We start from the raw sequence: 72089 nt of genomic DNA, 5'->3' as shown, positions 1-72089 counted from the left end.
TTGATTTTGCTGCTGAGGTTGAGGAGGTCTATTGTAAATATTTGCAGCATAAGCTTCAGGCTGCTTAATTGCTCCAGGTTGCTGCATGGAAGGGCAAAGGTCTGTATGGTGGTCAGCAGAGGAGCACAAACCACAAACCCTTGCGACAGGTACAGATTTCTGATTCAAGGCCAGTTGGGTTACCAAGTTGACCAACGCATCCAGTTTGCCTTCAAGCTTCTTAGTTTCAGATGATGCAGATGGGTTTGTAGCTACCTCATGCACTCCTCTAATGACTATGGCATCATTTCTGGCGCTAAACTGCTGGGAGTTGGAGGCCATCTTCTCAATTAAATTTCTGGCTTCAGCAGGAGTCATGTCTCCAAGGGCTCCACCACTGGCAGCATCTATCATACTTCTCTCCATATTACTGAGTCCTTCATAAAAATATTGGAGAAGAAGTTGTTCTGAAATCTGATGGTGGGGGCAACTAGCACATAGTTTCTTAAATCTCTCCCAGTACTCATACAGGCTCTCTCCACTGAGTTGTCTAATACCTAAGATATCCTTCCTGATGGCTGTGGTCCTGGAAGCAGGGAAAATTTTTTCTAAGAATACTCTCTTAAGGTCATCCCAGCTCGTGATGGACCTTGGAGCAAGGTAATACAGTCAGTCCTTTGCCACTCCCTCTAATGAATGAGGAAAAGCCTTCAGAAATATGTGATCCTCTTGGACATCTGGGGGTTTCATGGTGGAGCAGACAATGTGAAATTCTTTCAAATGTTTGTGCGGGTCTTCACCTGCAAGGCCATGAAACTTTGGAAGCAAATGAATCAGTCCAGTTTTAAGAACATATGGGACATCCTCATCAGGGTATTGGATGCACAAGCTTTCATAGGTGAAATCAGGTGCAGCCATTTCCCTTAGAGTCCTCTCACGAGGTGGAGGTTGTGCCATGTTCTCAGAATGTACAAAATCAGAATGCTCAGAATCAGAATGCTCAAAATTATAATGCTCAAGATCAGGATGTTCAAAATCACCAATAACAGAATGCACAGATTCACCAGTAATGGAATGCTCAGAATGATCAAAAGGTATAAAATGATGCCTAAATAATCTATGAAATGTCCTATCTATCTCAGGATCAAAGGGTTGTAAGTCAGATGGATTGCCTCTAGTCATACACTGCATTCAGCATGCACACAACTAGTTGCCTTGTCATGTAAATAAAGGTGTAGGTTTGAACTACAGCTACCCTCAAATGATATCCAAATGACTTGAAATTTGGTGAGCAACCTTATACAATGATGAGAAGATAGCACAAAAAATTTCAGACAAAAATTCAAAGTCTAACTATGAAAGCTAAAATTGGTAGGTTAAGAAAAATAAGTGAATAAAACTTGAAAAATAAAAAACTTTTGACAGAATCGCTTTTTTTGGACGATGGAGACCTCAGCCGGCCTATGGCCGCCTACCACGGCGTAGGAAATTTTTTTCTACCCCAAATGCATATATAATAATTGCGATTCTGATAACCGGAGCAAAAGTTATGGCCGTTTGAAGTTTTGACAAACACAAAATTTGCTAGTTTTTTGGAACTTTCAAATCTGACCAAACTAAAGACTCTAGCTATTTTTCCCACAAAATATGGATTAAAAGAAGTTACCACAAAAAAATTCAGCCAAAAATAACAACCCTAGCTACTAAAACAAAAAATCTCAAATAATTCAGCATGGGTGGTCGCTAAAATCCGTCTCTAATTGATTTCTACTACTACTCTGTTTTTCTGCAAGCTGATTTCTACTACTACTCTGTTTTCAAGCACAATCTTCACAGCAAAACACCCAAGACTGAAACAGGGGAAACGCTTAATGGGAAAACTGAAACAGAACACACATTAAACAAAATACCAGGACACTAAACAACACTAACACACATACTAACACAATACTAACAATTAAACATAAAACACGAAAGGATTAAACACACAACACTAGCTAGCTATAATGAACCTTTGGACACTGCTCCCTGGCAACGGCGCCAAATTTGATCGAGGCCGTACCCAAATCAAATAAACATGAAAATGCAGTAACTAGGAAGTGATCCTAGGCCGTTTCCCAACGAGCAGTGATAAGCCAAATGTTCATAATATACTTGCAGTAACAGTAACGATGGGGAGGGTTTGGTTGTTTGGTAATTAAAGAGCAGAACAAATAAAATGGAATACGAAACTACTAATATTAAAAACGGGTTGTTTCCTCTGATTCAGAAGCCACTCTCTTATCCTGGGTTATGGAGAATTCGTCCCTAACAGTCAACCACTTAATCTAACCCTATTTCAATTTACTAAGCGAAAATCAACTTAGGGTTTTCAATCCGTGATTAGGCACCACATACACCAGTTAGCCCTTCGTCCATTAAGCATGAACGCAAGTTAGGCTCAGAGGCAATTAATCGAACACGAAGCGTGCACTGATTAATATTCACGAAATTTGGATAACTGGTGAAGGGAAAACTGCCAGGAAACCACATTACAAACGAAACCTCAAAGAGAGTTGGGCTTCATCCTCAAAAGGAAACAACACCAGAAAATCTAGCCTTCCATGGATTCAAACAGAAAATGCAAATGAAACATGAAGCAGAAACGTAAATGAACAAGAACGTAAATGAACAGAAACGTAAATGAACAGAAACGTAAATGAAAGTAGAAGAAGAAGCAAGAATGAACTCGTAATTAGAAGCAGAAAACGGAAATTTGCATTAAGAACGAAAACTGTAACAAGGGAACAGAAAAACGTGAAAACCTAAAACCAAAGCTCTGAATAATGAAAATAGCATAGCAGAATAGAATGCCCTGCACGAATCCCAAGGCAGCTATTTAAAAAGAGTCACTCAAAGTCATTGGGCCCTATTACAATACTCTAGCCCAAAACGAAATAAACACTGAACAACATAAAATAAAATTGCGAAATTTCCTAATTAGAAATTAACTAAGGTAAGCGCTGCTTTATTTGCCCTCTTCAAGTCCACAACCAAAATCCGGATTAAGCCCATTGTTTCATTAATTCCTGAAATTAGATTAAAAACATCAAATTAGCTAAATGAGCCCAAATAATAAAACTGCCTAATTAATTGACAATTAAGACCAATCAATAATTAAAATGGTGCAAAAAGGGTTTAGAAAATAGAAGAAAATGATGGCACATCACTCTTCCTAAACAGAAGTTTCTTGACTTAAGGTTCAATCTCAGAGTGCTTTCTTTATCTCAGCTTCAAAGCACTTTGAGCTTGCAGGTGGAATGATAGAGTATAAGCTGAGTCAATGTGCTAACTCAGCATAACATTTAGGAGTTAGCCTGAAGGTAGGAGTTAATTAGCTTTCTGTGTAAGCTTTTACACTGGTATAAATACTAAAGTCTTATGTACTCACTTGTAACTTTGATTCAGATCACACAAATAGATAATGAAAATATTTTTACTTTCTCTTCTCTGAATTCTATATTTGCTAGCTTTTGCTTTCAAATATCCAAGTATCACTGACATGTTCTCCAAAATTTACTTCCGAAAATTAGTTTCTGAAAGTTTTAAGTTCTAACACTTTCAGAAATTAATTTCCGGAATGTATTTAACATTTACCTGCCATCAAATTAAATTCCAAAATATAATTTCTAAAAAGAGTGTCTATGTGGAAAAATTATTAAAAAATTGCAAAAGGAGGATTGTATTAGTAAAAAAGGGAATGCAAATAGCAATTGCCAAAATAAATTAGAAGTCATGGGTCAAAACAAATGCAATTGGACTCAGGTTCAACTTAGAAACTAGGACATAAAACTAAGACGAGGTAAAACAACTAACACAAAACTTTGTTTAGACAAGATCATTAGCAATTTTTAAGTTACAACCAAAGGCACCACTTGCTCATGCATTTGATTCAAAGAATGCCGAAATAAGTTTGTGTTCTTAAAATTAGGAGATACTTAAGAAATGTATAAAAAATAGGCAATAAAAAGAAAGGTTTTGATAGAAAATATGGACTATTATTGATAATCAACTGTGCAGGGAATCAAATAGAGATTTTATCCTCTTTTGGCACCCTGTCAACATTCCCCCTCAAGCTGGCTTGAAGATATCTTCCATGAACAACTTGTTGGTTATGTTGTTGAAGAGTTTCTTGCGTAATTCTTTCGTTAAGATGTCTGCTGATTGGTCTACAGTGGGAACATAAGTAATACAAATTTGTCCCCTTTCTATCTTCTCTATAATAAAGTGTTTGTCAATTTCTACATGCTTGGTCCTATCATGCAGGAATGGGTTGTGTGGAATAGATATTGCAGACTTATTGTCAGAGTACAACTTTATTGGTGGGGAATTGAAAACCTTCAATTCTTGTAGCATTTTTTCCACCCACAACACCTCACATATGCCATAAGCCACTGCTCTAAACTCAACTTTTGCATTGTTTCACACCCACAACACCTTCTAGTGCATGCAAATGCATAATTTGACTTACCATGCTTATAGAAAAAGTTATGTTAGGACGCATGTGAGATGTATATTAGTCTTCCTACCAATCACTGATACCTTCCCTTGTCTACCATATTCTCAGTTTCAACTGGTTGCAGTTTTATGTTGGACTTCATTGGTGTTTCAACAGCTTTGCATCCAAGTAATCATGTTTCTTTTAAAAGATCCATAATATACTTCCACTGGTTCATAAAAATACCTTCCTTAGATCTTGCAAATTCAATTCCAAGGAAGTATTTTAATGGGTCATGTTCCTTGATTTCAAAAGCTTTGGCAAGTTTCTCCTTCAAACCTTTGAGCTCCAAGCTATCATAACCTGTGAGGATAGTATCATCCTCCTATAAAATTAAAATAGCAATCTTACTATTTGTTAAATGTTTATATAACAATGTGTGATCATCTTGGCTTTGGATATAACCAAGCCCTTTTACCATAGTTCCAAACTGCTCAAACCATGCTCTTGGAGATTGCTTTAGCCCATATAATGACTTCTTTTGTCTACACAACTTATTTCTTCCAAGTTCTTCCTCAAATTTGGGGGAGGACTCACAAGGTGTTAGGAGTACATAACAAGACACACCACACAATGGGTATGTCAGGTCACTCTCACTAAGTAAAATCATAAGGTGACCAATCAGGATCACTCTATTTTGTGAGAATGCTCCAACTATATGAGATCAACATAAGCTTAAAGGAGCACTCAAACCGAATGTTTTTACCCCCAAGGCTTAGACTCCGAAGAATCCGTTAGGGTCTCACCTTCCTGATTCAAGTCCAACCTCTAAAATAATTTTTGCACGCAGACACTACTCATGAATTATACAATACCCATGACCTCACACTCATGTTTCAAACACGCTTAACAGATTGCGCTACAACTTAACACTTTAGGTTCCTAACTAGGAATCCTACACTTTCTCTTTAACACTGTGTATCAACATTTTTCTCAAGGTAAACATTAGTCAAGTTATTGTATAATTCACAGCTCACAAAACAAGTATTGTCACATCAAGTGTTAACCACACACTTATTCACAACCAAATTTCATAATAAACAATTTTAACATATCACAACGTCACAATCCACCATCACATGTTTATGTGTATCTCACAAATCAATGCATGTTCAACTTTGCACTTACACTCAATTCCAATAACAATGTTATGATCTCAAAGCAACATGTTATCTCACAATTCATTGCATATTCAATTTATCACTTAGGCACAATTTTATTCACAATTTCATAATCTCAATATAATAATTTATCATGCCAATCTAGCAAATCTTGTCCAAAGTACAAACAATTTATACAAAAATACTTCTCACGACATGGGGAGTAAAACCCCTCAAACAATTTCACACAATCATATCAAAATCAATGAATCAAAATCCTAGGTTAAAAACCCGAAAACACTAAGAGCACTCAATTTTATCAACCAATTTGCATCAGGACATCAATTGGTCTGTCAAACACAACAATATCGTATTTATAATCATAAAGGAAAAATTATAATTCAATAAATATCCCAAAATAAATCTCAATTTGATCCCCTAAGAATCCCTACACATGTTCATTCTAACCCCAATTGCGATAAACTCATCTCTTACCTCTAAGTGGACTCACGTGTGTAGTTTGGCAGTGATAGCGACATCTCTAGCAATTCCCTAAGATTTCTCAAGCTTTTCCTTTGTTTACTCTGTTAGGGTTTCCAAGTGTTAGAGAGAAGGGTTCCAAAAGGGGTTCATGCAAGAAATTGACTACATTCATATTCTCCCCCTCCCCCTAAAGTGAATTTTTTTAAAGTAACGTTGATGTTCCAAGAATGTAACATCCATGCTAACATGAAGATTTTTTTGTGATAAGATTGAAACATCTATAAACCTTTTGGGTGGGAGACTAACCAATGAAAATGCATTTTTCTGCTCTTGAGTCTAGTTTAGATCAAAATGTAGATGGTGTATGCATAAAAACAATACAACCAAACACTTTTAAAGGCATATCACCATGCAATTGACATGTTGGAAAAAGTCTTTGAAAGTATCCAAAGGTGTACGATAATTTAACACACAAGAAGATATTCTATTTATGAGATAGGTTGTTGTTAGGACAGTGTCCCCCCATAAAATACTTTGGAACATTACTCTCAAACATGATGGCACACGCTACTTCAAGGAGATGTTTACTTTTTATTTCAACAGTGCCATTTTGTTGAGGAATATTTGGGCATGTCGATTGATGTTGAATACCTTTATTTTGAAGAAATTCGTTGAGACTCTTATTAAAATATTTAGTGTTGTTGTCACTTCTCAAAATGGAGACTTTTGTGTCAAATTGTGTTTCTACCATTTGTGCAAAGTATTTAAATATATTAGAAACATAAGATTTTTCATGCATAAGGTAGATCCAACACATTTGGGTGTGATCATCGATAAAGGTTACAAAATGGGTTAAATGAAAAGGTTTATGGACCCCGTACATCACTATGGGTTAAATGAAAAGGTTTAGATGCATGATAAGGCTGATAGGAGTAAGGAGTTCTATGACTTTTGGAAAGAACACAACTTTCACATTCATAAAAGGAAGAATCAACATTTTTGAATAAATTTGAAAACAAATACCTAAGATATTGAAAACTAGGATGTCCTAGTCTATATGCCAAAGCATTATTTGGTCCCTTACAGAGATAGAACTAATACCACTAAGACCTTGAGCTACTTTAGTCTACTATGATTTTTAAATTATTTTAAAAAACATTAAGCACTAAATTACTATAATATCCCTACAATGATTAATTATAAAGAAGGAATGGTTAGGTTTTTAGTCTAAATATTTTGGTGTAGGTTGGTAACATACTCCAACTAAAAATTAGGTGAGTATGTTAGCATATCCCTTTATCTATCTATTTATATTTGTATTTATTTATCTATGACGACATCTAGGGTGGAGTACTATCACAAATGGACTGAAGTGGTCCATCATGCACAACTATTAATGACTTTAGGATTAGTCTGTGGAGCATCTTCTTATTACGTATCCTTTGTACAATATTCTTTCTCTGTTCCTCTTCTTCTTTCTCTCACCCTATGAATCCCTTATGTTCTTCTTCTTCTTTCTCTCACCCAATGAAGCCCTTTGGCTAAGAATGGTTGTTGCCTCACCAAAGTTTATGACTCAAAATCAAACAAAACCCAAATTCAAAACCTAAAAATTAAAAAAAAAACAGAATTTTCATATCAGAAATAATAAAAAAAAAACACATTATGTAATATACTGCACATAGGAGCATCAATGTGACACAAATTATCCATCTGATGCTCTCATATTTCATGGTGCTATGAATTAGAATACATTATTATCTTGAAAAAAAAGAGCACAAAAATAAAGTTATGAATCGTATTATGTTGGGGGGAAAAGCAAACATCGTTCCTTGTAAACTATGAATCCACTTGACATATCAAAAATTCCCAAAATACATATATGCAGATCAAGAAAATTAAAGATTCCTATTTCAAAAAATCAAAGTTGTAGCAGCAAAGGTGGGATGAACTCTATAATTAGATCCAGAAACATGAGAGAACATCAAAATAATTGAATTTGTGCATGTGTGTGGTGTTGTTCATAGTGGCCTTAAGTGAATTTGGACTGAATACCACCATCGTTTGTCGTGGCCTTGTTTGGATGTGGATTGAGCACCTCTGCCACTCACCATGGCCTTGTGTGATGCATATCGACCCCCATCATTGGGGCCTTGAGTAAATCTGGACTGACCACCATTGCAATTTGACGAGGCCTTGAGCGGATCTGGACCGACTACCAACGTTGTTTGCCAAGGAGAGTGGTTTGTCGTTCTAATAGTGTTGTGGGTCGACACCATATTCGTAGCAAATCGAGAGATCCAAATGGGTGATGCGGGTCTTCAAAGAGGTCATGGTCTTCATGTGAACAAAATGTGAAGCCAAGGTTGTGGTGCCTACCAGAGTATGGTTTGGCGACAATAGAAGTGTGGTTGCAACCACGGTGACAAAGGAGGGGAAGTTGGAGGAAACAAAGGAAATGTTTTACTGAGAGATGATCTATGATAACACCAAGGTTTTTAAAATCATACTGGTCCACTAACTGGTGAAGGCATTCGTTCAAGATTCAATGGTTGAACTGTAACTAAATCGTGGTTGAATCGGTTTGAAAAAAATAATATTTTTTTTAAAAAAATTAATATATTACACTAAGTAATAGTAAACAAAAATAACATGATATGCTTAATTATATATATATATATATATATATATATAATTTGCCAACAATACATTAAAAAAATACACTTACTTGCATCTCTATCTAGGCAGTAAAGAAAAGAAAGGAAAATAGGGAATGAAAAGGATTGTTCAATACTTCAATCAGATCATTTAACTAATCAAGTAAAAAAGGTAGCTATTAGGAAAATCATATAACTAGATTGGCTCAAGAAATACAAAAATTACAAAGCTAAAATCAATTATGCCTAAACGATACAATTTTTATGAAAAATAAGGAAATATCCCCCCCCCCAACTGGTTATACAACATTGATTCACATTAATGTCCATAAATGAAGGATAACCAAAGGTTTACAAAAAAAGCCTCAATTCTGAATTCACATAGTCCCTATGCACGTTTCCATCATATTCCTAGAAAATAATGCAACAACATAAGCACATGACTACCTCAAAACTAAAAATCTCCACCAATCCACTTTTTTTATATCAGCCTCCACCAATCCTCTTAGTACCTGTACATGGTTTACAACAATCAGATTAAAAGGAAGCTTCCCGCAATCATTAACCAAAATACAGCCTATTCCTATAATTCAACGATAGTATAGTGCAGCAAAACCCCTTTTGCAAAACCCATCAAATTTGAACTATCGCTGGAGAAGGAGAATGCAGTAAACATACTTGTCCTTGTTGTGGTTAAGACATGCTGTTGTAGAAGGAACAGTTCACCGGAGATGGAAGGAAAAATACCGGAGAAGGTGTGAGAATCAGAAGTTGTGTCCGCTGCCGAAGAAGGACCAATTTTCCAGAGATGGAACGAAACTCACCGAAACAAGTCGCTGAAGAAGGTGAGAGATTGAGAAGGTCCGATGCTCGACGTTGGCAGTCACTCCATGAGAAGGAAAGAGAAACGAATGTGAGAGACTAGGTTACCTTTGTGAGAGATAGAGTGTTTCTTGAATGTGTTCTCAAAACTACGCTGTTTTGAGCTTTTTTTTTTTGAAAAAATAAAACAACCTTTTCACAGAATTGTTCAACCACTCTACCTGCCGGTTTTCCCGATCTTGGTCGGTCTTCATCGATTCCAAATCACATAAACACTAGGTCCATGCTAGACGTCATCTCTTCTCTCTCTCTCTCTCTCTCTCTCTCTCTCTCTCTCTCTCTCTCTCTCTCTCTCTCTCTCTCTCTCTCTCTCTCTCTCTCTCTCTCTCTCTCTCTCTCTCTCTCTCTCTATATATATATATATATATATATATATATATATATATATATATATATATACTCCCAAAGTAAAATGTTTTAAAATAGGAAAACTCCAAGTGGCGATCTCTAGAGCTATCTATATCTATATCTATCTATACTATATACTAGTTAAAATATTTTTATATACAAAGTAAGAAAAGAAAAAAAAAAAGGCATTTCAACATTTTTTTATGTTTAAATTTTACTATTACTTCAATACTCATGTAATTTAAAGTCAAGATAAGTGTCCGACCCTAATTTCATCCGAGTATGATGTTTTATCATTCACCTGTGATGTTTTGATCATTGCCGGTCGAATTACGGTGTTTGGTACCGGTTACAGCGCGAAGCCAGGGATCACTTTGGGTTTTGATCAAGAAAACAAAAGGTACAAGGGAAAAGGGGCAAAAGGGTCATTTTGTGGACTTTTCTGGACCCAAGCTTGCCCAGGCTAGCATCTAGCTCGCTTAAGTCATGAAATGCCTTCAAGCCTAAGCAACCAACTCGCCTAGGCAAGCTAATTCCTTCAGCCATAAGTAACTGGCTCGCTTGGGCGAGCTCTAGCTCGCGCATTTTTCTATAAATAGCCATGCTATGGGAGGGGTTTAGGGATTCAGATTCTCAGAGAAAAAAGGAGAAAAATGAAGGAAGAGGAAGAAGGAAGAAAAAGCGAAGTCAAGGCTCTATTGAATCGCGACCGTGGATCATTCCCTACATCGTTCCTCTTGCTAGCTATGTACCCCGTGCAATAGTCGGTTAGTTTTTCTTAAGAGTTGAATATAATATATGTACCCTTAGGGGTCCCCTCTAGTATTATGTGCATATTCATCTTCTCCATTTATCATTGGAGATCCCGTTTTATTTGTAAGGCTTAATTTTAGCCGATCATCAGTGTCGTGAAATCGTTTTCTTTTCTTTTGTGAGACTAGAAATTAATGAACACAAATAAATGAAAAGGAAATCAATTTACAAACCAAACTTCTTTTTATCAAATATCACTTGAGATTGTTTCAAGATCCAACGTCTTAACGATTCTCCCCGCTTTTCAAAATTTAAAACGTCGTTTCAAGGTCCAACGCAAATGACTCTTTGTTTGCAATTAAAACAAATCTTTCAAAAACATAAAATCAATTTAACACACAAACATTTAGACTTAAAGAACTACGTAGGTCTAATTTTCTCATCGCACCTGGGGATATGTAAGAGCAAGGGCAACACCTTTGTCGACTCAAAATAAAAATAATGTAATAAAAGAAAAGCAATTCACCACTCTTGGGAAAATAAATAATTTTGAAGTCATGTTTTGTACTCTCGATTAAAGGTTGTCGTCCCTTGTGACGGGTGCATGGGGTGCTAATATCTTCCCTATGCGTAAACAACTCCTGAACCCTTCTTTTCAAAATTCGCATACCTCTTTTTGGTTTTTCTAACGTTTTCCTCGAATAAACGTTGGTGGCGACTCCACTCGTTTTCTTCTTAGGAGATGAGCATGCTTTCATTTATTTTCTTTCGTCGTCCTGTCATAAGGTAGGTTGCGACAATAAGCCATGTTAATGCTCTCAAGGAAAGGAAATGGGCATCCCATGTTTCTTTGCATGGGTATATGAAGAAAAGAAGGGATTTTCTTTTTGCACAATTCAAATTTCTTCTACACCCAACATTTTAAAATAATTCCAACCTTACCTCTTTTTACTTCTTCTTTTTCATTCATTCCTTCTTTGTTTTCTTCTTACACCATTCAGTTGCATTATATTTTGGCTAAGCTCCTCCTTCCGTATTGTGGTTGGTTTCGTCGAGGTGCATTGTCTTAGTGGTTCGTTCGCAGTTCGTATTGAGTTCGTGGTTGTCGTCGTGGTGAGTGTTGCAGTGCAATGGTGGAGGAGGTTAGTTTTTTCATCTATAACTACGATATGTGCTATACGGATTGGTAATCCATAAGAAACATACAGATTGACAATCCATAAGAATCATACAAATTGATAATTCGTAAGGTTTATACGATTATATGTCAATTCATATAGGCTATATACGTATGAAATTTCATTAGTTGTCATTAGTTTGTCGTTGAATTTTTTTTAATGTTTTGTTAATATGGACGAAGATCAATGGATATATGAGAGCATAATGTTTGAAGAAGTTAATATGAATGAAGACAATCGAGAGGAACCTAGTGTGTTTGAAAATATTGATTGTTTTGATGTCTTCAATACTTCTCATGTATTGATATGATTTTGTATTTTGTTAAAGTAAGTAAATGAATGTTCTAAGAAGACTAAACATGTATTATTCCTCTTGTAGGTGTTTCTACCCATGAGGACATATTAGAATGTGCTTGTATTGTTGCATATGATATTGGTTTTGTGGCTACGATAATGAGGTCAACACACATCAACTGAAGGAGAGGAAAGACTTCATTTGTTTTAATTGGTTCTGAGAGGAGTGAAAAATATAGAGCATACAAGAAAAATTTAGTACAAACGGTGAATGGCAGTATGAAAAAGTCAATGGTCAAACTAGTGTTGGGAGGTGAAGGGTGGATGATGAACTTAATATGTGAGACTCATAATCATGCATTGGCTAAGTCATTCTTTGGACATCTATATGCTGGTCGACTAACTAAGAATGAGAAGATTATTATTGGTAATATGACAAAGTCAATGGTGAAATCAAAGAATATTTTTCTCGCTTTGAAGGAGCACGATGCTAACAAATGTACAATAATGAAGCAAGTATACAATGGAAGATATGCATACCATTCTTCTATAAGAGACAATAATAGTGAAATGCAACAACTAATGAAGCTACTTGAACACAATCATTATATTCATTGACATAAACTAAAGGAAGAAGATGTTGTACGTGATATATTTTGGACACATTCAGATGCATTGGAATTAAGCAATTCTTGTAATTTAGTATTTCTCATAGATAATACCTACAAAACAAACAGATACAGACTGCATTTACTTGACATTATTGGTATGACACCTATTGGGATGACATTTTTAGCTGCATTTGCCTATTTGGAGGGAGCACATATAAAAAATGTTGTACAAGCTCTTGAACAATTTAGAGGTATTTTTATGAGATGTGATACAATCCCTCAAGTTAATGTTATTGATTGAGATTCAACATTGATGAATACAACGAAAACTATTTTTTCTGTGACAACTAACTTGTTGTGTTGGTTTCGCATTGATAAGAATGTGAATGCAAAATGTAAAACCCTTGTGGGTCAAAAAATGCATGAGATTATGTGATTGAAGCACGAAAGAGTATGATGGATTGTCCTATTAAACTAGAGTATGATGACTCTCTTATGAAGTTTAAAATTCTTTGCTTACCATGACCAATGTTTGTTGACTATAAAATAAACATGGTTGATTCTCCACAAGTAAAAATTTGTTAAAGCATGGACGAATAAGATGATACATCTAGGAAACACAACAACTAACAGATATGAAAATTGTAAATGTATATTTGTTTTAATAAGAACACATTAATGGATAAAAATAATTGTGTGTTTTTCAAATGCAGGATTGAGTCTGTACATTGGACCTCAAAGAAATTATTACAGAATAATCTTGGAGACCTCATAGTGTTTGAGAAATCATGAACAATATGATCACTTTGAGTGAAATTAAGACATTTTTTGAGATAAACACATATGTGATCCCATATGTTTTTAAAGTTACCTTATATAAGAGTAATATATTTATATCAAACCTTCCCTAAAATGATAAAACACTTACCCTTGACTTTGCTACCCATGTTTGCCTCATAATTATCATTAATGTGAAAAGATGAATTGAATTTATTTATTTGATTGGGAATAAATCAATTATTCAAATATTTTGGTTTATTTAAATTAAAATGGTTAATATTTTTTCCATTAACATGAAATTTGAAACTTTGAAGCTAAGCAGGTTCCATGTAGAATGAATATGAAAAAGTTGTTCAATAGCCATTCTTCGATTATATAGTTATAGACAAAAACTTTTAAAATAAACACCTATCAATCTTTTTTTTTTTCAACTTAAATTGAATTAAATCAAATTATATCTCCGTCATTAATTTTCTCTAATGCCACATGTACGCTCTCCTTTCACTATGATGGAGATGTTCATTCATTTTCCTGAATATATATATATAATGTATTTAAAGAATTGGAGTGTTAAAATATCACTTCCCAAACAAAATTACAGACGATTGGACATTCACTCACTAATAAGATTTTTCCATTTAAAATATTTTCCAAAGTCCAAAGTCAAACACAATCAATGATTCAAATAGCATCGTGTGTTCACTCTGTTTAGTAGCATCCAAAATGGCGCATTCTTCTGTTATAGTCTTCCTCTGCACTCTCCTTCTCTTCTTTTCTCCGTCAATTCGTGCCTCCGACGATGACGTGGCGCTGCACGCGAAGAAGCTCATCAGAGACCTCAACTTGTTCCCCGACGCTGACGTCAACATCGTTCCCGTTGCTAATTGCACCCTCCAACCCCGCAGGATCGTCGAGAAGCGCCTGAGGTTCCCGAAGCTGCTAGCTTCGGATTCCGAGCCTTCGGTTGAGGATTTGGGTCACCACGCTGGCTATTACCCCATTCAGCATTCACATGCCGCAAGGTGCGCCCTCTTCTCAACTTCGTTCCTCGCTTCACTTATTAATTAATTAATTTCTGCTTTTAATCGTGTACTTAGTTAAACCCTAATTTTGTTTTGTCTTTTAGTTGTTCTTTTACTTGTTTAAGTTCTACCATATATACACACAACACACTGTTACAACTTACAGGGAAATGCTGGTAAATAAAATAGATTTTTTTTTAATTCTGAAACCAAAGCAATGATTTTTGCCCTCTTTCACTACTAAAAGTAACTTTATATATGGTTTTTATAGGACTTTTCCAACAAATTTTAATTATATGCTAATCAATCGTTGGTAAATAAAAATAGTTTAATTTTACGGAAATATACTAGTAACACACTCTTTTAACTACATTCTCTGGAAACACCAAGAGAGTTTCAATTCCTATGAACTAAAACAAAAAATTGGTTGGTTCTTTTTATTTAATGATGACTCTATTTCTTGATTTTGTAATTTCTAATAATAAAGGGAATTGAAAGGAAAAATCTTAATGAGCAACTGAAATTTGTTGAAATAAATACAAGATCTTATTTGGTGGGTCCCACTTTTTATTTAATTCTACATTAAGAATTTAATGAGCAATTGAAATTTGGGCAGAAGGAGAAAACCTTAATGTAGAATGGAAATTTAAAAGGAAATAGTTTATGATTATAAGAAGTGGTTATTTGAGAAAATAATAAAGAAATTTCAACTAATAAGGAAATTTCGAAAGTAATTTATAATATGAGAGCTTTTTTTTAAAGCCAAATAACAATAACAATGATGTCAGGTGCCTTAAGGATGAAGAGAGTAAAATAGTAGATGTTTTCACTCTGTTTTATTATTTAGAGGTGGATTACCTTTTAGTGAATTCCTTTTTATATTATATAGCATTGTTTCACTATAAAATTATAATCTAATATGCAATTTAGTCCTCTAAAGTTCGTAACTTGTGTTGCTTTGATCCTTGAAAGTTTTTGTCTATACAAATCAATCCTTCTGAGGTATGAAATTGCTTACAAGCGGAAAACTTTGAAGATCAATATGTATAGATGTTCACCTACAATGGCCAAAGCAACACATGTTGCTACTTTTAGGGTCAATTTGTATATTACCTTGCAAATTTATACTATAATGTCTTCAACTTTTGGACGATAATAATCACATCAGTTTGGTAAATTATAAGTAGTTGTCATTTTCATAACCTTGCACATTTAAAAATTTATTTCACAATATTATGTAGTTTCATGTGCTGTAATATTGTGGTAAATTGTAGATTTCAATGTTAGTATATTTTTGTCAGTTGTTTCTCACATTTGGTTGGCGCTGCAGGATGTTCTACTTTTTCTTCGAATCACGCAATAGGAAGGAGGATCCTGTCGTAATTTGGTTGACTGGGGGACCTGGGTGTAGCAGTGAATTGGCTTTGTTTTATGAAAATGGCCCTTTCAAAATTGCTGACAACTTGTCTCTTGTGTGGAATGAGTATGGTTGGGACAAGGTATTCTAATTTAATTATTCTACTGTTATTTTTATGTGTTACAATTTCAAAATTACAATGGTCGAAGTTCCCTTTATTTGTGCGTGTGCGTATGCAAGTAATGTTAGCTATGTAAAATCAACTTTTTTTTATCGATTCATGTTGCTTCTTGAGGGATCAACTTACCATACGTCTGCCACACCCTACAATCAAGTTCAGGAATTTCAACTGACTGTGTGATACAGAGCTAGAGAATATCTTGTTGCTTTTTTTTTTTTGGTGGATATCTTATTGCTTTAAATTAATGTATTTTGCGACTACTTATACTTATAATCATTTACCATATTCATATTTTTATAAGACAGGAAAGAGGAAAAGTACAGCAGAAATGACGAAATGGATTTAGTGACTTTGAGGAGGGATAGTCACTGTGACTTTGCTTATTTTTCTATTATGTTGCTGGCAGCTTATATAATTATATTAATTGCCAGCAACTTAATAGAAAAGTAAGGCAAAGCCACTATGACTTCCCTCCCTCAAAGTCATTGAATCCATACCCGGAAATGGCTGACAACTGACAAGGCTGTCCAATCTCTGCACATCAGAAAGGGTCACACCCTTGAAATAACCATGAGCAGAATACACAATAAACCATAACAGATACTGCTCCAAAGCATTTTAAGAACAAAGAGATGCCGATTCAAAACGTGTCTCACACTCCATCTAAGTGGACAAAAAGTATTGATAAAACGGAACACAAGCACAAAATTGGTTTCCTTGTTTCACTAAGGTGTTTGGTAGATAGATTCTCGTAAGTTTCCTAGGAATCTTAAGTTGATGTTAGATTCTCATGTTTGTTATTAACTTTTTTTAAAACTTACATTTACAGAAATGGTTTTTTAACTATGTTTCACAACAAAACATTCACCATGGTAGGAGGTGAGAATCCAAGATTCCTACAAACATAGGAAAGCGTTAACCATACTCATGATCACATTTCTAGGAATCTTTTCAACATACCCAACACATTTGTAACATTCCCAGAAATTATAATTCCTAGGGAACATTATTCCCAAAAATGAAAAAAAAATCTACAAACCAAACATCCCCTAAGATCTCTGTAATTAACCATCAAAACCTGATCCTAGTAGAGCAGGACCAACACTCATGAAAACCACAACATAATTGTCCCATGAAAATCTCTATGCAATATTAATGTAATGCAAAATTAAGCAGCCAACTGCATTGCATAACACATATTAGGGCAGAGAGTGGTGTGGGACCTAAAATTTTTCAAAAAGTCATTTGTATTAATCCTATTAAGCACTATGGCGTATAATTGATAAAAATGACTTGACATTAGAGGGAACTTTGAAATAGGAGAAACTTTTGATGATTAGGAGAATCAGTAGGAAGCTGAAAGACCATTGCATAAAACATACAGAGAAATTCAAAGTCCCAACTCTTTTATTTAGATTGCTAGATGAACAAGTAGGTTAGAGTAAAAGCTAAAGAGATTGTAATTCCCTATCTTTAATATTATTCAAGTTCTAACAGAGTTGGAAATCATACGTTACATGAGGACTCTGAATGGAATAAACTTTTAAGGGGGAAATTATGCAAACTAGAGAAACTATGGATGCAAGCAAAACTCTCCAACTAAGGAACATTCTACTTAAACATCCTCCCAAAGCCTAATAGGAGCACCATCGCCCAATCCAATTTCTTTTTGATATTCCAAAAGAAACAAGCGGCCAATATGAGATATGTCCCTGGGAATTAAACTTGAGTTGGTGTCTAGACATAGTCAGCTTGCGCATCACTTTTTGCAATGTTGAAGTAGCCTTTCTAAATATCTTAGCCTTTTGTAAAATGATGCGGAAAGTGGATAGCTGAATAGTGTTTGTGGCTGTTCAAGAAATAAGCAACTTTATCCCATTAGTTTCTGATAGGAAATTAGCTTCTAAATGGGATAGGCCCTTTAAGGTATACTCTAGAAGGCCCTAATGTGGTAAGGCCCAAGAGTTGTAGTGGCATTGTGGGTTAGTGGAAATTAGTTAAAGGAGAGAGAAGTGAGGAATATTTCTGTTATAATTGGGATTGTGGGTTTGGCAGTGGGGTATGATGGATTTGGAATAGAAAGTGGAGCTCAGAGAACCTTTCTCTGACTTGGGGGAGCATTGCTTTAATTTCATTCGTGCCTTTCTCTTTTCTACACACTCATTCTGATATTTTGTTGTTTCCATTGATAACAAAAACCTATCATTGGTGCTTCCATTGACTCTATGCAAACAAAAATGATGGCTCAACGTCTAGACAATGTTGAATCCAAAATTGCAGCGATCAAAATCATCCTCCTTTCTCACGATTCGACCATGAAGGATCATTCTACACAGTTATCTTCCTTGCTTGCCAACGTCAGTGAACTCTTCCTGGCTTTTGAAGGTTTTCCATGAATGATCCAGCATGTTTCCTTGGTGTGGCCTGGCCTCTTGCAATGATCACACCAGGGACGATTTTTCTTTTGTGGTGGTCGAGGCTGGTTTCCTCTTGCTGCCATTGTCGAGCTCTCAATGGATGGAACTGAGATGGATGTTCCCAGCATGAATTTCCTCCTGCTTTCTTCCATTCTTACTTTTGAGAAGACTTCCCGAATTTTGGGAAGTGGTTTGGTTCCAAGGATCCTTCCACAAACTTCATCAAGATCATTGTTTAGTCCCAATAGGAACTTGTAAATCCTATCTTTTTCCACCAGCTTCTTATATTTCTTCTTATCCTCTGTACAACACCATGAAACTTCTTCACGTATATGTCCAACTGCTACCAATGTCGGTAGAGTATGTTAAAGTACTCAGTAACAGAGGACTCTCCCTGTCGAAGGTCGTGGGGTATGCTTTTTATCTCAAAAACAACAGATGTGTTGTCCACATTTGAGTACATTTCCTTCACTGCATCCCATATATCTTTTGCAGTGTCATAGAACATGAAATTTTCACTAATTTCATTTGTCATGGCATTGAGTAGCCATGACATTACTTGACTGTTCTCAAGTTTTCATTTTTGAACATTTGCGTCCCCTTTCTTAGGACACTTTGAATCTCCTGTGATGTAGCCTTCCCTTCCTTTTCCTTGAAGAAAGATCTTGACTGACCTTACCCATTGGGTATAGTTCTGACCATTCAGTTTATGGCCAGTGATGAGGTGAGTAAGCCCATCATGTGAGCTGGTCGGAAATGATCCAGTCTCCACCGTGAGCGATTCATCAGATTTTTGGTCTCCCATGGCTTGGCGGCGCTAGCTTTAGGGATGGTTCAGATCGTGCTTTGATACCATGCGAAAATAGGTTTTATTTTCCCTTGAATCTGTGAATGGTACATATACAGGACAGAGATAAGAGCAATAATCTAGCCTAGAAATCAGGGGATTTGATCTCCCTATAAATGCAAATTCTAAATATGGTAAAGACAGAAATGACAGCTAATAATTATCTACATAAAAATCCTAATGAGCTGTACAAACAGAATCTATTGATTCTGTGCTGATCTTCAACACTTACAATGGGATCTCTTTGTCTCAAGTGACCACTGACATTGTTTTAAAGGTTTTCCATCTGTACAATTTGATCACGTAATTATATGCTGTTTATGATGGTTCATCTTCCTGAAAGGCGTGGGATGGGGTTCGACTGTCTTACTGAAGCAACCCAATTTAATTTGCTGATGTTTTTAGATCAAATTTATCCGTTCGAGAAAATATGGTTTTTCAATGTGTTTTGACTTGGAGAGTTGTCCAAGTGCAAATGTCTTTGAGGATAAAAATTAACTTGATATCCTAACTGTTATAAACTTAAACTGCTTTCTGCAATGTACTTTTCCTGTGAAAATTATTTATGGGAAGTAAAATTTGTTGGCAATCTTGTAGGCATCAAACCTTTTATATGTTGATCAACCAACTGGAACTGGCTTTAGCTACAGTTCTGATTTGCGTGACATTCGTCATAATGAAGAGGGTGTCAGCAATGACCTGTATGACTTTATTCAGGTACTTTTGTTTACTCTGAAATATGAATATTAGTTACAGAATTTTAGTACAATGTTCATTTATTACCTACCATTTATTATTTGAGTAAATTATATTACTTTTCTCTCTTGACAGATTAATAATTTAATATTAATATTTAAATATAAACAAACCTTTTAACAATGATGAATAATTATGAAATCTCTCAATGATATTTTATCTTTTTCTACTAATTTCAGTGTCACCAGCAAATAATTTTGAATATCTTATTATTTATTTTAACATTTTAGAAGGTAAAATAAAATTTTAAATATTATGAACTTTGAAATTTCATCTAAAATCTTTATTTACTAAGGTCACATAATCAATAATAGATGGTCAAAATTAGCTATTAATATAACTTGAAAATCCCTGAGAGACTACCTGAGCCAATGCGATGTGGGACTGAAGACACTCTCACACCTAGCTCTATGAAGGTGCTGGAGACTGCAATGAAGGCATAACAAAGAGGTTGCAATTAAGGTGGAGGGGTGGCCACAATTTAGGCGTTGTTCTAGCACTACCTAAACCTTTCCACCTTTCACAATTCTTGCTTATTTCTCTTCCTTCTTCCTTCTTATGTTTGCCCTACCATTCTAGTAGGATACCAGAATTCCCTTCTCCAATCAACATGTGATAGCTATGTCCTTGTTGTTTCAGTCATTCCACTCCCCGCTATTAAACTCATTCATGTGATAGCTAGGCCCATCACCAGTGGAGTGACAAAAATATTATGAAGTCAAACTGAAAATGGGACATTTTATCTACACTATGTACCGTTTATGCTAGCAAGAAATGGAACATTTTTTTTGATCGGCAAAGATAATATATATATATATATATATATATATATATAAAATGAGTACTAAAGGTACAAACAATACATTTAAATAAACTGCAAGCAACATGGTTCCAAAATCAGACTAAGAGCAGTCTTGAAAGGAACCATTAGCTACAGAGGCAGGGAAATACAATGATAAGTTGCTCCCACTTCTTATATTTTCTAACCCCCTGAAGAGACAAAGCCTGTTGAGATGTTAGATGCCCAGTAAGTATATGGGATTGCGAAATCCTTCTCAAAACTCTTCAGCCATGTCCAAAGTGTGAAAATAGCATCCTCCATCACCTTGTTACCATCAAAAGTGACATTTGAGAAGATTATTTTATTCCGGTGCTGCCACACTGACCATATGAGGGCCAGCCACCAACACCTCCATCTATTAGCACAAATTCGATTAGGCAAACAGATCACATGCTGGGAGAAATGCTGCCACGGTTTCTGCGGAAGAGCACCGTGGATGTTGACCCATGACATGGATTCCCACCATAGCTGGATAATTCTGTCACATAGAAAGAATAGATGTGCTTCATTCTCCTCATGGCTCCCACAGAATGGGCATAATGTATCATTGAGTTCCACCCGTCTCCTCCTCAAGTTTGACTTTGTTTGCAGCCTTTCTTTTAATAACCTCCACGCAAAGATTGCTATTTTAGGTGGAATTCGTATCTTCCATAACTCCTCGTACACCCGCGCATCCTCCCCTTCAATTTCCTCTGCTGTGAGCACTGTATAGGCGCTGCTGGCTGAATATTGGCCGCTAGGTTCTAATGTCCAAATCCACTCATCTTTTCTGTGAGGCTGAATGCAACTGCCAACAACATCGTTTAAGAAACAATCAGCCATACCAATCTCACGATCAAACAGATTTCTTCTCCATTTAAAGTTCCATTCCCACCCAATGCTGGCCTGCTTTCCCATCTCCTGTATAGTCTGGTTCTGTTGGCATGATATCAAATATAATCTGGGGTATTTTGCTAGAAGTGCTGTATCACCATGGCTCCACTTGTCCTCCCAAAACTTGATTTTCTCTCCATTCCCCACCTTCCATGCTATCCCTCCCTGCAGTGCATTCTCATATTGGGGATTATGAAGAGCTAATTTAATATCTTCCCACCACAAGGAGACATTTTTGTCTCTTGTTGCTGCATCAAGGCCCCTCCAACCGCCATACTTTGATTCTAGAATCCTTGCCCATAGCTCACCATTGTGATGGAATAAATTCCATTTCCATTTGGCAAGCAATGCAAGGTTAAACTTGGTGATATCCTTTATTCCTAAGCCTCCTTTGTCTTTAGGGAGACATACCGTCTCCCACTTGACCCAAGCAATCTTGTGTTGGTCATCACCATCACCCCAAAGAAAGCTTCTTTGAATGCAAACCAACTTTTTCACCACCCTTCTAGGAACCCTGAAAAAAGACAAGAAATAAATAGGAATAGAAGTTAGGATTGACTGAATAAGAGTGACTTCCCCCCCTCAGGATATGTGTTTCTGTTTCCATTTTGCTAGTCTCCTCTCACACTTTTGAATGATTGGATCCCACATATGATACTTCCTTGGGTTTGCCCCTATAGGTATCCCCAGGTAAACAAAAGGAATGGCCAATAAGCTACAATTCAAGAAAATTGCCGTGTTTTGCTTCCACGAATCAGACATGCCAATAGCTCCAAAGCTGCTTTTTGCAAAATTTATTTTAAGTCCTGACACCAATTCAAATGCCCTCAAAATGGTCTTAATTGCTTTAATGTTCTCCATTGACGCCTCCCCAAAGAATATAGTATCATCCGCATATTGTAGAATGGTAACATCCACTTTATCTCTCCCCACTGAAAATCCTGTGTAGAATTTTCTATCAACAGCTTCCCTCATCAAACCATTTAGGCCTTCTGCTACTATGTTGAAGAGAAACGGCGCAAGAGGATCTCCTTGTTGTAGCCCTCCTTTGGGGGAAAACTCCTTGGTTGGGCTCCCATTAACCAGTATCGAGATAGACGCCGAGGCTAGACATCCCTCAATCCACCGAATCCATCTAGGACTAAAACCCATCCTTGTCATCATGTACATTAAAAAATTCCATGATACTGAGTCATAGGCCTTCTCATAATCTACCTTGAACACAAGGCATGGGTTTTGCTTTCTCCTAGCTTCCTCCACTACCTCGTTTGCTATTAGTACACCATGTAATAAGTGTCTACCTTCAATGAATGCAGACTGTCTTCCATCTATAATGGACGACATCACCTTCTGTATTCTTTTAGCCAAAAGCTTGCTGATGATCTTATAAATACATCCTATTAATGAAATAGGCCTGTATTCCGATATGTCTTGTGGGTCCCAAAATTTCTTAATGAATTTGAAATTAACACCGTCCGGACCAGGGCTTTTGTCGCTTCCACAGTCCCAAATAGCCTCCCTCACCTCCTCCTCCTGAAATCTCCCTACCAACATGTCATTTTGCTGTTGGTTAATTGACTGAAATCGGATACCGTCAAGAGTTGGTCTGCTAGGTTCTGGTTCATGAAATCTCTGTTGGAAGAAAACTCTAACTGCCTCTTTCACCTTCCTAGGCTCATCCACCCATGCACCTTCAATCATGATGCCTTTTAGGAGATTATGTCTGCGGGATGCATTCATCATGAGGTGAAAATACCTTGAGTTGCAGTCACCTTCTTTGAGCCATCTGGATCGAGCTTTTTGCCTTAACAAGGAGTGATGAGAGTGGGCAGCCACCCACAAATCTTAGACTGAGTCCAATGTTAGCAAGCTGAAAATGACTAGTATCTATTGCCCAGCTTTAGGGGTAGTATTGTAAGGCAATCCTGAATATTATGTGATCTTGCTGCATTGTATAATTTACGGGGGTTGCAATCAAATATTTCTTTTTTATTTCAATTGTTATTTCTGTTGCAGTATTTTAGGGATTCCAAGTTTATCATAGGAATTGTCTATTTTTTGTTTCCTTCTATGATTCTCTGTTTTGCCTTATATGTACACCTCAATCATTTGGATAAATTAAGAGAAGGAATAATTGTTTCATACTCTAATATCAGTTACATTATCAGTCAGCGCATGATTTCAAGCTATAATATATTTACATATATACATACTTGAAAGGGTGTACAACTAATATTACTTCAAAAATTCTTACTATTATTCTCTCAAAATAATGGTTAGACCATCTAACTGTGCATTATGATAAAGCCAGCAGGCTATGGGACTTTATTAGTGAGTAGTGACCATAGATTTATAGCTTAGAACCACTTCGTTCCTGAAGTCATTAGGCATACATAGTTCACAATAACTTAGTATGGGGCATTCAAAAGCACCACCGTAAAATATTTCCTTGTGACAATAACAATTTAAAATGAGCTGTCTCTTGTGTGGAAAATTTGTGTATGGCATTTTATAAACAAATTCATGATGCTAGTATAAACTAAATTGATGAACATGCAATGAAGACTATGAGAATGTCTATCACAAAAAGCTTAGTAAATATGCATCAACAAATGTGTGTGTGGAGACAGAGTGAGAGAAGAGAGTATCTAATGAAAGCATGGGAGGGGAGTAGGGTTCATCTTGACCATATATTTTTTTGCACAGCAAAAATTTATATTATATATTATAAATAAGAATCAGTACTAGGTGTACTGAAGTGTACAACAGAAAACATAGGCAATGAAAAGCCAAACCCAACTAAAAGCCAAGTACAATACAATAATACAGCTGACAAGATATGTCAAACCCCTCTAAGAGAGTTCATCCTTCAAGTTAGTTGACCAAAGGTTAAAATGAGTTTGGAATCCCTTCTCCATCCACCTTAACCAGGACCAAGTATGGAATAAGGCTTCATCCATGACTTTTTCAGGGTTGAAGAGCTGGTTATTGAAGACCAAGTTGTTTCTGTGATTCCAAATAGTCAAGGACAATGCTATCCATAAGACCTCCCATCTCTTGTCTGCGCTTCTTTTCGTATTCCAGTGGGAGAATTGCAGAAAGTGATACATTGGCTCTATGGGGAGAGGACCCACTCTATTAACCCATCTCATAGCCTCCCACCATGTTGACCATATATTGTTTTATTGACAAGCCATTATGGTTGTATGGTTTAGTTCCTATTATGAATGCTCTCACCTAGAGCTGGACACTTGGGTTTGGGCCCGCGGGCTGTTCACGAAACCCACAACCCGCATGGTATATGAGTCTTGATATTTTGAGTCCATTTAAATTAGGGGCTTTTTTGCTTGGCCCTAAACGGGTTTATCTATAGCCCCCCATGGGCTTTTTACAATTAAATATAAAAATATAATGTTCATAAAAAAGGGATGTATACTGAGTAAAAATAAAATTATAGATTTTTTTTATGCAGGAAGTATAGAATTTAAGTACTATTTATATTGTTCAATGGTTGGTGAATGGTAATAGTGATACAATATTTTGATTTAGTATAGAATTATAGATTAAGTAAAAATGATGTAGAAAAATGCTTTTTAGGTGTCTTAAGATTAGACAATTCATAGTTAGTTTTTAAAATGGTTTATAATGGGTCAAATTTTACATTTTAAAATTTAATTTTTCTATTTTTTTTGTCAAATGCGGGCCGGTCCACTAAACCCATGGGCTATGTGGGACAGGTGTGGGCTTGCTAAAAATGAACCCGTTTGGAATGTGGGCTTCGTGGGAGGGCTTACCTGCATGCCCAGCTCTACATCTCACCTGATATGCTTCCTTTATACACGCATGCTAATTCAAGGAAAAGAAGGGGGGTTGGGGGGGGGGGATTGTTCTTGCCTTAGACAGATTACTTTAGCCATATTCCGTTATGATGTTTGATGTATATTTTATCAAATGTATCTAATGTATTATGTCACTCATGTTTTCAAATTATGCATATATACCATATGGTTAGTTATGCCAATAGTGATGAGAAGTAAAACAATCAAGCCACATTGTCCTTCCAGTATTAAAAATAGTCAAATTAACCATGCTTCCCATCCACACTCTTGGTGTTAGGGACCAAAAACACAGATCAAGTAATGAAACAGTGAATAGGGAAGTGCATGTATTATTTGCAACAAAAACGAAATACAGAAGCAGTAAAATCCTACTGCCACAGAGCTAGGCTCCTAAGGGTGGCTACTGCCCTCTGTCCATAACTGAATTTCCAAATTCTCAGACCCCTTTCTCACTCAATGAAACTTCCCTAAATACCCTCAAGTCCCCCTCACACTTTTGGCAATTCTGTTACTCTCCTTGCCACCTCACCTTTCCTCTTCCCACCCATGTTTCTTCTAACATAAACCCTCCAAATCTTGGGCCTCACTCACGTCCAAGCCCACACCCCCTGTCCTATCACTTGGTGCATTGATGCGCAAGCCTCTTCCCATTCCACCCATCATATTATCCACGCACCACATTCAAAAATGCTGGCCATGAGGGGGTTTATTGGAAAAAACCCAAGTTTCACATCGGTTAGAGATAGTGGCAAAATAAAATATATACGTGGAGGTACAAACCTCATCCTGTGAGCTAACTTTTAGGGTTAAGTTAGGCCTATAACCCACATTTTAATTTTTTTTTGTTCTCTAATAATTAACATTGATTCTGATTGGTACAACATATACAGAATATGTTCCCTAAAATAAACCATCTAAACAAGTCCCTAATAATAACCATAATTACAAAAGATATAAAAGCTAATAATCAGGAAACACAATCAGAGTAGAAACGAAAATAGGATTCCTAGAAAATCTATTAATTAAGATAGAAACCGTTCAGAGTGGCAACTTTTGATTCTGCCATTGATATTCTCCCAACAAATACACACACACACATATACAGAAACATAGTAAAAAAAAATTAAGACTAAAATACTGTATTAACTGTTATTTTCTTTTTCCCTCAGGCCTTCTTTGTAGAGCATCCCCAATACGCCAAGAATGACTTTTTTATTACAGGAGAATCATATGCTGGACACTATATTCCTGCCTTTGCAACTCGTATCCATCGAGGAAACAAAGCTAAAGAAGGAATTCATATAAACCTGAAGGTTTGTTACATTACGAGATAAACCATTCTAACATTTTGTGACAGAACTGTATTGAAGGGAAATAATACTTGCTTATCTTATTTTAATTGTTTGAACAGGGATTGGCCATTGGTAATGGACTTACTAACCCTGCAATTCAGTATAAAGCTTACCCTGATTATGCACTGGAAATGGGCATAATTAAGAAGGCTACACGTAACCTCCTTAACTTAGTATTGGTTCCAGCCTGTGAATCGGCAATAAAGCTGTGTGGTAATATACATTTTTCACTTTTTTCCTTTCAACAAATGTTAGATTTCTTGTCACGTTTGAATGTTTGGAATGAGGGTTATAATGGATTGAAAACAACCAAATGTTTGAATTTGTTTTATATATGAAGCTTGAGTTCAACTGTCCAACTCTTTTCCAATAATAAACTTGATTTGAAATAATGGGCAAAATATTCACTTTGTTTCTTAAAAGTGCCAACTGAGGTAGGGTCATGGGTTGGCCTTTTGGTTCCTCATGACATCTTATTAGAGTATACTTACTCCGTCTAGTATTTTTACTTTGTGTATTCTGTTATTTGTTGTTTGTAAGTTGTCAGTGAGCTGTCAGTTAGTTACAGTTAAGCTGTTAGTGAGCTGTCAGTTAGTTACAGTTCTAACTATGTTAGTAACAAATTGGGTTAGTTAACAGTTAGTCTCTCTATATATAGAGGTGACACTATCCTTTTGTAACTTGTCTTTCTTTTTCTTGACCAATGAGAAATCAGAGTTTATCAAACTCTATTACGGTATCACAAAGCTAGGTTGCGATCCGCACCATAGATTTTTTTTGTTTGATCTTCAATCGATTCCTTCTTCTCCTCTTCTTTGATCCTAGATCAATTTTTGCTCCACCACCAGCTTCTTGCCGATCTATGAAGTAATGACTATGCTTGCTTCCGCCGATGATGGAGGTGGCGATCCTCCGCTGAATGGAGTTCTCGTGCTGCCTTATCAGAATTCGGTGCACACGAACTTCAATCACTCCATCACAGAAAAGCTCGACTCCGTGAATTATCTTTTCTGGAAATCACAGGTTGAGACTGTGATTAGTGGTCACTGTCTTCATCACTTTATTGCGAACCTGTAGATTCCGGAATGGTTTGCAACTCTTGAAGATCCTGACTCTGGTTGTGTCACTCCTGAGTATCGCGCCTGGGAGCAACAAGATCAGTTGCTTCTCTCATGGCTTCAATCCACCATTTCCACTCCCAGGCTTCAAAAGTTCGTTGGCTGCACTAGTTCATGGCTTCTTTGGGACATCCACAACTACTTTCATGCTCACACAAACGTGAAGGCACGACAACTTTGTATGGAGCTGCGTCAACTCATTCTTGAAGGTCGTACTATTTCTAATTAATTGACTGAGATTCAAAATCTTGTTGATTCCCTTACATGTGTTGGGTTTATATCTGTGAGATTATGTTTTGATATTATTCCTGATATTGTATTTATTATTAGAATATTATTTTTCCTAGTAATCAGTAATTGATTGATCTTGTAATAAATGCTGATTCCCTTTTTCCATATTATAAATAACATGATGTGTGGTCTACATTAACACATAACATCATAGTAAAACACTTTTACATGATATCAGAGCTCGGATTATTCTTGGTTGAGGGAATAACGAAAACCATCCCCCACTGGGAGCATACTGTCCCTAGTGGACCTTTCTATTCGTTGCACTTATTTTGGCGGTCTTTTCTCCTTTTCCAACAACTTTTCCGGCCACCACAGGCTGCCGTAACTTCTTCGGCGACCCACTGCCCCGGTGGACCCTTTCTCCTTGTGTCTCTTTCCCGCAACATGTTTTTCAGTTTTCCAGCGACTTTTTCCAACCGCTGCCGCTGCTGCCGTATCTCTGGCAAGCTTTTTGGCCAACACCACCACCATCGGACTCATCCTGGGCCGATCTACAAAGATCCGGCAATCGCTTCCACAAACGAAGCTTCACAAGTTGTTTCTTTGCTGCGCCAAACAGTGCCAGCCACCGACGCGTCAACCGTCTTTTCTGACCCTAACCTTGCAATTTTTCCTCCATCGGAGTTGTTTTGCGTGTTGGTTTGATGGTTTCTTTTTCTTTTTCTTGCATCAGGAAGTCTTTCACAAGTTGCTTTGCGCTTGTGACAGACTTCCTGATGCCTTTTCGTCAGTGCTCTCTTCGACCACTATTGCTCGTTGCCGAAGACCGACACGTCAGCGCAGCCAACTCAAAACACCACTGCACATGGCTCCATGTAGGGCCTTGGCATGTGAAGTTCATGCATATGACACGTGACACATCTTTGGCTAGCATCAAACTAATCTTCTCTACCTCCGTCTCAAGGCATCCCCGATGAAATTTTTTTTTTTTGCTTTTTGTGGGGTGGAAACTCAGACCAGAAGAAGATTGCTTGGGTGAATTGGGGTATAGTTTGACTACCAAAGGAGAAAGGGAGCTTGGGTATGAGGGATTTGGGGAAATTTAACTTTTTACTTGGAAAATGGCGATGGAATCTGTTTCACCATCACGGGGAGCAGTGGGCACAAGTTCTAGAATCAAAGTATGGGGGTTGGAGGAATTTGGATGCAACTAGAAGATCCAGAGAATCTCTCTGGTGGCGGGATCTTAGCTTTGTTTGCAATTTGTCTTAGGGGAGCTGGCTTAAAAGTGGGACAAAATGGAAAGTAGGATGTGGATCAAAGGTGTTGTTCTAGGAAGATGGATGGTTGGAGGATGGGGTGTCGCCGAAGGAGAAGTATCCAAGGCTGTACCAGATTTCTCAACAACAACATCAACACATCCAGCAAATGGGGACAACATCAAATACATGTTGGTAATGGAAGTTCCAATGGAGGAGGTTTTCCTTGGAGGCTGAAATAGACATTGCTGTAAAATTTATGGAGGATTTACAGGGTCTGACAGTTCATGTGCAGCAACAAGACATGTGGAGATGGGAGGGAGATTCGAGTGGGGAGTGCTTATGTGTTACTCAATAGTAATTCGCCGGTGGAGAGTCAGGACGAAACATTTAAAGCACTATGGATGATAAAAGTCCCAAGTAAAGCATCAGTTTTTGCTTGGAGATTGATCAGGGAAAGATTGCCTACAAAAAATAACTTAAGAAGGAGGAATGTGGAAATTAATGATGTCAGATGCCTATTTTGAAGAAGTCATGATGAGGACGAGGCTCATTTATTCTTCACCTGTGCTAAAATCTTGCTGCTATGGTGGGAATCACGATCTTGAGTAAATGTAGTGGGTGCTTTCTCGAAAAATCCAAATCAGCATTTCCTTCAACACTCCTACTGCAATCTTAACGGACTTAGGGTTCAGCGGTGGCAGACTTGGTGGATTGCTTTGACATGGTGTATTTGGCATCATAGGAATAGGATTGTCTTCCAAAATGAAAGTTTCAACAGTCATTAAGTGATGGAGGATGCTCTATTTTATTGCTGGACCTGGCTTAAACATTTGGAGAAAGGATTTGACATCCCGTTTCATTCCTGGTCCAGTAACATTAGGTATAATTTTTTGTTTCTGGGGGGATAGCTTATAGAATCGAATTATGCCTGGTTGGGTACCTAGCGGTTAGACAGATCTTTGGTTTCCTAATTCATGTTGGTTAGCATGTATTAGGTCACCATAGTTCTGCACCTTGCAAATGCTAGGATGTATATACAACAGTACCGCGAGATAACACTTGCTTAAAAAGAGAGATGAGAGAGAGAGAGAGAGAACTGGAGAGTGGGCGAGAGAGAGAGAGACAGACAAAGATACAGGGCGAGAGATGAGAGCGGGAGAGAGCCTGAGAGAGAGAGAGGTCGTCCAAGACTTAGAGACCAGCAGAGGAGGGGGAGAGATAACGGCGGGGACAGATACAGTCGGATTGAGAGAGGAAGTGGGAGAATGATTTACAGGCATCCTGCAGAAGATAACCACCGACATGATGTCAACAAAGATACCCAAAATTGGAACGATATCGAACTTCAGGAGGGCCAATGGATCCAAGTCCGTGATAGGAGGAAGGCTCGAGCAGTGGCAGGAAACGTTAATGGAGGGGGTCAACGCAGACATAATGGCTCTAAACATGACAACAGTAGAGGAAGTTTCAGTCTAGCAACATGCAGGAGCCGGCCAGACGTAACTTCTTTTTATTTTGCTCACTTTCCAAATCATATCTGTGAGAAAGGCCTATGGAAGATATTCCAGGAATGGGGGAAGGTGTGGGAGGTTTTCATACCTAAAACAAAGAACAAACAAGGCTTCAGATATGGTTTTGTTCGCTTCAAAGGGGTAGAGGATGAGGATAGCTTGGAGAGACGACTTGATAATAATATTTTCATAGAAGGAATGAAGTTGTTTGTCAACAAACCAAAATTTCAGAGAGGAGGTATCAAGGACGCCAGGACTCATGCTGGAATAGCTAATCGAGCAGGTATGGAACGCAGGGAGTATGGAAACAGAAGGCAAGACCCCATCCCATATTCCAAGCTCAAATCGTACATGGAAGTTTTGAAGGACAACCATAAGGAGGATAAGAAGGCTTCGAATGAGCCAATGTTCGGGATGGTGGACGCAGAAGCTAAAAACGACTCCATAGTCATTTAGACAACAAAGAAGAACACAAGGTGGCTAGAGAATATATGGGTGGGGCGTATGAAAAACAAAGCTATGTTAGAGAGGGTGGCTGAGGAGGTCCAGGGGGTGTTTGGAATGGAGATGAAGACTACATACTGGGGTGACAACTTAGTTCTCCTACACGACTTGGATGATGATAGAGCCTGCGAACTTAATTGCCGAGAACAAGAAAATGGACGAACCCCTTTTATCTCTATCCAGAGATGGTCGCCAGAGCTGCAGCCGTCTTATTGTCTAGCATGGATATACATCTGGGGCCTTCCTCTAACGGCATGGGACGAGGAGAACCTTGCGAAACTGGTATCGGGATATGGAGAGCTCATCGAGCTCGATGAAGAGACGGAGGAGCGAACGAGGATGGATGTGGCGCGCGTCTTAGTTCGCACGAAGGAGAAGCCAAACATAGTCCGATCGTTGATAGCCAACGTGGATGGAACGAAGCACCAGCTGGAGATGAGGGAGGAAATGGGGTTTGGGCGGGGAAGAAGGATGCGCCCGCTGGTATTGGAGACATTCCCACCATCGCCGTTCACCACGGCCTTGGCGGAATCAGACGATGAGCTAACCAACCGCGTCTCCGACAAAGGATCATTTGTCGGATTTTTCGACGACATACCTTGCCTCAGGTCCGGCCTCCTCCATAGTCGGCGGCGACAGTGGGCCAAAACTCAACCTTTGGAGCGCGGAAATCGAAGCTCCGACAGATGAGGACGTGGAGCCTGGTCTTTGCTGCGCCTCTCAGTCTGAACCTGCAGGAATGACAGACAATGGGCTGATAAAAGAGGATCACAACGGTCCTCTCCTCCCTAACTTGCATGCAAATGGAAAGGTTGACCTTAGGGATGTTTGCCCTAGCCAACCTTATGACAGAAATGAGGATATAGCTACTGAAGACAAAGAAGAAGCTGACACAGAAAAGAGGACTTGCTTTTGGGCTACACAGGATGACCCTGCAGTTAATACCCTTCAGACCCTCCCAGTGGTCAATAGGGATTTGAATTTGGCGATTTCAAATGACAGGGGTACAGGAAACACATCTCTGACTTTGGTGGAGGATAGGAGGGACCAGAAGTTGGGCCTCGATACTAAGGGCCCATTCCCAAAAGGAGGTGCAGCAGAAAATGTTAAAGTTTATGCTAGGAGAAAGGAGGGTGTTAAAGGAAAATACAAGGCCCAAACAAATTTAGAACCAACCTTAGGTGCCATCAGAGAAGAGGGGGAGATAAGTATTTCGGACCCTGGGGATATATCAGCAGCCCACTGTGAGGTTGGTGCCCAACCCGAACCAGCCATAGCCACCTTGGACACAATTCTGTTTCAACCTCAGTTCAGCCCTACCCTTCCATGCAAATCAAACAAAAAGAATAAGGAGGCCCAGGAGGGGAGGGATCTCCACATCTCAGACTCAGAGGGGCTGACTCCTGAGCAGCAATACCCATCCCACAGCCCTGCCCCTAATAGTGGTTTTAGCAAAGTTTTTTCTGAGAATGAGGAAGCCCTTCACATGGCAATTGCTAGAGACTTGGGGGTGTCCTATGCTAAGACTAATAACAGTAAGGATAACGTGATGAATGAAGACAACATTAGTAGATGTTTTAATGAACTAGCAGGACTGATGGGAATGAAGCAGATTGAACCATGAATATATTGTCCTTCAATTCTAGAGGGCTGGGCAGTGGTATCAAGAGGTCAGCCATTAGGAAGCTAACCTTGGCCAACAATGTTGACATACTCTGCATACAGGAAGCTAAAAAGGAGCCCATAGACAAAACTTTCTGTCAATATTTGTGGGGGGATGATAATGTATCATGGGAGTTTGTCCCTTCTATTAGTGCAGCTGGAGGACTTTTGTGTCTATGGAATAATGACTCTTTTGTGGTGGATAGAAGGGTAGTGGGAAGAGGCTATATATTGCTGGAAGGCACGTGGACTAAAGAAAACAAAAAGGTCTGCATCACTAATGTCTATGCTCCCTGTGATTTACAGGGAAAGAGAGAGCAATGGGATGAGCTTAAACTTCTTAAATCTTCTCTTAATGATGGCCCTTGGTGTATCGTGGGTGATTTTAACTCTATAAGACACCAGCATGAGAGGATCAACTCATCTCAGTCAGTGGGGAACTTAACTAGCATCTCTGAATTTAATTCTTGGATTTCTGATATGGCTTTAGAGGAAGTTAGGTCTGTTGGGAGGAATTTCACATGGTATAGACCTAATGGAACTGTCATGAGTAGACTGGACAGGTTTCTTCTATCTGATGAATGGCTGTCCCAATGGCCAGATTCTACCCAATTTGTGCTTGATAGAGATTTTTCTGATCATTGCCCCATCCTTTTGAGGTCTAGAACCATTGATTGGGGGCCTAAACCTTTCAAGATAATGGACTGGTGGCTGAAGGACAAAGATTTTCAGAAGATGGTGTCTCACAGATGGGGCAATTATCACCCTAGTGGGTGGGGTGGTTATGCCTTAAAGATGAAACTGAAGTTCATTAAAGGATGTTTAGGGCAGTGGAGCTCACAAAATGGTGTTATTAATGCTTCTAAAATTCAGAATTTAAAAAAGGAGCTGAATGCTTTGGAGGCTGGTAGCAATGCTTCAATTTTATCTCAAGCTGAGGTGGAGCTTAAGAAATCTCTGCAGGAACAGCTTTGGAATGCAGCACTTGCTTATGAATCCATGTTGAGGCAAAAATCAAGAGTGAAGTGGCTAAGAGAAGGGGATAGAAACTCAGCTTATTTCCACAGATTGATCAATCACAGAAGGAGGGTTAATGCTATTCAAGGTCTGCTCATTGCAGGTGAGTGGGTCCAAGAGCCTAACAGAGTTAAGACTGCAGTTTTAAACCACTTCAAACACAGATTCTCAGGGCAGAATCCAAATAGGCCAACTCTGGATGGAGTGCACTTTTCTTCCCTTGGCCAAGGAGACAAGGAATGCCTTATTGCTAGATTCTTTGAAGGGGAAATTAAATCAGCAGTGTGGGCTTGTGGAGGAGATAAAAGCCCTGGTCCCAATGGCTTTAATTTCAATTTTATAAAGCAGTTTTGGGAGACTCTAAAACCTGATTTTACTAGGTTCCTGGATGAGTTCTACATCAATGGCAGATTCCCCAAAGGAAGCAATGCCTCATTCATAGCCCTCATACCCAAGACCACTAACCCTCAGACTCTTAATGATTATAGACCCATCTCTCTTATAGGGTGTGCGTATAAAATAGTGTCCAAAATCCTGGCTACTAGGCTGGCTCGTGTCTTACCTCATCTAATAGATGAAAGGCAAATAGCTTTTTTGAAAGGGAGACATATCCTCCACGGGGTGATGATTGCTAATGAGGTTATAGCTGAAGCCAAATCTAAAAAGAATCCTTGTATGATCTTCAAAGTGGATTTTGAAAAAGCATATGATTCGATCTCTTGGGGCTTTTTAAACTACATGATGATGAGGATGGGTTTTTGTGAAAAATCGAGACAATGGATATATGGATGTTTGTCTAGTGCAACCATATCAATTCTAATTAATGGCAGCCCCACTTCAGAGTTTGTACCGCAGAGAGGACTAAGGCAGGGTGATCCCCTTGCCCCTTTTCTTTTTAACATAGTAGCCGAAGGCCTCACCGGGTTGAAGAGGACAACAATCTCTAAGAACATGTTCCACAGTTATCAAGTGGGGAGTCAAAAGGAGGAGATTAATATTCTGCAATATGCAGATGATACACTGTTTTTTGGATCTGCAACTACGGATAATATTAGAGTCCTGAAATCTATCCTCAGAATCTTTGAGATGGTGTCCGGTCTCAAGATTAATTATGCCAAAAGTCAATTTGGGTGCATGGGGAAATCAGAGGCTTGGTGTAGGGAGGCAGCCCTTTTTCTCAACTGTGGTCAGCTGGATATCCCCTTTTCCTACCTTGGAATCCCAGTGGGGACAACATCTAAAAGCTGGAATACTATCTGCCTTCCCAAGAACAAATGGGAGCTTGGGATTAAAGACTTGTCCAAGTTTAATGAGGCCTTGCTTGGTAAATGGGGTTGGGACTTGGCAAATAACCAGGATCAGCTTTGGGCTAGAATATTAATGTCCAAATATGGAGGATGGAATGCATTATGCTATGGCAGAAACAGAGCTGACTTTTCCCCTTGGTGGAAGGATTTAAGATATGTTTTCCAACAGCATCATAGAAATTGCATCTTCAATAACTTGAAGTGGAAGGTGGGTGATGGGACCAGAATCAAGTTCTGGAAAGACAAGTGGAGGGAGGATGATTTAAGTCTCCAAGATAAGTACCCAACCCTATATCAAGTGAGCACTCAGCAGAATCATACTATCAACTCAATGGGCCTCTTAATTGGTAGTAGATGGGAGTGGCAGGTACAATGGAGGAGACATTTCTTTGACCATGAAATTGATATGGTGGCAGCATTCATGGCTGACATTGAGGCTGTTCAGATCCAATCTTCAAGTCGGGATCTTCTCATCTGGGGGGCTGATCCTGTTGGTTATTACTCCACAAAGTCAGCCTACAATCTCCTCAAAGATGAGGGCAATTCTATTACTGAAGACAGCACTTCCAAGATTATTTGGAGACTGAAAATTCCCCCAAGAGCAAGTGCTTTCTCTTGGAGAATCTTCAAGAACAGACTACCTACTAGGGATAATCTAAGGAGGAGACATGTGGAGCTGCCCTCTTATAACTGCCCTCTTTGTGATCAGGAAGAGGAAACTGCTGGCCATATCATGTACTCTTGCAGGAAAACTAGACATCTTTGGTGGGAGAGTTTCAGATGGGTCAATAGGGTGGGTCCTTTCCCTATTAAACCCAAATGTCATTTTCTGCAATTCTCTCAATGGAGTGGGAAAAGCAATGTAGGCAAGCGATGGGAAGCTTTCTGGATAGCTCTATCCATGACTATTTGGAAGCATAGAAATGCCTTGGTGTTTCACAACCAGAATTTCAGCACCGAAAAAGTCATGGACGAAGCTTTGTTTCACACTTGGTCTTGGATCAACTGCATGGAGAAAGATTTCCATACACATTTTAATCAATGGTCTACTAGCTTAAAGGAGGAAATGTCCTAGGGGTGTTCTTTTGCTGTATGGGTATCCACCTATTGTGGTTTTATCTTATGTAGTTGGGGCTGGCAGAGTTCTGCCTTTGTATATTTAGATATATTTCAGTACACCTAGTGCTGATTAATTATTAATAATATCAGATTTTTGCTGTGCAAAAAAAAATATACAACAGTACCGCTTGTACTGATTTTAATACTCTCTCTCTCTCTCTCTCTCTATATATATATATATATATATATATATACTTTTGCTGATAAAAAAAAAAGACATGGAAGAGAGGAGCCGGCAGGATTGCTGTTGAATCATTGAATGGAATAGGAGAACCACAACATGGCTGGCTGATTTTTCAGTAGGAGGTAATGATAGGAACTGAGTTTGGGGCAGTTTTGACAATTATTGCTAGAAAGTAGGAGCAGTAATTTCTCATCATAATGTCTGTCATTAAGCAGTTATGACAGATACTGGTAAAAAGTAGCAGTAATATATCATCAAAATATGTGTAATAATAGTTGTTGGTTAGCAGTTATGCATTTGAAGAATATGTTCAATAGTAATTGTCATGTTGAGAGTTCAGGGCAGAAAGTTAAGAGCAGTTACAAGTATTGAATGTGTGTAATCGGGGAATAGAGATACATGTGTTTTTTTACTAGTAATTTGGATAAACAAGTCATCTTTGTAGAACAGCAAATTCTGTTGTACTCTGTGTGATGTGATTTAATATACTGTTCTCTAATCTATATAAATTGGGTGTTCTATCAGTTAGAAAGTCCTATGTTTCTGACTATTTGCATAATGTGTTTAAATCGCACACACACTCACACATATATATGTAGGCCAAATGACTATTTGGTCCTTTATCTTATTTATTTGGTTTAATTTGGTCCTTTATCATTTAGGAGTTGAGTTAGGCCCAAACCCACATTCTAAGAACCACTATCTTAGTTTCATTAACGGTGTCAAGTTTGCACTGACGGAAGGACCATTTTGGTCTTTTCTTAAAACATAATGGACCAAAATGAACTTTCTAAAAGATAAAAAGACCAAATTGAACCAAAAAAATAAGATAATGACCAAATAGGTCATTTGGCCTATATATATATATATATATATATATATAATTTTCATAAAATGTAAATTACTATTACAATGTGTTATTTCTAAATTATATGAAAATTTTATGAAATCTGCCCCAACAACTTTAGATATGGAAGTATACAGTAAGAGCACTAGTTTGTTGATTTTATTGTCCTGATCAAGGGATCATCATTCTCACAGGAAGTAAAGGTTAAAGAATCACTACCTGGTTTTCACTGAAATCAGTGCTTTCACTTGTTTGGTGCCTTCTGGTTGGCTTTTGTTACCTTAATATCTGTTTTAATCCTTTCAGGCACTAATGGAAAGACTTCCTGTATGGCTGCATATGTAGTTTGTAATGTCATATTCAGTGACATCATGTTACATGCTGGAGATACAAATGTGAGTAAAATTTTTCTTGTGTTGTTGACATGTCAGCAATACTTTATGTTGTAATAGATTGCTTATATAAGTTTATTGAGCATCAAGCATAGTTAAAATATTGCTTTATTGCTACCTTGAGCTGTAAATTAAATTAAATGATCCCCGTGAGAATCAATATCTTCTATCCCCCGTGTTCATAATAGCTTTGATACCTTTCAAAAGAACCATTCAACCCAGTAAGGAGCCAATGAAGAAATTTCGATGTCTAAATTGCTGATGCCCGACAACTTTTATTCTTCGTGTCCAGAGTTCTAATTATGAACTTAGTCACCATTGAGAGTATTTGTAATGTGGGAAAGAAATACTAAAATACCATATATCGCGTGGAGAGGTATGAGGAGTCAGTTTATCAAAGTTTTGGAAGACAGTTAAATTGATATGGAGTAAACCCTTCACTATGAGTAGGCATGTAGATAATTAACTGTTTTCTAAACAAAAAATCTGTTGTATAAACACCTTTAACTGTTTCTTAGTTTGAGTGTATTTTAATTGAGAAATTTTTTAGCATATTAAGAAAGCCATTTATGCTGCTAATAGGTCAAGAAACTTGTATCTTGATATTTATGGTGATTTCAGTCTCGAAGCAATGTATGGGTATATTCATAATTTTTACCCGTCGTTATATACCCGTGCTGCAGTACTATGATATCAGAAAAAAGTGTGAGGGAAGCCTTTGCTATGATTTTTCAAACATGGATAAGTTCCTGAACCAACAATCTGTTCGGGATTCACTAGGCGTTGGGAAAATTCATTTTGTTTCTTGTAGCACTGAAGTTTATGCGGCTATGTTGGTGGATTGGATGAGGAATCTTGAAGTTGGTATTCCTGACCTTCTTGAGGACGGAATCAATTTGCTTGTTTATGCTGGGGAATATGATCTAATCTGCAACTGGCTTGGTATGTATTTACTCTTAATGTATTTAAGATCTGTTGAGAAATTTAATGAATGAATTGATAGACCTTTTTCTTGGTGGTATGCATGATTTCAATGAGTAGGTAATTCAAGATGGGTTCATGCCATGGAATGGTCTGGTCAGAAAGAGTTTGCAACCTCACTTGAAGTTCCTTTTGTTGTTGATGGATCAGAAGCCGGATTACTGAAGAGCTATGGACCTCTAAGTTTCCTTAAGGTCTTCTTTTTTCCTCTCTTCACCTACCTACACATATAGACACTTATGCTGTGAAAACTATCAATACCATCTTGAATAAGGCATACTCTGCATAACTGATTGAGTAAATAATAGATTACCTCCTTCCACGTTACTTTGTGTCAAATACCCCAAAACTTCTAAAATGGACGATACTCATCCTTTTTTGGTAGTTATTTTTACTGGTACCGGTACTCATCTGTGCTAATTACCTCTATTTTTACATTATGTATGTTAGGAACCAAGAATTGAAATGAAAGAGAAAAGAAAGGATTTTATTAACTAGTAAGAAAAAAAACAGAAAATAAGAGAGATAACTCTCTTCCAAGGATTTCTCCTTCACAAAGGATTTCTGTTTTCACAAAGAGCTAATGCTTAATCTACAAATGATAAGATCTCTCTCCTATCCTTCTTCTCCTATTTATATCTAATAAACCCCTCAAACTAACTAACTAACCCCTTAACTAACTAATCAATATCCTAACTGTAGTAACTTACTCCCCTTTCTCGTAGTCCTAACAATATACGAATCATTAATGTGGTGATAAAGATAGAATAGATAACTAGTGCTTTCAATGTTAATGATAAAGAATGTTAAAATTAAGGACAATTTACACTAATGAATCGCTATTTTGTGTGGGGCTAGTTGCACTGTTTTCTGCCATGGTAATATGCACACTTGTGCTTGTGCAGTGCTAATAGCTAAATGTAACATTGTCAGAAACAGACACTCGATCCATTTATTTACCGAATTCATTTCTGTAACAAAAACAGGTCCATAATGCGGGTCACATGGTTCCAATGGACCAGCCCAAGGCTGCATTAGAGATGCTGAAGAAGTGGATTAATGGAACCCTTGCTGAACCTAGGGATGATAAGGAAAAATTGGTTGCTGAGATGTGATCTCTTTTATTGCTTATTTAATTAGTCTAGCAAAAGGGAACATAAATGAGAAAAGAAATTGCAGAAGTGTGACCTGTATGTAGTTTGTGTGATATGATACCACCCCCACAGCACAATTCTAAAATGACATTGTACTAAGAACTTCTATCATGGAAGAAAACCTACTATTCTAAAGGAATTCCGTATTTTCTGCTTTACATGCTTTATTTTGTTTCACATAAGATCAGATTTATGTGTGTATTTTTGAATTAGATTTCTTATTTGTCATATTTATTGTTTCCTTGAAGCATGGTATAACTGAGTTTCACTTATGACTACCATGTTAATATATGGTCGGTATTTCAATGAATTTATCACTTACAAAGTGTTTTTTTTTTTTTTTTTTTTCAATTAGTTTCACTTATAACGTACACAAGACAAACGGATGCGAAATAAACCAATATTAAATATTTGTGCTTATATATAGTTTTATGAAATTGAAAGATTCATAGTCTGGACGAGGATAGAAAAATTTATATAAAAATAATAAATTTAAACAAAAAATAAATGTAGGATAAATTATTTTAGTCCCTAGACTTTTTAAATAAATTCTAATAAAGAAAATTCAAGGATTAAAAACAAATTAAAAAATTTTGATTTAAGGACTAAAAAGATAGTAAATTCTAAAATGTATTATAAGTATATTTAATGAATTTATAAAATATCATAAATTATTATTCTACGAAAAATTAAAATGATACTCTTTTTGACAGATACGGTGATAATGATTGAGATTTAGATTTTCAAATTTATTGAAAACTATGAATCTTCTTTTAATACTGGTATTTTAGTATGTGCAATATAAAAGATAAATGTTTATTATTTCATATAAATAAATTTATAATAAATAAAAATATTAAATATACAAATTATATAATAATTAAAACTCAACATATAAATTGTATTTTATATTTAACTTAATTAATTTATATTGTGATATAATTATGTTATTTTTAATTATTGATAGAAAAAGTTTAAGAGATTAAGAGGTCAAGAAAAACCCAGCAGTTGACCAGAAAAGAAAATCTGCTTAACAAGCTGTTGCTGCAAGCAAAGAAAGGCTTTGGAAAAGGGTCAGTCTTCACAAACTCCTCCTACGGTTGAAGTTGACTCTGATAGTTCTCACAAAGAGTTTTAGCCACCATAGCAAGTTCAACCACCGCAACAAGCTCAGCCAGCACAACAAGTTCCTGTGACACCTCTTAAGCTAAAGAAATTCTTGCATCTAAGTGTGTCAAAGCATGCTTTCAGGATTTGTTCCCTAGGAAATTTCATCCTGAACAAGTGAAGCTAAAGCCCGGGGAATTCCAAGGATTCAAGACGAAATTGAGAAATGAAAATGGACAAAGTTACTGAGTTTCCTTGTAAAATACAACGAAAAGCTACTGCTTGAGTTTTACGCCAATGCCCACCTAGGCACGAAAATGGCAGCTTTTGGACTTCATGGGTTTTACTGCGTGACTTTTACGTCTAAAATTCTTTGGGAAAGGGATTCGACTATTAAGCTCTTGGGATTTCCAACTTTGATCACTACCCTTTGGGCCCATAAAAAAGCCAACATGTTTGTTCCTTCTTTGAATTCTCTCAAGAACCCCATCACAAAGAGGAGGATTGAGCAAAATTATGTGATATAAATGATGCTAATCAGACTTATGTTGATAATTGCAAAAAATACTTTATTGAAATCTATGAATGTAGACAATTATCTTATCTTGAGAGAATTCAAAGGAGGAACAAACATGTTGGCCTTGTGATGGGCACATAGGGCAGTGATCAAAGCAAGAAATCTTAAGGGGGCTTAACTGAATCCCCTCCCTAAGAATTTAGACATAGCAAGGTTGTAAATTTTGTCAGAAATTACTTTCCCTATGTTAATAGGGTGATAAGTCAAAATGCAGTAGATGAGAGAAACACACTCTACTGAGGTTTGAAGTGTGCAAGGTTGGAGCAATGTTGGAGAAAACAAAGGACATCCAAATTGGACTGATGGTTCTCAAAGCATCCCTTTTGAATTTGTATGCCTTGCTATTCTCCTTTGATTTGACATAACATTTTCTAGGAATAGAAAGCACCTTAGGTAGCTTGTTTGGGTCAAAATCATCCAAGTCCTTCGACTCAAAGTAGGTACAAAGCTGCACCTCAGGATCTTGAAAATCAGTCTTGAGGAATTCCTTAATTGCAACAAAATCATATCTCACCATGGCACCTCGCACCCATGAAGTCCTGAAGCTTCCAGTTTCGTGCCTAGGTAGAGCATTGGCGTAAAACTCACGCAGTAGCTCTTCGTTGTATTTCACAGGGAAACTGAGGAACTTTGTCCATTTTCTTTCCTCAATCTCATCTTGAAATTCCTGGAATTCCCCAGGCTTTAGCTTCACTTCTCGTTTAGGATGGAATTTCCTAAGGAGCAGCTCTCGAAAGCATGCTTTGGAACTTTGATGCAAAAATTTTTGTGGCCTGGGAGGTGCCAAAGGAGCTTGCTGTGGTGGCTGAGCTTGCTGTGGTGGTTGAACTTGTTGTGGTGGCTGAAACTGTTCATGAGAACCGTTAGAGTCAACTTCAACTGTAGGATGAGGCTGTGAAGATTAACCCTTTTCCGAAGCCTTTCTTTGCTTGCAGTAGTTGCTTGTTGAGCAAATTTCTTTTCTGGCCAACTTCTTGTTGGGAGGAAAGTCTGACGTGTGTCATTCTACAAGACAGAAACAACAAAGCACAATGCCATAGATATAACATAGTGAGCTCACAGAGGGAAAGAAATAGATGGAATACAATGAATTTCAAAAGTCGAGCACAAGGTACATTTTTTAGAGTTCACTTCTTGTGATTAAAATTTCTGATCGTTACATTATTTTGTCCTTCTGATTTACAATGAGAACACTTCTTGATTCAACAATGGTATCTTTTCACATGGTGGTGATACATAACTGGCATATTAGTAACTACCGAATGAAACAATAAAATCAAGTTTCTATACTTTAGCAAGTTAATTTGACAGTAAAGCTAAATGGCATAGTGATCCAAGCGATGAATAGTCATCCCACATAGAAAGACATTGACCCTATTTGAAAAACATTAACATGTATAACAGATTATAGAAGAGATTTTACATTTCTCATCATTATATTTATTGAAGAGACTAGAGGTTGTGAAATGCTTGAGTGCTTAACCCACCCAGCTGATCTATATTTATATAGACTTAGGGAGTAAATACAATGTGAAATTTATAAGAATATTAATGAAGTTCTAGTACCTATGTACATGCATGTGAATTCTTAGATACATGAATATGTGACTAACTAGGTACATTAATAACTATTCTTTATTGGAACAAGTACCCATGCAATATGTGGAAGAAGTACCCATACAATGTATGTAATTTCAACACTCCCCCTCAAGCTAGAGCATATAAGTCAAATGCTCCAAGCTTGGAACAAATATTTTGAATTCTTGGTCCCCTTAGAGATTTTGTAAAGATGTCTACTAGTTGATCATTAGAACTAACGAATTCAGTAATAACTTCCTTAGAAAGGACTTTCTCTCGAACAAAATGACAATCAATCTCAATATGTTTAGTTCTCTCATGGAATACTAGATTAGAAGCTATATGTAGGGTTGCCTGATTATCACAACATAGCTTCGTTTGTTGAGTATTTCCAAACTTCAATTCTTAAAGAAGTTGTTTAATCCAAATGAGCTCACAAGTGGCTACAACCATAGCTCTATATTCAGCCTCTGCACTAGACGTTGCAACAACATTTTGCTTCTTACTCTTCCATGAGACAAGATTTTCTCCAATAGGCACACAATATCCTGAAGTGGGACGCCTATAGATGGGTGATCCTGCCCAATCTGCATTGCAAAATCCAACTATTTGAGTGTTTCCTTTGTCTTCATAGAGTAGTCCTTGTCCTGGGGTCCTTTTAATGTATCTCAAAATTCGAATTACTGCATCCCAATGATCATTATGAGGAGACTACATGAATTGACTCACCACTCCAACTGCAAAGGAAATAACTGGCCTTGTAATAGTGAGGTAGATAAGCTTCCCAACCAATCTCTGATATCTTTTAGGATCAAAATAAGGCTCCCCCTGATTGGGTAGCAATTTTTGATTTGGATCCATGGGACTATCAATTGGTCTACAATCTGACATACCAATTTCTTTAAGTATGTCTAACGTGTTGGATCAAGTGGCCTCAGAATAATTAAGAAGGGGGGGTTGAATTAATTAATAATGAACCTTTACTAATTAAAAAACTTATCCTTCTTAATGTTACTAGATTCAATTAGACTTTTACTACAAAGTTAAGAAAGTAAAGAACAGAAATAGAAACTTAACCAAAAGTAAAAGCGATAATTAAAGTGCACAACGGAAATTAAAGAGTGTAGGGAAGAAGAAGACAAACACAAGAATTTTATATTAATTCGGCAATAACCCGTGCCTACATCCAGTCCCCAAGCAACCTGCGGTCCTTGAGATTTCTTTTCAACCTTGTAAAAGCCTTTACAAGCAAAGATCCACAAGGGATGTACCCTCCCTTGTTCTCTTTGAACAATCAAGTGGATGTACCCTCCACTTGAACTGATCCACAAGAGATGTACCCTCTCTTGTTCTCAGTTACAACAACCCAAGTAGATGTACCCTCTACTTGTACCACAAAGGATGTACCCTCCAATGTGTTAAGACAAAGTTCTCAGGCGGTTAGTCCTTTGAAACTTTGTGAAGGGGAAACAAAAGATATCTCAGGCAGTTAGTCCTTTGAAATCTTTTGTTTAAGGGAAAGGGAAGAATCAAAAGAATTCTCAGACTGTGTATTTTTGAATTCTTTGAAAAGGGAGAAGGGAGACACAAAAGAATTCAGGCGATTAGTCCTTTGTTCTTTTGGAAAAGGGAGAAGAGAGACACAAAAAGAATTCAGGCGGTTAGTCCTTGTCGAATTATTTTTGGCAAAGGGAGAAGAGAGACACAAAAGAACTCAGGCGGTTAGTCCTTCGTTCTTTTGGAAAAGGGAGAAGAGAGACACAAAAAGAATTCAGGGTTAGTCCTTGTCAAATTCTTTTTGGCAAAGGGAGAAGAGAATGAAAAAGATGAATAACACACTTTTGGTTTTCTATGAAAGAACAAGGTTTGGAAACCAGAAAACTTAGAAAGCTTTTGGCAAAGGAAGAAGAAGAAGAAGTTCAAGAAGATGTTCAAAAGTATATTAAAAGTTATATCAAGTTCTTTTGAACATCATTGGAAGAGTTATAACCTTGAGAAAATCTTGAGAAAACCATTGGAAGAGTTATATCTCTTGATTTTTATTCAAAACTTGTCACTGGTAATCGATTACCAAAATCATGTAATCGATTACACAAAGCATTTTATGAAAAAATGTGACTCTTCATAATTGAATTTGAATTTCAACGTTCAGATACACTGGTAATCGATTACCAATATATTGTAATCGATTACACCATTTAAAAAACAATTGGAACGTTGCAATTTCAGTTAAAAGCTTTTGAAATCAAACTTTGCCACTGGTAATCGATTACAGGAAACTGGTAATCGATTACCAGAGAGTAAAAACTCTGGTAACTTAGAAAATTTTGAGAAAAACTCTTTTGAAAAACAAAATTGTGCTATGTTTGTTTTTGAAAAAATCTTTTCAATACTTCCCTTGTGAAGTCTTCTTGATTTCTTCTCTTGAATCTTGAATTCATATTTTCTTGAATCTTTAAATCAAACTTCTCTTGAATCTTGAATCTTCTTGATTTCTTTTCATGAAACTTGAAATTAATCTTGATCTTGAACTTGTTGACTCAATCTTGAAATCATTCTCTTGGGCTTTTTGTCATCATCTTGGCCATCATCAAAACTACTTGAATCAACTTGATTCATCATCATGAAGCTTGCTTCTACATAACACATACTTCCTTTGTGAGATGATAATCCCATCTTTTGACTAAGCAACTTCAATTCCAAGAAAATATTTAAGTTTTCCCAAATCCTTAGTCTGAAAATGACTAGGTAAATGTTCCTTTAGTTGAGGAATTTTTTCTTGGTCATTTCCTGTGATGACTATATCATCTACATAGACCACCAAGTAAACACATCTACTCGATGAGATATGACAGTAAAAAATTTAATTGTCTGCTTCACTTCGTTTCATCCTAAAAGCATGAACAACTGAGCTGAATTTTCCAAACCAAGCTCGTGGGGATTGTTTGAGTCCATAAAGAGACCTCCGAAGTTTGCAAACCAAGCTAGACTCCCCCTGAGCAAAAAATCCCAGTGGTTGCTCCATATAAATCTCTTTTTCTAATTCTCCATGTAGGAATGCATTTTTAATATCCAACTGATATAGTGGCCAATGACGGATGGCAGCTATGGCAAGAAAGAGTCAAACAAAAGTAATTTTAGCCACAAGGGAGAAAGTATCTCCCTAATCTAGGCCATAAATCTGGGTATAACCTTTGGCTACCAATCGGGCTTTGAGGCGATCAATTTGTCCATTGGCCCTAACTTTTATAGCATAGACCCACCGACAACCAACAAGTTTCTTGCCTAGGGGAAGAGGAACTAGCTCCCAAGTACCATTATGCTCCAAAGCCTGCATTTCATCAAGGGTGTTTCTAGGTGCACCCAACAGTTAAGGGGAAAAGACTGAAATACCCTTGATTCGTAAGGTGCACCTAGCATCAGCCTCATTGACTCGGGAAGAAAAAAACAAGGTCTTTAAACTACAAAACTTTTTCATTGAGCAATTAAAGGGGGAGAAAAAAAATAGAGTAGATAAAATTGAGTATGGAATACGAGTTAAACGTATTGACTCTGGAAGAAAAAAAAGACAAAGCTCAATAAACTTCAGAAACGTTCATCGAGTAAATTAAGAAAGAAGAAAAGAAGAGTAAAACAAATTAAGTATTGAATACGAATTAAACACATTTGAATTTGGAAGAAAAAAGACAAAGCTCAATGTTTAAAACTTCATAAACGTTGAGGGAGCAATTAGGAAGGAAAAAGAAGAGTTAAAAAAAATGGTGCATTGAATACGAATTAAATGCAGAAGAGGAAGGAAACAAAGTGCAATACATAAGCTTCATAATAACGTTCATCACCGAGTAATAAAGATGCAGAAATAAAAAGAGTAAAAAAAATTGAATACGAATTAAATGCAGAAGGAGGAGAAGAAAACAAATAGCAATGCATAAACTTCATACTAACGTTCACCGACTCAATTAATGAATATGCAAGAGTAAAAAAAATGGAAAATTGAATAGCTCAGTTACAAAACGCAGGAAGTGCGTGAAAAAGAAGAAGAAACAGACACAGTGAATTAATTGAAAAAATGTTAAAGGAGAAAAAAGTTTACATTTTCATGGCAACGCATGCAGAGACTTTTAATGTTGTAGAGAGGAGCGTGACCGTCGTCAGCACAAACGGCTTCAACCACCGATTCAACATCAACAACAATTTGCTCGCGATTCGCATCCATTGAATTGAAATGAATTTCTCTGATGCGTTTCACTTTATTGTAGAAAGAGAGAGACTTTGATTTTTTCAACCACAGTGACGAAGAAGAGTTCCTGAACCACTGGAAAGAAGAAGAAGAAGAAAGAAGAAGAACTGAAATACCCTTGATCCGTAAGCCTTTTAAGTTGATCCATAAAAGTTGACCCGTAAGCCTTTTACGGATCAACTTGATCTGTAAGCCTCACGCACACCTAACACAAATGCGAAGAAAGCATAGGGGCAGTTTTGGCATTTTTAAAAAATGTTGGGTGCACCAACAATAATGTTGGGTGCACCTAGCATCTCCCTTTCATCAATCATGGCTTGTCGCCATCCCGGATGATCAAGTGCTTCACAAAGATTTTTAGGAAGAGAAACAGAAGATAAAGAGGAAACAAAAGAATGGTACGAAGAAGAAAGACGATGATAACTTAAGAAGTTATAAATAGGATAAGGATTACATGTAGACTGAGTACCTTTCCTAAAAGCAATGGGCAAGTCAAGATTCTCTTCAGATAGGTCCATGGTCGGGTTGTCTGCTGGAGTAGGACATGATTCAACTAGTCTTTCATTACCTTCAAGTTCTACATCAGCAATTTGAGGACGACGTCGATATACGATGGGTGATCTTTGAATCTGTTCAAGTGGAAGATTGTTAGGAATATTTATGGTAGAATCTAAATTTGACTCTGATTCCTGCAAAGAAGGTGATGAACCAAGATATGGAATAGGAAAAACTTCTTGAAGAGTATTGGACTCAACCATGGAGGGAGCAAAGTATGGTTTTTCTTCAAAAAAAGTTACATCTGCAAAGAGATAATAATGATTGTGAACAGGAGAGTAACATCGGTAACCTTTTTGTAACTTGGAATATCCAAGGAAAACACATTTTATTGCTCGAGCAGCAAGCTTATCAAGACCTGGAGACAAGTTATGAACAAAACAGGTGCATCAAAAAATATGTGGATCAACATGAAACAACGGTTCTTTAGGAAACAAAATGGAATGTGGTATTTTATTTTTAATAGAGGAAGAAGGCATCTGATTTATAAAAAAATAGGCTGTCAAAACTGCATCACCCCAATGCTGGACAGGTACATTGACATGAAGTAATAATGTTCGAGCAGTCTCAACAAGATGCCTATTCTTCCTTTCGGCAATGCCATTCTGTTGAGGAGTATGAGGACAAGAAGACTGATGGAGAATGCCCTGCGCTGACAAAAAAGAAGAAATAGCAGAAGAAAAGTATTCTTTCGTATTATCACTCCTAAGGATCTTAATTGTCTTACCAAACCGAGTTTTAATTTCATTAACAAAAGAAGTGAGAATGGAAAAAATTTCAGATCGTTCTTTCATTAAGAAAACCCAAGTGCATCAAGAAAATTCATCAATGAAAGTAACGAAATATCTATAACCCATAGATGAAACACGACTAGGACCCTATATATCAGAGTGAATAACTGAAAAAGGGGAATCAACACGACTTTCAACATGCCTAAAAGAAGAACGAACATGCTTTCCTAGTTGACATCACTCACAAAATAGGTCCTTTATTTTTTCAAGACTCGGAACCATTATTTTTAATTTAGATAAATGTGGGTGTCCTAAACGTTCATGTAGGAGCTTTGATGATGTGGCAGCACTGCAAACCCAAGAAAGATTAGGCTTGAGGCAGTAAAGACCATGAGATTCATGTCCTACGCCAATCGTCTGACCCGTACCATGTTCCTGTATGACAAAGGAGTTAGCATCAAATGTTACTGAACAATTATAAGAACGAGTAAGCTGACTAAGAGATATTATATTGATAGGACAACTAGGTATGAGCAAAAGAAAGTTTAAAGACAAAGAAGAAGAGGGTGATACATGGCCGATTCCTGTTGCTGCAACTTTAGAACCATCGGCTAAAGTAATGAAATGACGAATTTTAGGAGGAGAGAGGGATAAAAATAAAGAACTATTACCAACCCTAGATTAGGATGGGTCCAATTATCTTTGTACATATTAGATTAGGATGTCATTATATTTGGTCCTTGTATTAAGGGCTCCATAATGTAGGTAGAGTACCCTAGAAATATAGGATTTTTTAGCCCTTGTATTTTAGGGCACCTAGACTAGTTTTTGTATTAGGGGTAGTTTTGTAATTTCACATGCACTAAGTGAATATTTGAGGTGTGTGTTGGGAAGTAAATTTAATTGAATTGGTAGAAGTCCAATCCAATTAAATTTTAGAGGGGGAGGTGAGCATTTGCTTACTACACCCGATTGCCACATCATATAGTCACACTTTGTACATGTCCTTCATGCTTTACATGCCTCATGACACCTAAGCACACTTAGTGGAGAATCTTGGAATTGATCTTGGATTAGTGAGCTGAACCATAACTGAAATTCACTAATCATAATTAGTGAAATTTAGGCTCCAACATTAGGCTCCACAAATTTAATTTCAAATTCAAGTGAAATTTGAATTGAAATTCAAATTTCCCTCCTATTTTGTGTGACACTTAGGCTATAAATAGAGGTCATGTGTGTGCATTTTTTTCAACTTTGATCATTTGAAAATTAAACTTCAGATTTCAAAGCTCTTTTAGAGTACAAAATTTCGTGCTCTTCTCTTCCTCTCCCTTCATTCATCTCCTTATTCCTCCAAGCTCTTATCCATGGCCTCCTATGGTGGTGAGCTTCGTGTAGACTCATCTTCTCCTTGAAGTGGTGTCTCCTCTCTCTCTTCCTTCTCCACTACGCTGCCATTCATTTCCAAGAAGCAAAGGAATTCATTGATGAAGAAGATCCTAGGCCTTCAAGCTCCAATGGAGCTCCAATGTGTGTAATTCCAACAATATTTTCTCAGACATGTAATTAATTAACAACATGTATTTTTCTTCCTTTAATTGTTTTGTGATACATTTGGTAAGTTGAATCAGTTTATGCTTTATTCTTAATTTAAATAGATAGCTGCTTCTCAATCTTGAAATTGGACACAATTTTGGGATTGTTCTATAAATATGTGCATTTTCCATGAGCTGTATTTTCCATGATGATGCTAGATGGCTATCAATACTAAATTTTGGTTACCAGTAGTGTAGCACTTTAGTAGTATCAGTCATATCAGATTATCAGAAGGATGCACCCTCGTGTAAAAGTGGTTTTCAATTCTATTGACTTACATGCCTCCATTGAGTGATTGCTTAGAGATTAAAATAGTACCTTCCTATTCAATTATGCAGCTAATGCTTGTTGTTGTTATATCAGCATACTTGAATATCTGAATTGTATATTCTAAATGTCTAAAGAGAATGTCCCCTTGGCTGTTTCTTTATAGTAGCCAATGCTTAATTATATTAATTATCTAATTCCTTAATTGTAGGGATAATAATCAAGCTAAATCAATTACATAAAAATAGTAACTAGAAAACTAAACCAATAAAGTAAATAAGGAAACAATCATATCAGAATATTAACACATATCAAAATCATATCACAACAAGCATAAATATGAGAAGCATGTTGTCAAGTGCTATCATATATTAATATTATTCTAAACATTAATCTGAAATCTTCAACATCAAAGTAATTTCCTAAACATAGGCTAATAAATCTCTGACTGATTAAAAGTCAAAAACTGGAAAGAGATCTTTTGAATTCAATACTGTTTATGAAAGGGAAAAACCAATAATGTACAAATGAACTATTTAAGAAGAATTAGAAATGATGTGTTTGTCCAAGTAGACTAAAGTATTCCCTCAATTTAGTTTGTCCAAGCTCTTGACATAGGTACCACATTTCATACTCCAACTTCTAATTCACTTTACACAGGCATGTGAGCTCTTCATTTTGATAATCCTTGTCTGAGGACAATTTTAATATTTAATTAGTCTATTCTTGCCTCTTGGAGCATCACACTGGCTTTGTCATATTAATTTTCAAAACATAGTAAATTTTAAATTAGAAATTGAGTGTTAAACAGTATAAAATTACTTTGCAAAACAAATTTTAAAATAAAAAACTCATTGGGAAACAAACATGCCCTTAATCTTCATAAATTCCTTTGCAAAGTATATAATGGTATGTCAGCCTTTTCCTAATTGCTCATCTTAAGCAATTAAATAGAAAAATTGATGACAAACAAATTACCTTAACTTGCATATAATTTTTTCTTGTTGGATCAAGTGGCCTCAGAATAATTAAGAAGGGGGGGGGGGTTGAATTAATTATTCCTAAATCTTTACTAATTAAAAATTTACTCTTCTTAGGCTTTTACTATGTTGTTAAGAAAATAAAGGATAGAAAAGAAACTTAACCAAAAGTAAAAGTGAGAATTAAAGTGCACAACGGGAATTAAAAGAGTAGGGAAGAAGGAGACAAACACACAAGAGATTTTATACTGGTTCGACAACAATCCATGCCTACATCCAATCCCCAAGCGACCTGCGGTCCTTGAGATTTCTTCTCAACCTTGTAAAAATCCTTTTACAAGCAAAGATCCACAAGGAATGTACCCTCCCTTGTTCTCTTTGAACAACCTAGTGGATGTACCCTCCACTAGAACTGATTCACAAGAGATGCACCTTCTCTTGTTCTCAGTCAACAACCCAAGTAGATGTACCCTCTACTTGTACCACAAAGGATGTACCCTCCAATGTGTTAAGACAAAGTTCTCAGGCGGTTAAACCTTTGAAACTTTGTGAATGGGGAAACAAAAGAATTCTCAGGCGGTTAGTCCTTTGAAATCTTTTGTTTATGGGAAAGGGAAGAATCAAAAGAATTCTCAGACTGTGTCTTATTGAATTCTTAGACAAGGGAGAAGGGTGACACAAAAGAATTCAGGCGGTTAGTCCTTTGTTCTATTGGAAAGGGGAGAAGAGAGACACAAAAAGAATTCAGGCGGTTAGTCCTTGGCAAAGGGAGAAGGGAATGAAAAAGATGAATAGCACAGTTTTCAAGGTTTGGAAAACCAAAAAACTTTGGAAAGCTTTTGGCAAAAGAAAGAAGAAGAAGAAGTTCAAAGAGATTCAGAAATCAATTGGCAAAGGTTTGTTGTCAAAAGAATGAATTGTTATGTTTTACAAATCAAAGCCTTGCTTTTATAGACTCTTCAAGTCTATTCAAGAAAACTATTAGAAGAGTTATAACCTTTAGAAAAACTTAAAAATCATTTGGAAAAAGTTATAACTTTTAGAAAAACTTGAAAAGTATTGGAAGAGTTACATCTTTTGATTTTGTTCAGAAACTATCATTGGTAATCGATTACCAAATCAGTGTAATCGATTGATATGGGTTTTTGTTAAAGGATGTGACTCTTCACAATTAAATTTGAATTCCAATGTTCAAACACACTGGTAATCGATTACCAAATCATTGTAATCGATTACAACATTTTGAAATCAATTGGAACGTTGTAAATTCAGTTGAAAGCTTTTTGAAAAACATTTTGCTATGGGTAATCGATTATAATAATCTGGTAATCGATTACCAGAGAGTAAAAACTCTTTGGTAAAAGGTTTTTGAGAAAAATTCATGTGCTACTCAGTTTTTGAAAAAACTTTTTAATACTTATCTTGATTGAGTCTTCTCTTGATTCTTGAATATTTAGTCTTGAATCTTGATCTTGATTCTTGGAACTTGAATCTTGAAACTTGATTCTTGATTCTTGAAATCAATTTTCCTCTTGAACCTTGAAGTGTTCTTGATTCAATCTTGAACTCATTCTTTGATTCTTGAGATCATTATCTTTGTTATCATGAAGTGTTCTTGACTTTTGAGCTTTTTGTCATTATCTTTGTTATCATCAAAACTCTTTGAATCAATCTTGATTCATCATGAAGCTTCCTTCTACATTTCCCCCATTACAGAACTAATCCTCTCAAATGCTAGTAGAACTAAAATCATACCAGAAAATAAAATAACTAAAAGTACATTTTAACTTGCTCTATATGTCAATTATCATCATATCATGCAATAAATTCTTGGTTTGATGAATTGCAAGTCTTTCATGACAATGTATGGATAGTTAATGGGAAATATATATGTGAAGAACAAAAATATTAAAAGCCTCTACAATAGAGAAAATTCTAAAAAGGAAATAGAAAGAAAAAGAGGAAAATTAAATTACCTCACGTATGTATCTCATTTTGGCTTTCCATTTTAGAAAACTAACTTGTGTACATCCAACACTAAAGATTAATTGATTACGAAAAAAGTGATTGGCATTAACGAATGGATAGAAACAATTGCAGCCAAAGTGGCAATATGATAAAGATGGGCCAAAACAATGAAGCTAATATAAATTTGAGAAAGCCATTGTGATGACTGATGAGGTTTGTTGTTTATCCCGTATAAATCAACTAAAGGTGGGTAGATTGTGAATAGAAAAGCTATATGTTAACAAATTAACAAAAAATAAAAGATAATATAATAACTACTTGAAAAGGAATCAAGATCTTGAAAGAAAAATAAAAAATTATAAAAGTTAACCTGAAAGGAGTTCTTATTCAAATGATCAAGATAAACAAACATGCATGTACTAAGATAAAAGATAAGATAATAACTACTTGAAAAGGAAGCAAGATCTTGAAAGACAGCTAAAAAATGATAGAAGTCAACCTAAATGTATTAAACTAAAAAAGTTGCAGATGAAAACCGTGTGTTCTCCTGTGGAGAATTTTGCATTAAATAGTGTTCATACAATTTAATTTCTACATTTGTGCATTAAATAGTCAATCTGCAATAAATACTATCCTACACCTGGGACAACTAAATAAGGATATAGTTATAGTTGTATAATCATGTAAAATTTGTTGTTTTGAATAGCCAACAAATGTGTGTAAATAATAACAAATTTCTCCAATTTATGCCCATTAATAACTAATATTCTGCTAATCAATTCCATTAATAGAATGAACTTGTAATTGAAATGATGAAAATCAACAAGCATGAACTAAGATATCCAATCATATCCATTTAAAGAAATGTGAATCTTCCCATGCCACATAAAAAGAAATCAAACTTTGTAACTAAAATCACTCTATAGTCTATTCATTTCAAAAGTCAAAACAACAAATGAATTGGCTTTCCATTCCAAACAATCTTTCACCATGGAGTGTTTGGATATGTTCTATTAAAATAGTGATAATATCCATAGTAAAGTGATGTGCCATCATTTTCTTCTATTTTCTAAACCCTTTTTGCACCATTTTAATTACTGATTGGTCTTAATTGTCAATTAATTAGGCAGTTTCCTTATTTGGGCTCATTTAGCTAATTTGATGTTTTTAATCTAATTTCAGGAATTAATGAAACATTGGGCTTAATCCGGATTTTGGTTATGGACTTGAAGAGGGCAAATAAAGCAGTGCTTACCTTAGTTAATTTCTAATTAGGAAATTTCGCAATTTTATTTTATGTTGTTCAGTGTTTATTTCGTTTTGGGTCAGAGTATTGTAATAGGGCCCAGTGACTTTGAGTGACTCTTTTTAAATAGCAGCCTTGGGATTCGTGCAAGGCATTCTATTATGCTATTTTCATTATTCAGAGCTTTGGTTTTAGGTTTTCACGTTTTTCTGTTCCCTTGTTACGGTTTTCGTTCTTACTGCAAATTTCCGTTTTCTGCTTCTAATTACGAGTTCATTCTTGCTTCTTCTTCTACTTTCATTTACGTTTCTGTCTCATTTACATTTCTGTTCATTTACGTTTCTGTTCATTTACGTTTCTATTCATTTATGTTTCTACTTCATGTTTCATTTGCGTTTTCTGTTTGAATCCATGGAAGGCTAGATTTTCTGGTGTTGTTTCCTTTTGAGGACGAAGCCCAACTCTCTTTGAGGTTTCGCTTGTAATGTGGTTTCCTGGCAGTTTTCCCTTCATCAGTTATCCCAATTTCGTGAACATTAATCAGTGCACGCTTCGTGTTCGATTAATTGCCTCTGAGCCTAACTTGCGTTCATGCTTAATGGACGAAGGGCTAACTGGTGTATGTGGTGCCTAATCACGTATTGAAAACCCTAAGTTGATTTTCGCTTAGTAAATTGAAATAGGGTTGGATTAAGTGGTTGACTGTTAGGGACCAATTCTCCATAACCCAGGATAAGAGAATGACTTCTGAATCAGAGGAAACAACCCGTTTTTAATATTAGTAGTTTCGTATTCCAGTTTACTTGTTCTGCTCTTTAATTACCAAACAACCAAACCCCCCCCCCAATCGTTACTATTACTGCAAGTATATTATGAACATTTGGTTTGTCACTGCTCGTTGGGAAACTGTGGTGTCCCCAAAATAATGACTGGTTTAATAGTAATGATTTAATTAACAAAAACCATGGTAATTTTTTTTTTCTTTTTCTTTTTCATTTCTTTCTCTTTTCACCATAACTAGGTTTAGAAGGAAAATCCTCACTATAGAGTCCTGAATGGCCAGTTCACAACTCTATTCGGAGTCATTTCTTTCTTACCACTCGTGATCTCTAAACTATTTTGCTGTTTCAAAGGAAGAGTATACCAGCCATTACTTTAGGTCGTCACGTGAAAATAAAAGAATAAAATACGGTCGATAAACTCTTTTACAAATAAAGTCACTAATGCTTTCTTTTCAAATAACAAGATTGATCATAAATGCATTCATCATTTAAAGCTGTCCAAAATATGGGAGTTTTACAAAATATACAGTGTCATCCAGAGCAAAGGTGTCCACAGTGATGGCTTCAGCCACATGTATACAATCATCAAATTCCTATACAACAGGTCTACCCATACAAAAACAAAAGAGTAAACCTAACAGTCAATCCTAGATACACCCACCCTCAAAAAGTATATAAAACTAGTCCATGGAAATGTCCACTATGATGAAGAGCCTCCACTGGTCGCCATCTCTCTCGGGCCACTATCCTCCGTAGAGTCTGCCTCAGATGCCGACATGACTTCCTCGGGAGAATCCACCTCAGGAAGTGGGTCCTCATCACCCTCTAGAAAGTCAAGAGCATCCTCAGCAGGCTCAGGAGGTAGCTCCTCGGGATCCTCCTCAGGGTCTTCCTCGGATGACGTCACCTCGATCACTTGGACTGGCTCCACTAGACGATATGGTGTAGGCGTGGGTAGTATCCACTCTACAGTGCGCTGAAGCATACGCGCCGGTTCATCTGGATGCACCAAAAAAGTAACCGTGAATCGAATCGCGCCCCGAAATCGGCACCTCGTGTTGCCTTCGAGGGTCTCCCAGACTCCCTCTAGGCACTCCATCTCCACTCGATCATGGATTAGCTGCGCCGCCATCACGATCTACAAGAAAGAAAGGAAAGGGGTAGACTCTTTCACAAGAATCTAACTATGCCGCAACACAATGCGTCTCATAACCACTACATGCAAGTAAAAGGGGTATCTTAAGGCTTTTCATCCTTGGTAATCGATTACACAGCCTTGGTAATCGATTACCAGAGGCCAAACTTGAATCACACAGCTTCAGGACATTAAAACCTGAAAAAGGCACTGTGTAATCAATTACACATACCGGGTAATCGATTACCAGTGACCCATTCCTCTGTGTAATCGATTACACAGACTGGTAATCGATTACCAGAGGCCTCCACAACCTGCTACCTTCATTTCTAAGCCTGGTAATCGATTACACCCCCTTGGTAATCGATTACCAGAAGCCCTCATAGCTTCCTGACCTCGTTTTCAAGCCTGGTAATCGATTACACCTCGTGGTAATCGATTACCAGAGACCATCTTAGCCTCCTGTCTTCATTTTTAAGCCTTGTAATCGATTACCCACCCTTGGTAATCGATTAACAGAGGCCATAACCCACATATCAATCAAAGTTCACAGCTGGCCAGCCACCACAAGCCTCCTTACTTTGTGGTCTTTGTTCCTTTTATCTGTTGACTGCCAAGAGCTCGCCTGCTTAGGTACATCACAGGTTCTCACTGACTGACTATGCTCGGGTTGGGTCGGGATTGGTCAAGCTTGGTTTTGGGCAATAGCACCCCACCTGACGTCCCCAAGGTCTCCTGACCCCCGCGACATATCTCCAGGTACCACTCTGTGATCAACGAATAAAAACAGGAAGTTTCACCCTTCAACACTTCCTCATCTCAAGCTTGTAGGATTATGGGGTACCCATCACATGTGGTACTAGGTGGCGGTCGGGCGATGGTGCACAACATGTTCTTCCACATCCACAAATCTCGCATAAACCCACCATCCCCTGTTGCCCACCTCCAACTGAGCTCACGTACTCCCACGTAGCCCATATCCTCGTTTCTCTCAACACCGGGTCCCCATCAATCCTCTCAAGCTTCCCCAACATCCAAGTAAAACAACATTCAAACAGCACAAACTATCACAACCAAGAAAACAGGGCAAAGGTAGAAAACTCTGCCCAAAACACCAACCAAAATCACAGCTTTTCTCACTTAAAGACCCCAGTAACAATTCCTTCGCTCCAATTCGTTAACCGTTGGATCGACTCCAAAATTTTACTGGAAGTCTCTAGTACATAAGCCTACATTTTGACCGTTGGGATCTACTAGCAAACTTCCAGAACTCATTCTACATTACTCTTTCCTCAACCAGCAAATACATAGCATTTTCCTGCACTTGTGCAAAATTCTGCTGCACAATTTCACAGCAAAATTCTGCACAAAGTGCAGATTTCGAAAATCACACTTTCCCTCATCCAATCTTGCCCAAATCAAGTCCTACAAGTCCCAAATCATGTATCAATCATGTCTAAACCAAAGTCAAGCTTCAAAACACAGCAACACAAAATCTAGGTGTCCAAAACCCCTCAATTTAATGGATTTTCTAGGTTTGAGAAGTGAAATTGAGAATGGGACAAATTTGAAGCAAACTCTCACCTCACACAAGTCTATAACATCAATTTTAACTTGTTCAAACAGGATTTACGCCTAAACTTTCACCAAACCAAAATTTGACTCTTCAACACCCAAATTTACTCTAGAAATGGCTCTTTGTTCACTTTGGTCATTTGTTTTTCTCTCTAGCACAGCCTAACCTTTCTCATAAGTCCTAAATGGCATTTCAAGCTAAGATTAACTCACTCTAACCTCTAAATACTACCAATTCCAGATTTGGCCTTCCAGCCCTCAAAAATTCACTATTTTTCCACTCATAACACCACATTCTCACTTTCTAACCCTAGGTTAATTCTACCCTTCATCTCTAACAGTTTTCCATAAGCAATTTCAGCACATGAACATCACAAGCATCATCATAAAAACCCTAAAACAGAATGGGTATGTTTAACTCATCCAAACATGGCAATTTTAACATGCTTTCCACAAATTCCTTCACAAATAATCATCATAAAGCAGAAACCTAGCAAGACTACCCATCATATCTCCCAAAACCCCATACCCACGAAAATCAAAGGAGAAAGAAGTCCACCCAAACCTGAAATTTCGAAGTCCCACACGTAGAGACGCGCTTCACGACTCCGAAAAAGCCCTCCTTTCACGATTTGGGGCAGAAATGATGACCAAAGGTTGGAGATTTGTTTGGAGCTTCAATGGAGAATGAAGGAAGAAGGAATGGCAACATGAGGGAGAGAGGAAAAGGCTTCTGAAAATGTGGGGCTGAGTGAGGAGAGAGAGAGTTGCTTTTTAATTTTAAAAAGGCTTTTTCCTCATTTTTTATTATTTTATTATAAACTATGCCACATGTCTCCATTGGAGTGGAGCAAAAAGGGTCCACTTTCCCTTTTGATTGTGACCCATACTCAGCCACAAAAGTGAGAAAAATCTGACCTTTGAAACGCTAAAATCCTGCCTCGGTTTGCGTGCCATTTCTCTGGTTCCAGTTCCTCGCATTTCTCTGCGTCCGTCGGGGCCAGTTTTCGAAAGTAAGCAATATATATATATATATATATATATATATATATATATATATATATATATATATATATATATATATATATATATATATATATATCAAAACGCTCAGAATAAAACCCCGAGCGTGGTTCAGAGGTTGGTTTCATTAAATTTTAAGTCGCACGCAAAACGATGATTTTTAACTAATTAATTAAGAATTAACCCATAACCTCCCAGTTATGAATTTCTCTTCCTTAATTAGCCTAACCCGCATATCTTGCCCCCACTATTCCTACTTCTACCAAGAACATATAGGCATATACACTGAATAATACTTAATCATTCAAAATACATTGTTTTCAAAAATTCCGGGTAGAAATTTCTAGGATGTTACAGAAACCACCTAGGATCACTTCCTAGTTACTGCATTTTCATGTTTATTTGATTCGGGTACGGCCTCGATCAAATTTGGCGCCGTTGCCGGGGAGCAGTGTCCAAAGGTTCATAATAGCTAGCTAGTGTTGTGTGTTTAATCCTTTCGTGTTTTATGTTTAATTGTTAGTATTGTGTTAGTATGTGTGTTGGTGTTGTTTAGTGTCCTGGTATTTTGTTTAATGTGTGTTCTGTTTCAGTTTTCCCATTAAGTGCTTCCCCTATTTCAGTTTTGGGTGTTTTGCTGTGAATAGTGTTTTGCAACGGACTTAGCGACCATTTCTGCTTGCGGCAAACCAGAGTAGTAGTAGAAATCCCTTAGCGACGGATTTTAGCGACCACCCATGCTGAATTATTTGTGATTTTTTGTTTTAGTAGCTAGGGTTGTTATTTTTGGCTGAATATTTTTGTGGTAACTTCTTTTAATCCATATTTTGTGGGAAAAATAGCTAGAGCCTTTAGTTTGGTCAGATTTGAAAGTTCCAAAAAACTAGCAAATTTTGTGTTTGTCAAAACTTCAAACGGCCATAACTTTTTTTCCGGTTATCAGAATCGCAATTATTATATATGCATTTGGGGTAGAAAAAAATTTCCTACACCGTGGCAGCTTGCCGTCAGCTGGCTGAGGTCTCCATCGTCCAAAAAAAGCGATTCTGTCAAAAGTTTTTTATTTTTCAAGTTTTATTCACTTATTTTTCTTAACCTACCAATTTGAGCTTTCATAGTTAGACTTTGAATTTTTGTCTGAAATTTTTGTGCTATCTTCTCATCATTTTATAAGGTTGCTCACAAAATTTCAAGTCATTTGGATATTATTTGAGGGTAGCTGTAGTTCAAACCTGCACCTTTATTTACATGACAAGGCAACTAGTTGTGTGCATGCTGAATGTAGTGTATGACTAGAGGCAATCCATCTGAATTACAACCCTTTGATCCTGAGATAGATAGGACATTTCACATATTAGTTAGGCATCATTTTATACCTTTTGATCATTCTGAGCATTCCATAACTGGTGAATCTGTGCATTCTGTTATTGGTGATTTTGAACATCCTGATCTTGAGCATTATAATTTTGAGCATTCTGATTATGAGCATTCTGATTTTGCACATTCTGAGAACATGGCACAACCTCCACCCTGTGAGAGGACTCTAAGGGAAATTGCTGCACCTGATTTCACCTACGAAAGCTTGTGCATCCAATACCCTGATGAGGATGTCCCATATGTTCTTAAAACTGGACTGATTCATTTGCTTCCAAAGTTTCATGGCCTTGCAGGTGAAGACCCGCACAAACATTTGAAAGAATTTCACATTGTCTGCTCCACCATGAAACCCCCAGATGTCCAAGAGGATCACATATTTCTGAAGGCTTTTCCTCATTCATTAGAGGGAGTGGCAAAGGACTGGCTGTATTACCTTGCTCCAAGGTCCATCACGAGCTGGGATGACCTTAAGAGAGTATTCTTAGAAAAAATTTTCCCTGCTTCCAGGACCACATCCATCAGGAAGGATATCTCAGGTATTAGACAACTCAGTGGAGAGAGCCTGTATGAGTACTGGGAGAGATTTAAGAAACTATGTGCCAGTTGCCCCCACCATCAGATTTCAGAACAACTTCTTCTCCAATATTTTTATGAAGGACTCAGTAATATGGAGAGAAGTATGATAGATGCTGCCAGTGGTGGAGCCCTTGGAGACATGACTCCTACTGAAGCCAGAAATTTAATTGAGAAGATGGCTTCCAACTCCCAGCAGTTTAGCGCCAGAAATGATGCCATAGTCATTAGAGGAGTGCATGAGGTAGCTACAAACCCATCTGCATCATCTGAAACTAAGAAGCTTGAAGGCAAACTGGATGCATTGGTTAACTTGGTAACCCAGCTGGCCTTGAATCAGAAATTTGTACCTGTCGCAAGGGTTTGTGGTTTGTGCTCCTCTGCTGACCACCATACAGACCTTTGCCCTTCCATGCAGCAACCTGGAGCAATTGAGCAGCCTGAAGCTTATGCTGCAAATATTTACAATAGACCTCCTCAACCTCAGCAGCAAAATCAACCACAGCAGAACAATTATGACCTCTCCAGCAACAGATACAACCCTGGATGGAGGAATCACCCTAACCTCAGATGGTCCAGCCCATAGCAACAACAACAGCAGCCTGCTCCTTCCTTCCAAAATGCTGTTGGCCCAAGCAGACCATACATTCCTCCACCAATCCAACAACAACAACAACCCCAGAAACAACCAACAGTTGAGGCCCCTCCACAACCTTCCCTCGAAGAACTTGTGAGGCAAATGACTATGCAGAACATGAAGTTTCAGCAAGAGACCAGAGCCTCCATTGAGAGCTTAACGAATCAGATGGGACAATTGGCTACCCAATTGAATCAACAACAGTCCCAGAATTCTGACAAGCTGCCTTCTCAAGCTGTCCAAAGTCCCAAAAATGTCAGTGCCACATCATTGAGGTCAGGAAAGCAGTGTCAAGGACCTCAACCCGTAGCACCTTCCTCATCTGCAAATGAACCTGCCAAACTTCACTCTACTCCAAAAAGAGGTGACGACAAAAATTTACCTAACAATTTCTGTGCAGGTGAATCTTCTTCCACAGGTAATTCTGATTTGCAGAAGCAGCACATTCCCCCTCTTCCATTCCCTCCAAGAGCAATTTCCAACAAAAAAATGGAAGAGGCAGAGAAAGAGATCTTGGAAACGTTTAGAAAAGTAGAGGTAAACATACCTCTGTTGGACGCAATAAAGCAAATTCCAAGATATGCCAAATTCTTGAAGGAGCTGTGCACTAATAAGCGGAAGCTTAAAGGAAGTGAACGAATTAGCATGGGCAGAAATGTCTCCGCATTGATTGGTAAATCTGTTCCTCAAATTCCTGAAAAATGCAAAGATCTAGGTACATTCAGCATACCTTGTATTATAGGGAATAGTAAGTTTGACAATGCCATGCTAGATTTAGGAGCCTCTGTTAGTGTTATGCCTCTGTCGATTTTTAATTCTCTATCTCTAGGTCCCTTGCAGTCAACTGATGTGGTAATTCATTTAGCTAATAGAAGTGTTGCCTATCCTGTTGGTTTCATAGAAGATGTCTTAGTTAGAGTTGGTGAACTGATTTTCCCTGTTGATTTTTATATCTTGAATATGGAAGATGGATTTTCTCAAGGATCAGTTCCCATCATTCTAGGCAGACCCTTTATGAAAACTGCTAGAACTAAGATAGATGTTTATGCAGGCACACTGTCTATGGAATTTGGTGACATAACTGTTCGTTTTAATATTCTGGATGCTATGAAATACCCATCGTAAGATCTTTCTGTATTTCGTGTTGAAATAATTGACCATGTTGTTGATGAATACATGACTGATCTTTATTCTAATCTACATGCCTCTCACTCCTCATGCATTGAGTCTGAAATTGTACTTGATCATATGTCTGAATTTGATGCTGAGAGTGAATTTGAGAGTGATATTGATTGCATGTCTGGTGGTGGTGTTTTACCTCTTGAGATTGATTTTATAGAGTCAGATAGGACTAACCATGTTTCAGGAAGTACACATACCTCTGACTTTCTTTATGAGGTAAAGGCTGAGAAACCATATCCTTCTACCACTGTCCAGCCGACCACACCAGAATTGAAGCCTCTGCCATCAAATTTAAAATACGCTTACTTGGATGATAGCAAGAGTTTTCTAGTGATTATATCTGCCTCCCTTGCTGATGAGCAAGAGGAGAAGTTGTTGTCAGTTCTCAAGAAGCATAAGAAGGCTATAGGCTGGACCTTGGCGGACATTCCTGGTATTAGCCCATCCACATGTGTGCATCGAATAAATTTAGAGGATGGAGCTAAACCAGTAAGACAGCCACAGAGAAGACTCAACTCGGTGATTCTTGATGTAGTGAAGAAGGAGATAACCAAGCTTTTGCAAGCTGGAATCATTTATCCTATCTCCGACAGCCAATGGGTGAGTCCCGTCCAGGTAGTCCCGAAGAAGACTGGCCTCACAGTGATCAGAAATGAGAAGGAGGAGCTGATTCCTACTCGGGTGCAGAACAGTTGGAGAGTCTGCATTGACTATAGGAGGCTGAACCAGACTACCAAAAAGGACCATTTTCCCCTGCCATTCATTGACCAGATGCTTGAACGCCTGGCAGGTAAATCCCACTATTGTTTCCTTGATGGTTTTTCTGGTTATATGCAAATTACTATTGCTCCTGAGGATCAGGAAAAGACCACATTCACCTGCCCCTTCGGCACTTTTGCTTATAGGAGGATACCTTTCGGCCTGTGCAATGCCCCTGGTACCTTCCAGCGGTGCATGATTAGTATTTTCAGTGATTTTTTAGAAAATTGCATAGAGGTGTTTATGGATGATTTCACTGTATATGGATCCTCTTTTGATGGTTGTTTGAATAGTTTGGAAAAAGTTTTGAATAGATGCATTGAAACTAACCTTGTTCTAAATTTTGAAAAATGTCATTTTATGGTTGAGCAAGGTATAGTTTTAGGCCACATTATTTCCAATAAGGGTATTGAAGTAGATCCTACAAAAATTTCTGTTATTTCACAATTGCCATACCCCTCTTGTGTGCGAGAGGTGCGATATTTTCTTGGTCATGCAGGATTCTACAGGCGCTTTATAAGGGATTTTAGCAAAGTAGCCCTTCCACTGTCCAACTTGTTGCAAAAGGAGGTGGAGTTTGACTTTAATGACAGATGCAAAGAGGCTTTTGATTGCCTCAAAAGAGCGTTGACTACCACCCCCATCATCCAGGCACCCGATTGGACAGCCCCTTTTGAGCTTATGTGTGATGCATCAAATTATGCATTGGGGGCTGTCCTTGCTCAGAAAATTGATAAATTGCCCAGGGTGATATATTATGCTTCTAGGACTTTAGATGCTGCCCAAGCGAATTATACTACTACTGAGAAAGAGCTTCTAGCCATAGTTTTTGCTCTTGAAAAATTTCGATCTTATTTGCTTGGTACTCGCATTATTGTTTATATTGACCATGTAGCTCTAAAGTACTTGTTGAAGAAGGCTGATTCTAAGCCTAGGTTGATCCGATGGATGCTCTGGCTCCAAGAGTTTGACTTGGAGATCCGTGATAGGAGCGGAGCACAAAATCTAGTTGCTGATCATTTGAGTCGGATCGAACGTGTATCTGATGCAGATTCACCTATTCGGGATGATTTCCCGGATGATCATTTGTATATACTGTATAGTATTTCTGACTCTCTTTCTACTCCCTGGTTTGCTAACATTGTCAATTATTTATTTGCCTCTGTTTTTCCTCCCTTAGCATCTAAGGCCCAAAAAGATAAAATTAAAAGTGATGCTAAGCATTTTATTTGGGATGACCCCTACTTGTGGAAATTGTGCAGTGATCAGGTAATTAGACGATGCATTCCAGATCATGAGACTGACTCAGTCCTGCAGTTCTGTCATTCTTCCGCACCGGGAGGTGATCTAGGTGTTCAAAGGACAGTTCGCAAAGTGCTTGATTGTGGTTTTTATTGGCCCACCATCTTTGAAGATGCGTGGAAGATCTGCAGCACTTGTGAGCAGTGTCAAAGAGCAGGAAATACACTTACATGGCGACAACAAATGCCTCAGCAACCTATGCTATTCTGTGAGGTGTTTGATGTTTGGGGTATAGATTTCATGGGCCCTTTTCCTGTCTCTTTTGGTTATGTTTACATTCTCCTTGCAGTTGACTATGTTTCAAAATGGGTGGAAGCCAAGCCCACTAGAACTAATGATGCTAAAGTTGTTGCAGACTTTGTCAGGTCTAATCTGTTTTGCAGGTTTAGAGTACCTAAAGCAATTGTTAGTGATCAAGGAACCCATTTTTGCAATAGGACAATGCATGCCCTGCTTAAAAAGTACGGGGTGGTGCATAGGGTATCCACACCATACCACCCCCAGACCAATGGACAGGCATAAATTTCTAACCGAGAAATCAAGCGAATTTTAGAGAAGATTGTGCAGCCAAGCAGGAAAGATTGGAGTACCAGGCTTGATGATGCTCTCTGGGCACATCAGACTGCCTACAAAGCACCCATAGGAATGTCTCCTTATCGGGTTGTCTTTGGAAAGGCATGTCATCTTCCAGTGGAAATTGAGCACAAAGCTTACTGGGCAGTGAAGACTTGCAACTTCTCTATGGATCAAGCTGGTGAGGAAAGAAAGTTGCAACTGAGTGAGTTAGATGAAATCCGCCTAGAAGCCTACGAGAATGCCAAGTTCTACAAAGAAAAGACCAAGAAGTTCCATGATAGCATGATAGTTAAAAAGGACTTCATGGTTGGGCAAAAAGTGTTATTATATAATTCTAGGCTTGGACTCATGAGTGGTAAGTTGAGGTCTAAATGGATTGGTCCTTTTGTTGTTACTAATGTTTTTCCTTATGGTACAGTTGAGATCAAAAGCGACTCCACAAACAAGAGCTTCAAGGTCAACGGACATCGACTTAAGCCATTCCTCACGAATCCTTCTTTAGTGGACGTAGTGGTGGAGGAGACTTCCTTACTCCACCCTACTCTTCCTCCACTATGACTTAGGGAGTTTTTCTTTTCCTACCTCCTTCTTTGCTTTTATTACACTTGTCCGATTCTCTTTGATGATTTAATTGTTTTTAATCTTTTAATTGTGCTACATTGAGGACAATGTGTTGTTTAAGTATGGGGGGAGTGTTCTTTGGTTTTGCTAGTTTTGTTGGTTTTGTTGGTTTTGTTAATTTGTTAATTGTGTTAATTTGTTAATGTTGTTAGTTTCGTTGGATTTTTAGTTTAATATTTTGGGTCAATTTTGTGTGCATGTACGACTTTACATGTTTTTCTTTGAATTATAGGATATGTTCAAGAAATGGGTAATTGTTTTGAAAATAAAAGTTCTTGACATTTTGTGACTTGAAATCCTTGATTCTCCTCTACATGTCATGATAGTTTTGAAAGCTCAATTTGAAAGTGATGAGTTTACCTTTGTGAGAATTTGAGCCATCCATCATCATAATCAATTGGTGTGTTTTGCCCCATTGATTGCTTGCACAATAGCCTTGGCTTGATTCTTGTTGATGCTTCCTAATTCACATGCATATTTGGAAATGATTGAGGCAATTTTGTTCTTATAAGCTTCTAGCCAAATGGACTTACCTTGAATTAATTCCTTTGATAGCCCTTTTGAGCCTTGTTTCCCTTTCCTTGTTTTTAAGCTCACTACAAGCCTTAAATGAAAAACCATGATATCACCATATCTTTAAGAAATTTTGGAGCTTTGGAATTGTTTTGGGAATAAGTGTGGGGGGTTTTTTGTTTCATTGGATAACTTGTTTTGTTGGCTATGCTTCGTGATGTATTTTGGGCCATACTTGATGTACATTGTATATTGCTTAAATGTTGGACATGCTGAATGAAATGTTGTTTCTCAAAGGCTATAGAGTAAAAAAAAAAATTCGAAAAAAAAAGAAGAAGAAAAAGAAAAGCAATAAAGTTGAGTGAATAAGATCTTAAATGGCACAAGAATGATGAAACTCTTGGTTCTACTCTTTATGTTTAATTTTTATCTTTACTTCTTTTTATTTTCTTATTTTTTTCTTAATATGCACTTATTCCCCATTGCTCCTCTATTCCTTTGGGATTTAGCCACTTATTCCATATTTCTCCATACCTTGTCCTTGGCCCCATTACAACCTCAAAAGACCTTTTGATCCTCATGTGCTTGTGTTTGTGGGTTGACTGTCAATTTTAGAATCTTGCCAAGTTTATGTGGTGTTTGCTTTCATGGGTGCTTTGAGGGTAAATAGTAGCCTAGACACTTGAGAGATAGAGTGTATATCTTGTGAGGCTTTATCACTTTTCATTCTTGAGCTGATTAACTATTTTGCCATGATTGGGTTGCTTGGATGATTTTCATGAATGTCTTGACTTTTTGGATCTCCTTATGTTAGATGTTACTCATTCCTTTCATTCCTTGATGTTCATTGAGAAATATGTGAATGTTTTTGTCTGTCTCTCTTTGATATCCTTGGATTTTGTTCTTTGTTTCATTTTGCCCAGGAGTGCAAAAGGCTAAGTATGGGGGGTTTTGATGTGCCATCATTTTCTTCTATTTTCTAAACCCTTTTTGCACCATTTTAATTACTGATTGGTCTTAATTGTCAATTAATCAGGCAGTTTTATTATTTGGGCTCATTTAGCTAATTTGATGTTTTTAATCTAATTTCAGGAATTAATGAAACATTGGGCTTAATCCGGATTTTGGTTATGGACTTGAAGAGGGCAAATAAAGCAGCGCTTACCTTAGTTAATTTCTAATTAGGAAATTTCGCAATTTTATTTTATGTTGTTCAGTGTTTATTTCGTTTTGGGCTAGAGTATTGTAATAGGGCCCAGTGACCTTGAGTGACTCTTTTTAAATTACAGCCTTGGGATTCGTGCAAGGCATTATGTTATGCTATTTTCATTATTCAGAGCTTTGGTTTTAGGTTTTCACGTTTTTCTGTTCCCTTGTTACGGTTTTGGTTCTTACTGCAAATTTCCGTTTTTTGCTTCTAATTACGAGTTCATTCTTGCTTCTTCTTCTACTTTCATTTACGTTTCTGTCTCATTTACATTTCTGTTCATTTACATTTCTATTCATTTACGTTTCTGCTTCATGTTTCATTTGCGTTTTCTGTTTGAATCCATGGAAGGCTAGATTTTCTGGTGTTGTTTCCTTTTGAGGACGAAGCCTAACTCTCTTTGAGGTTTCGCTTGTAATGTGGTTTCCTGGCAGTTTTCCCTTCACCAGTTATCCCAATTTCGTGAACATTAATCAGTGCACGCTTCGTGTTTGATTAATTGCCTCTGAGCCTAGCTTGCGTTCATGCTTAATGGACGAAGGGCTAACTGGTGTATGTGGTGCCTAATCACGTATTGAAAACCTTAAGTTGATTTTCGCTTAGTAAATTGAAATAGGGTTGGATTAAGTGGTTGACTGTTAGGGACGAATTCTCCATAACCCAGGATAAGAGAATGGCTTCTGAATCAGAGGAAACAACCCGTTTTTAATATTAGTAGTTTCGTATTCCAGTTTACTTGTTCTGCTCTTTAATTACCAAACAACCAACCCCCCCCAATCGTTACTGTTACTGCAAGTATATTATGAACATTTGGTTTGTCACTGCTCGTTGGGAAACGACCAAGGATCACTTCCTAGTTACTGCATTTTCATGTTTATTTGATTCGGGTACGGCCTCGATCATAAAGTATTTAAGACATATGTGAGGAGGCGCAAGAGATGCGATGCACAGAATCCGAATCTGGAGAGAGAAAACCTAACTAACTTGCCTATTGGAAGTAATGGCATGGGGTGTGCACGAGTTGTCTGGAGAGAGAAAGAGTGGAAATATAAGTGGAAGGGTGAGAGAGGAGAACACTTGTTAGTTAAAAATTGCATAAAGTATATCAAAGAGGAAGAAAAGGTGGAGAGACAAAAAATTAGAAGAAAGCTCTCGGGTACGAAAGAGTCTGAAGAATCTAAAGAGAGGAATGAGAAGAAAAAAGTGAAAGAGGAGGAAAGTAATCGCATGACATAAGGAGAAGAAGAATGAGGAGGTAAAAAGAGAAGGAATAATAATGAAATTTGAATAGGGTAAGAGCTATACCAATGATTAAATGATTGGTCTTTCAACATCAAGCATCGTCATTGATGCCTTGTCGAGAATTATAAAATCTGCCATCCCACATAGAAGAATTAGAAAGAAAAAAGGGGGAAGCTAGTAGGGGTGTTCCCGAGACGGTTTTGGTCAAATTTAGAATCCAACCCAATGAAATTTGATAGGTTTGGTTCAGTTCAGTTTTCATAATTTTTTTTTGAAACCCAATCCAACCCAACCCAATCGATTCATGAACGATTTGGTTTGGTTTAGGCCAACGAGTTACCCCTTTATATTTGATTTTTTTTCTTAGAACTATTATTTTATATCATGATTCATCCAAATATCCAATATAATTAACACAATATTATCAAATGTATGAAAGTAGTAAAATTGACTCATTTAATATCATCAACATAATATTCTAAAACAGACTAACACAAATTAAAATGAAATATTTTTCAAACGAGATATACAATAATAGTCTGAATCACAATTATTTCCCACAAACTAATTAATTTCTAACAATAAGCTTTGTTTCAACTAGGTTTGCTGAAACAAATGAACAAAATATGATCCATTAATATTATAAACATTGCAGAAAAGATAAGGTTTAATTGCAAAATTCGTCCCCGTATTTTTCCTATTAAACTAAATCAGTTCTCCTATTTTTTAATTCACTATTTGAGTCCCCTATATTTCAAAATACATTATCTTAGCCCCGAGAGCTGATATTAACCCTTAAATTTTAAATGTTGACTACACTAGAATGTCGACCAATGGCCCTTAAAGTAAGGAACACATTCTTTTACAACTACATCCAAGTATTCATTTGAATATTTGGTACAAAATATAGTATTAATATAAGTTTTATGTAAAAATAGTTCAATTTTTTTAAATTTTTTATATTTTTATATTCTTATATATTATCTTTTAAAATATAATATATCATATTAAATTCTATTTTCACATAAATTAGAATATGTATACTTATATAAGTTTTATTTTTATTTTATACATTATACTTTTATAATCTTATGTATTTTTATCACACTATTCAAAACTTATTTTATAAAGCAAATATATAATATAAATTTTATCTTTAATGTATATTTTTTTTTACATAAATTATAATTTCATAAAATGAAAATGTTTTATTATCTTTTTAATATTTATATATGTGATTTAATGATAATATTTTTTTTACCTATATTAAGATATTATTGTTATTTACTATAATAGTATTTTTTATTTATATTTAACTTTATTTAATCAGGTACAAATTTTTTTTAAAGAATTAAATTATATATGAAGACACATAATTAAATAAAATGAGAGTATTTTCTATTTTTTAAAATATTTATGTATGTAATTTAGTGACATTATTTTTTTTATCTATATTATAATAAATACCATAAATATCTTAATATAGATAAAAGAAATATTGTCACTAAATCACAAGCATTATTTTAAAAGAAAATATAATATATAAAATAAAAATAAAACTTATATAAATATATATTCAGAAATCTATAAACAGATTTGCACTCCACAACAATATCACAAAGAAATCAGAAGAAAAAGCCCTCAGTGTAGACCTCCTAGTAGAAACCCCCCTAGAAAGAAAAAAACCCAACTCGTAAGTACTCAATTAGAGCCTCTAATTCTAGAAAACCTACTCTCAATAAAGACAAACATGTTAGAAAGATCAAGGATAATATCAAATGAAGAAATCAAGAAGCATCAAGCCAAGTCAAAGTAGGTAGTAAAAAGTATTTTTCAAAAAACATCAAATAACACACTTTTTGTTTTAAAATGGATTTTCTGAAATCTTCTAAGTTACCAGAGTTTTTACTCTCTGGTAATCGATTACCATTTGGTAGTAATCAATTACTAGTGACCAGGATGGTTTTCAAACTGGTTTCAGTGCTTTGCAACGTTCCAAAATGATTTTCAAATAGTGTAATCGATTACACTATATTAGTAATCAATTACAAGTGAATCTGAATGGAATTCAAATCCAATTGTGAAGAGTCACAACTTTTCATAAAATACATTGTGTAATCGATTACACCATTATGGTAATCGACTACTAGCGAATGTTTTTAAAGAAAATGTTAAGAGTTATAACTCTTAACATGGTTTTCTCAAAAGGTATCAAGGTTCTATAAATATAAGACCTTGGCACGAATTTTAAATACAATAACACAAAGAAAAACACATCTGATTACACAAAACTTTCCACTGCTTTTCTCTTGCAAAACCTTTGCCAAATTCATTCTAAGTTTTTGTTCAATATTTCCT

The 72089-nt window shown here is 37.0% G+C and overlaps 1 protein-coding gene, 1 long non-coding RNA gene and 1 other non-coding gene across 4 annotated transcripts; 1 reads left to right on the top strand and 2 right to left on the bottom strand.

Moving 5' to 3' along the window:
* Nucleotides 1–8885: 8885 nt before the first annotated feature.
* Nucleotides 8886–9931, bottom strand: LOC106794975 (uncharacterized). The gene is made up of 2 exons (XR_001383109.3): nucleotides 9435–9931; nucleotides 8886–9268 (listed from the first exon to the last, which is right to left on the bottom strand). It is a non-coding gene; the product is annotated as an uncharacterized lncRNA (long non-coding RNA).
* Nucleotides 9932–14169: 4238 nt separating this feature from the next.
* Nucleotides 14170–40537, top strand: LOC100792645 (serine carboxypeptidase-like). Of its 2 annotated transcripts, XM_003535852.4 has the most exons (9): nucleotides 14170–14624; nucleotides 15955–16123; nucleotides 20024–20143; nucleotides 26905–27048; nucleotides 27147–27300; nucleotides 38159–38247; nucleotides 38928–39186; nucleotides 39286–39419; nucleotides 40212–40537. In XM_003535852.4, exons 1-9 carry the CDS (start codon nucleotides 14326–14328, stop codon nucleotides 40338–40340), a joined length of 1497 nt encoding a protein of 498 aa, XP_003535900.1. In that variant the 5' UTR covers nucleotides 14170–14325; the 3' UTR covers nucleotides 40341–40537. The 2 variants fall into 2 exon arrangements, with proteins under 2 accessions (XP_003535900.1, XP_040862060.1); XM_041006126.1 differs by lacking the exon at nucleotides 20024–20143 and having other exon boundaries at nucleotides 14190–14624.
* A 21095-nt stretch (nucleotides 40538–61632) lies between these two features.
* Nucleotides 61633–61741, bottom strand: LOC112998222 (small nucleolar RNA R71). Its single transcript, XR_003263261.1, has one exon. It is a non-coding gene; the product is annotated as a small nucleolar RNA R71 (small nucleolar RNA).
* Between the last annotated feature and the right edge of the window lie 10348 nt (nucleotides 61742–72089).

This window comes from Glycine max, chromosome 10 (genome assembly GCF_000004515.6).
Source record: "Glycine max cultivar Williams 82 chromosome 10, Glycine_max_v4.0, whole genome shotgun sequence".
Classification (NCBI taxonomy): Eukaryota; Viridiplantae; Streptophyta; class Magnoliopsida; order Fabales; family Fabaceae; genus Glycine; species Glycine max.
This window is presented reverse-complemented; position numbering and strand designations above follow the sequence as displayed.

Coding starts and splice junctions, on each gene's coding strand:
- LOC100792645 (XM_003535852.4), top strand. CDS start 14,326: ATGGCGCATTCTTCTGTTATAGTCTTCCTCTGCACTCTCCTTCTCTTC. Junction 38,248..38,927: donor TACATGCTGGAGATACAAAT/GTGAGTAAAATT, acceptor CCCGTGCTGCAG/TACTATGATATCAGAAAAAA. Junction 39,420..40,211: donor GACCTCTAAGTTTCCTTAAG/GTCTTCTTTTTT, acceptor TAACAAAAACAG/GTCCATAATGCGGGTCACAT.